The 72089-nt window shown below is 35.8% G+C and overlaps 1 pseudogene; it reads right to left on the bottom strand.

Annotated features, from left to right (window-relative positions):
• Positions 1 to 18634: 18634 nt before the first annotated feature.
• LOC123583708 lies at positions 18635 to 65272 on the bottom strand (annotated as a pseudogene).
• Positions 65273 to 72089: the final 6817 nt, after the last annotated feature.

The following is a 72089-nucleotide window of genomic DNA, read 5'->3' as shown; positions in this document are numbered from 1 at the left end:
TATCAACTCTTTAATATTAAACAGGTATTCTGGGATGGTACTGAATTTATTAATCGCAGAAAGGAGAAGCTTTATAGTCGCTGGGAATGCTGTTTCATCACCTCTCAGCCAGAAAGAGAAGAAATCTGAGAGGCTAAAAGTGGAAGTAAATTACACTTTCCTCACTATCACCTTAACTTTTCCAATCAGAGGGAGTTCTCCGAGCAGGTAGAGAAAAAGGACTGAAAGAATTGGAAGCTGAAATAAGAGCACTGTTGAAAAATACATCACAAATGACTAACAGATTGTAAATGAAAGTTGGGTGACTTTCAGGTGGGAGCTACTAATAGCCTGGGAGTCAGCGTTTGACCTCTTTTAATGGAAGTTTTAAGAGAGGACTGGAGGTGAGGAAGGGGTCATTCAACCAATGTCAGAGACTCTTGAGCAGTGCTCCTGGTGGGCTGCTAGGATTCTGTAGAAGGATGGGGGAGGAGTGTCAGTCAGTGGGGCAGAAGTCAACTCCCTAGCCAATCTTGAGCTGTAGCAGTTGAGAAACGGTACAAAGTATAGGAAGTCAGATCATTTATTTAACTTAGGCTTTTATTAAGATATAATAAGTTCTTAGATTTGTATAGCACATTATGTTTTAAAGCCTATTTGCCACATTAATCACTAAGAATATCAAAATAAAGTGTATTTTCATCTTAAAATACATTTCTATGCTTGATGTGATTAAAAAAATTCACTTACAAGTCACCTGGGATAAGAACAATAATAGAAACCAATCTTTTGCAAATACAGTTTGCTCTTATGTATAGGAAAAGTTGGAGAGAATAAAAGCCATTAAGGCTGTGTATGAAAGATACATTAGAGTTACATTTATATCATTGATTACACTGTTTCTCAATTATACAGAGTGGGGAAAAAAACACAAGCAATTAATCATGGTAGATTACACTCATTTTGTATTTGGCCAGCAGTAGCAAGTAGTTATTAAGAAGTCTGAATTCCAATTGTTTCTCTAAATAATACTTTGTAATATCTTTTGCTTATGTGATTTCTGTAATACCCTTTGGTAAATGTGATTATTTATACCTAGAAAAGAGTTTAAAATAGCTCTCATTCCCTTTTTTATAATTATACTTTTAAATAGATTTTTTAATACATTTATATTCTTAATATGATGCCATTACCAGCTCTGCCATTTGTCTTGTTTAATCTGGATATGCATAATTATAAACCACACCAATTATACCCACTATATATGCATTATCAACTGGGTAAACATTTAGTAGTAAAAATAGGATTAAAATTTTCAGATAAAAATACCCCTAGTTTATGTAAAACAGTAATAAATAAGAACTGGGAATTACCAAAATTTTTATTTTACAGAAAAGTATTAGTTAGTTATATATAAATGATACAATTCAGTATGGACAAAGAGGAAACCTATCAGAAACTTAATTCCTCAGGTGGACTTTACTTTAGCAATGGGAAAAATAACTTATTTGAGATATTGATAGGACCTACAACGTTTCTATGACCTACCTAAAACCTACATTTTAAAATGGCCACTGGCAGCAAAAGAAGACAGTGTATTATGCTTTTTTTAAGAATTGAATATACTGGTCCCATATTATCCTTTGTTTGCATTCAACAGAAAATAAGAAATTTGGAAATACTTAGCAAGGCCAGAAAATTTTTTTATGTTAATGTAATTTGAAACAACCAATTTTGTCTTCGAAATGGTAAACTGTTGACATACGGCTTAAAATGACTGGATTCATAATGAAAGGTTTCCCTCGATGTCCATAACATTTGGAAACAAAATTTAGCCATACATTTTTACGGTATGAAGTTGGTCCAACTGTAATCCTTCAGATGGCATCCTGTTGACCTAGCTGCTTTATCTGTTGCTTGCGCTGTTTGCATAAACCATCTCTATCTGATAATTGAAACAGTATTCACGAGAAATGGGATATCCTGAAGTAGGCTGAGCTCCTCATAGAAACTTGTATTTCTGTAACAGTATAGTTCCTGTCATAGGGAGTAAATTCTGAATACACATTCTATTAATGATTGCATTTAAACTGACCTAAATGATTCTACTCGAATAGTCAAAGGGACAGATTGAAAGTGATGGTAAATGTTGCTGACAATTACTCTGACCTGAGGAGAGAGACTTGGCCTGATAAAGAAAAGGGGGTGGGTGAGCAGAAAGGGAGCATGAAGGAAGAGAGAAAAGAGGAAAGGAATAGGGCAGGCCAGCAGGCAAGAAATAGGTGAAAATTCATTGTATTCACATGGTAACCAGGGATCAGTCTAAAATTGGTGAGCTGGGTGTTTGAAGTTTTTCCAATGAATTCACAGTGTACTTAGTGGGTACTCACAGAAGGAGAATCTTCTTTAATTAAAATAAAGACATTTAATAATTTGTTTAGTTTTATTTTAATTTCTGTTGAGCAAACAATTGTATGCCACAGAAAGTCCTTGGCTTACAGTCATCCATATTTCATGTCTTTAGACTTCAGCAAAACAAAACACATACCTCGAGTGTGAGAATCACCGAGAATCTCTAAAGATCAGGTCAATAAAAACAGGCAACTGTTAACTAGACATTTTAGAGAAAATAAGCAATTTTATTTTTGTTTGGGTTTCTGATTGCCAGCTGCTCATTTCTATTTTTCCCAGGCTTGGAAACATGCATCAGTACAACTGACAGTGAGAATTAAGGATGCCTTTCCTTTCTTCTTCTTTTTAAAAATATAGTTTTAGAGTAATCTTTACACCCAAAACAAACAGACAAACAAATAATCTCTACACCCAACCCGGGGCTCACAATCCTGAGATGAACTCACAATCCTGAGATGAGCTCACAATCCTGAGATGAACTCACAATCCTGAGATGAACTCACAATCCTGAGATGAAAAGTCATAGGCTCTACCAACTGAGCCAGCCAGGTGCCCCTCCTTTACTTTCTTCTAGATTCATTCTTGGTGCTTTTGCTGGGTGTTGTCTTTGAACCTTAGCTGAAGTGTTTCTGTTCTCAAATCTCTTTATAATTTCCCTTAACATCTAGTATCACCTCTATTCAGGTGATTTCCAAGTCTACATCTTGAAACCATTCTTCCTATACTTGGTCTACATTTCAGGTTTATATTTTATGGATATAAAATGAAACATTTATAAATAGAATTCATTTTTCCAACCAAAATCTCTCATTTCTAATTTTTTAAATTTCGCCATTGTATCCGCTTAGACTCAAACCTCAGATTGACATTTGACTCCATTAATTCCTGTGACATCTATTTCTTTTTTTCTCTTATTCACTTACCTTGTTCCTGGTTATCAAAAACAATCTTAGGGGTGGCTGGGTGGCCCAGCCAGTTAGGCATCTGACTCTTGATTTTGGCTTAGGTCACAATCTCGCAGTTTGTGAGTTCAACCCCATTTCAGGCTCTGTGCAGAGCCTGCTTGAGATTGTCTCTCTTCATCTCTCTCTGTCCCTCCCCTCTTGCTCTCTCTCTCAAAAAATAAACTTAAAAAAAGAATGCAATCTTAATTTGTATTCTTACCACTCTGGAGGATTGTTCTGTATGTCATAGGCAATTAGTTTTCTTAAAACTTTTATGAGGACACTCAAAATCATCTTTACTTTAACGCCAATCTATTTTTCTAGTCCTAAAATATGTCTTAAATTCTTCACTCCTGAGAGCGCAACCCATTTACTTAATCAGTGCATTTGCGTGCATACTTCTGTCTGTATGTTGATCATTCTTTCTGTGTAATTATCCACACTCCTTTCTCTGCTTTCATTAACTGACTAATTTTTAAAATTCTAGGTCATATTTTAAGCTCCTTCTTGAGTTTTCTATGTTGTACTTAGAGTTATGCGTTTTCTGTATTTTGACATTAGGCTTGTTAGTTTCCTTCTTGTTCCCCAACTATCATTTTGTCAATAAGTCTCCATAAAATTTCCCAAGCTCTTCCTTCTGTTTTTATTCTTTTCTCCAATCTGCCAAAAATTTAAGGTCACATATGCAGCACTGTGGTCTAGACTCCAGTTACGTGATGTCCGTTGAAGGGGTGTGAACTTGCCGTCTTCCTTTTTCCAGGTTGTCAACACTGTTTAATCAAATAGAAGATGGATGAATTTTTTTGTAGCCCACATAATCTACTTGAGGTTCAGTGAAGATGTCTTCCATATTCTGGCAGACTGTTTCTGATCTTACTTGTTAAGCTGGATATGAGTTTTTGTAATTTCCTGAATCTTTGTAGGCATTTTGGTGGGAAGTTGGGTAGGCTGCTTTAGGTACTTACTGCTGGCCAGATGTTGCTATGGATTCCATGGTTCTGCTAAGTAATTTTGATTATGGATGCTTCTTCCTACAATGTAGCCAAAATAGTTGATAGAGGAAATCTAAGTTCAACTTCACTTCCTGAAGTCTTGCCAAAAACATTGAAAACATAAAGTCTTTAAGTTCCAGACTGTATTTTCCTTATTTGTGAGTTGACCCTATCTTCACCTTAATACTCACTCTGCTTGGCATCTCTCCCAGACCTATTTTCCTTTTGCCAGTTTGGCTTGCCATAGATCTTTACTTTTATAATCCACTCCAAGAATGATTTCATCAGTCTTTGAAATTTGCCCAGTCTGCACTTTTTCCCAAGACTCCTCCATTGCATATTCCCACCAGGCTGTGCTTTCGGTCCATCTTAGGGGAACAGCCTATTGAATTAAATAGGAAATGCCATTTGCAAGGATTTAGGCCTCTCAGAGGTATATGCAAGTTCCCTTCTCCATGCTATTTTGCTACAGTGCTAGGAACAGAAAATTAGCGAAAGGTCATAGATGTATTAAAACAATGGCAATCTTTTTTTTAATATCCAAAAAATTACTCTGACAACTAATTTCCAAGGATTTTTCCTACTGTCTTCTGCTATCTTTTTAGCACTTCACTAAGAGAAAATTAAAGAGGGTATTTTTTTATTTTCAAAAAATCATTGTAGGAAATCTCAGGTCTGTAGCTTCTTGCTGGAGTCTCCTTAAATGTTTTCATTTTTCCTCTGAATATTTCAAAATATAAACAGTAGAGAAAAATTATTTCAAACTACAAGTGACCACAATATATTCTGCCTTTAAGGAAGAAGATTGAATTCTGTAGCAAAATACCTTGATGGCTTGTGTTTGTTGCAAAAGATAAGGTCCCAGGGAATTATCTGTAAGGTCACTGCAAACAATGACAAAGCTAAATTGACTGCCTAAAAAACAAAGTGGATATTTCAGGATTGCAAGGTTTACAAGAGGAGAACAAATGTTAGGACACTCTTGAGGGATAGAAAGGACACAGGAGATTGGACAACATCAGGAGGGAAGCAGACTTGCGAAAAAATATCCACATGGCTGTGGCTGAGAGGATTTTGTTTTGAGACCAAGAGGGTGTAACATTTCGTCCTAAGTTATTCTCTGTGCCATAGAGCCTCTTCTAACTGAACTGAAGGAGAGATCTACTAAATGTAATGCTTTGTGTGAGACTTGTGGGGGAGTGCCGACTAAAAGGTGGCCATCATAATTTAAGCACAGAGAAATTTTCAGAAATACTGTGGAAAATGTGAAAATATTTTATTAATATTTTAAAGGACAGAGGCAAAACTTGAAGACCTCTCCAAAGGCCAAAACTGGAATGATTTGACGACCAACGAAATAAATGTTGATTGTATTCTATCATAACCCAAGGAATATAAACATATCCCTGAGTTGACACATAATAAGTAAATAAATAAACAAAAAAAATAAATAAAGAGAGAATCCATCTTCCTTAGAGAAGCATTCCAAATAATCTATGTAGGCACTCCTACATCTGTAAGTGGAGCTTAATTTCCTTCCTTTTGAGTGTGGGCTGGACTTAATAAATGGCTTACACAGCATAGAATATGAAAAGGGAAAAACAGGAACTATGCAATATATAAACTTGGCAGACATCATCTTAACCAAGTGATGAAAGTTAACATCACTAATGATGAATCATGTTGATATGATGCAGTAAGAAGGGTGCCTCCCCTCTGTGATCTTTTCCCCCAAAACCAAAAAGCCCAGTCTGATCATGAGAAAACCTCAGACACACTCAACTTGAACGTCAGTACACAAAATGTCTGGCCAGTTCTTTTCAAAAGTATGAAGGTTGTAAAAGATGAGGGAAGACTGAGAAACCATCACAGACTAAAGGAGACAATTTGATATGATAAGGTATTCTGGATTAGATCTTGGAAGAGAAGAGACAAATGAGTGGAAAAAAAAAACTGGTGAAATCTGAGTAGAGTCTATACAGTTTAGTGACATTGAACCTCTGTTAATTTCTTAGCTTTGATGTACTGTGGTTATGTAAAAGATTAACATTAAAGAAAACTGGGTAAAGCATATATGAGAGCTCTTTATCCTATCTAAAATAATGAACTAAAATTATTCTCAATTAAAAACTTTGTTTAAAAAGTTAAAGGTTTGCATTACTTAGTATAAACTGCTTTAGATTTACTTTAGTAAGACAATTTTAATGCAAAAATTCAAATATCAATCGAGTGACTACTATAGGCCTGTGACAAGTGAGTGAAAAAAAAAAGACAAAAACTACCGCCTAGAAGTAGTTTGACATTGGCCATAGCAACTTGTTACTAGATGTGTCTCCTCAGGCAAGGGAAACAAAAGTTTTATAAACTTAAGAACTTAAAAGTTTTATAAACTGTTAAAGCTTAACACCCTCAAAATAAATAACCGAGTTAAAAAATGGACAGAAGACATGAACAGACATTTTTCCAAAGAAGACATCCAGATGGCCAACAGACACACAAAAAGATGCTCAATATCACTCATCATCAGGAAAATACAAATTAAAACTACCCCTCATACCAGTCAAAATGGCTAAAATTGATAACACAGGAAGCAACAGGTGTTGGCGAGGATACAGAGAAAGGGGAGCCCTTTTGCACTGTTGGTAGGAATGCAAACTCTGGAAAACAGTATGGAGGTTCCTCAAAAATTTAAAACTAGAACTGCTCTACAATCCAGCAATCACACTATGAGGTATTTACCCAAAGAACAGAAAATTAATGATTTTAAGGGACACATGAACCCTAATGTTTATAGCAACATTATCAACAATAGCCACATTATGGAAAGAGCCCAAATGTCCATCCACTGATGAATGGATAAAGAAGATACACACACACACACACACACACAATGGAATATTACTCAGCTATGGAAAAGAATGAAATCTTGCCATTTGCAATGTGGATGGAGCTAGAGAGTATTATGCTAAGAGAAGTGAGTCATAAGATATGATTTCGCTCATGTGGAATTTAAGAAAAAAAAGTAATGTGAGGAAAAAAAGGAGAGGTAAACCATGACACAGACTCTTAACTATAGAGAACAAAAGGGTTACTGGCGGGGAGGTGGGCAGGGGTCTGGGTTAAATGGGTAATGGGTATTAAGGAGTGCATTTGTTGTGATGAACACTGGGTCTTGTATGTAAGTGATGAATCACTAAATTCTATATCTGAAACTAGTATTGCACTGTATGTTAACTAGCTAGAATTTAAATGAACACTTGGGGGAAAAATAATTACTGTTTTTATGGTGCTTAGAGTGCAATGAAGAGAGGCAGACAATAAACAACAAAAGTTGCAAATATGTGAATTTTATAATATGTTAGAAGTTGATGAATACTATCAAAAGTGATAAAGCAGGAAAATGGAAGCTTTGTGGTAAGCAGAGTGGAGTTTATAAAGGCCATTCTAATTGAAAGGTGATGCTTAAAAGCAAAGCCTTAAAGAATGCAAGGCAATTAACTCTAGACATACCTGGCAGAAGAGAATTCCAGGTACAGAGACAGGCAGTATGAAGGCTCCAGGTTGGGGACATCCTAGGTACATGTTTAAGAAACAGTAAAATGACCTGGGCGTCTGTAGCCAGTGAGGGGAGAAGAGTGTTGGAGATGAATGTGGGGTGGGGGAATGACATAGGACACAGTAGGTCATCATTGTAAGAGACTTTGGCTTTTACTCTGAGAGAGATGAGGGGTTTCAGTGTCATTCCAGGGTTCTGAGTGACGTATGTTGTGATAGGACTTTGGTCTGAAAGGGTCGTTGATGTATGCTCTGTGGAGGATAGGTAGTGGGCGAGTGAGGGTAAAGGCAAGACACACCCACTTTTATTTATTTTTTTACAGTCATTTTTTGAATGAGTGTTGTAATCTGCCAGCTACAAGTTCAAGTGTTTTTTTTTTTTTTTTAAATTAGACTTATTAACTGCATGTGCTATTTATTTACTGCATTATCGCCACTTTTGTTCCTTGAGGGTTTTTGGGAAATTAAAAATAATTTTTGGTAAAGCAAAGATCATTATTAATGAACCAGTTTTTCCCCAGTTTTACTGAAGTATAATTGACCAATGAAATTGTAAACTGTTTAAGGTGCACAACTTGATAATTTGGTATATGTATACACGGTGAAGGGATTCCCTGCTTTGAGTTAATAATAAATTATCTTCATAAAAAAATTAAAAGAAATATGGTCTCAAACTATCTGATTTAAAATTTTGCATTTGATCCAGACAAGATACTCTAAAACCACTAATCCACGAGAGAGGGATTTAACATCTTATATCTGTTCAATTTGCAGTGTGTCAGATACAAGTATATAAATACTATAATTTACTAGACATTTCTGGGTAATGCCATAATTCTTAAAATTAGCTATTGAGATCAGACTTTAAAATAACCTCATTTCTTTTTAGACTGAAACTTCAAAATAAATACTGGAGCATTATATTAACTACGAAATACAATCCTTTTGACAATCTAGTCCATAGATGCAGCAATCAGCAAGAATAAAGAAACATAAATTACTTATTTTTGATTTTTATCTTTTTTAAGTAAATAAGGTCAGCAAAATTTAAGTTCTTCTTTTAAATTTTGATGAAAACAATGTGGCCTTACCAATTCCAAAAGTAACTTGGTTGACATGAAAGGAAAATTTAGGATAAAATCTCAGGTTATTCTCTATTGCCCTCTCAATAACATTATATTATTCTCTCATGTTTCCTTTGCCTTTAAAATATGTATCAAATTCATTGCCTAGATATTAAAGAAAATGTTAGTGTTTCAATGACTAAATTTTCTCCCAAGTGATACTATATATAGAATAATCTAGTACAGTTATGACTTAAATATTGAACGGTATGCAGAAATGGGATATGAATGAATTGAAATTTATTTTTGAATATTTGATATTAAAGAAATATCTGTGATTATCATTGAACTTTTGATAAACATTTTTATGTTAATAAAATAAAATATATTTGGGTTGCTTCTCAACTGATTTTGAGTTAACATGATTTTTAGTTATAGAATGAATTGGAAAAACAAATACTTTTGTGTTCTATTTTCGAGTGTGATACATCAAAATAAGGGATGTTTTGACAGAAAAAAAAGAAATCTTGTTCAACTCATGTCAGCATCAGTCAATGCCTTCATTTATAGAAGAACTTGAGGAATGTTTACTGAAATGCTGACAATGGACTTGAGAGCATATCTAATTAGTATTTTTTTTTTTTTTTTGCTTCCTGGGTATGTAGAAAAGGTAAAGTAATTATAGAAACCCAAAGTTTAGTCTTCAGTTGGAGCCCCACTTAAATGCAGTTTAAAGCCTTTATCCCTTTAAGCTTACCTCTCTCACTGCCTTTTGATTTTGTGGTGGTTCATCCATATTAATGTACCTAATGACAGACACCCTGAAAAGGTGAGAATGAATGCTTTTCCTTTGACATATCAGCGGAGGATGATGGTACAAAGCGTGTCTTTCAATGTGTATCTGCATGGACTCTGGGTCTGTGAGAATGATATATACTTCTACTTTATGCCTGCAAGATTCAAAAGGCCTTTTCAAATATTCATGTCCTTTTTTTCTTCTTTTTCATTCTCTACCGGTATGTGTTATATGATGAGAAGAATGTCAGTGTCTCTGGAGTTTTATTTTTAAGTTTTAGTCCTGCCTGAGGGGTAAGATATATTGAAATTTTGCAGGTCAAGCTGTTCATACTTTCTCATAACATGTCTAATAATTGCAGAGCGATTTGTTCAAATAATTTGGGCAAGCCTTGCATAGTTACCATGATAGGCTCTGAAGCAGGTTATTGGGCAGTGGCTCGTACTCAACTGGTAGCACCTGGGGATAACTTTCCCTTTGTATTGCCTTACTAAGGAGAAGTCAAAGGAGACACAGAGATGAGGGCATTCTTGCTTTTTTTTTTCTTTTTTTTTTAGCTGAATTCTGATCATCCTTTTCTGATCTTGTTGCAACTTAGGTTATAACTTCCTCATGTATGATGCATCAAGTTAATAGGATTTGTATTGCCATTGGCGCTGTTGCCATTTCGTATGTTACAGCAGGCAAGTGGAGGTGCTGATGAGAAACATGGTAATACAACCATCTCTGCCTGCTGAACCTAACCTTGGAGATGAAGAGTAGAGCATCGTTTTGCTTTTTTTTAAAAAAAAAAAAAATTGTACCCACTAGTTTTTGCTATTGTTCTTTTTATTTTCCATGGCTTTGGAGATTTAAAATATACATTAATATTTTAGCGTATCATTTAGTCTTTTTCTTCCATCAGATTTGTGACCTACTTATTTTTTAAGATTTTGCTGTTAGTTTTCATCACCTTCTGAGTCTCACCTTTCTCCATTATCGAACAGGAGAGAAAAAAACAGAATAAAATCACCAGCTGGTGGGAAAGTCATTTGGAGGGTGCTGGCCAGATTAACCTTTACATAATAATTATGAATTAATAACTTTTTTTCCTCCTCAATAAAAATCCATGTTTTTAGTTAGCTTCAGGGAAAATAGAACAGGAAAAAGAAATAAGATCACAGTGAAATGATGTATCATGTTGTAATAAAACAGAGCCGTGGCTTCAAGGATTCCTAGTCTTCAAATATTACCCAACACAAAGGGAAGAGGGAATTAAAACTATCATTTCCCAAGTATTAAAAATATAAGCTGCATTCTAAGTGAAGAAAATAACTTGTCAACCCTCTCTTCATTATGTGAACATCCACACTGGGATATAACATGTGTTGGAAGAAGTGATTAAAAATGATCCAAACCAGCCCACTAAAATTTTAAATAGTTTTCACTATTGACACAGAAAGAGCATTCATTGGGAATTGCAATAACATCCACTTATGCAAAAATATCTTTTGACATGCAATGAAAACATAACCTCTGGATACACATTTTCTCTTTTAGGTTTTCAGTGGGAATTGTGCCTAAGTGATTAGGGCAGGATTTGGTCCAATAAATAAACTGAAAATTTTGTAACAAGCAGTGGAGTAATACATATTAATTCTGAACAGATTGACACTGTAATTTGGGATAAAAACCATAATGATTACAGAACGCAGTCAGTGTAAGTCAAGTCTGATGGACTGGAACAGATGTGTCCACCTGTTTAGAGCCCAGCTCTGCATCACTTGGGATGCATAATGTGACTCAGGTCTGTAACATTAGCTGTTTGGAAAGGTATACAGGTTAGGAAAAAGGAGAAATGTCAAATTTTGGATCATTCTTTTATTCCCCTTTGTAGCTGTTGAGGTCAAAAAATACATGAAAGCACACTAAGGACTCAAAATAAGTCCAGAGCACATGTAAACATGAATATATGCCTTTCATGAGAAATGAATTTGGAAAGCTTCATAAAGGACATTTCAAGGACAGGAGGACAAAATAGATGGAGTTTTCATTTCCCGAAAATTGATAAATTTTGTGTAAATTAATATAAGTTTTTAAACAAATGCTAATGCAAATGAAGAAAGGTGGAGAGAGACTCCAACATTAAAACGTTCCTGCCCAGGGGCACTCCGTGTATCCAGTACCAAGTAAGAATAGGCTCTTGTGAATATTTATCATTTGAATCATCGCAAAAATATTCTTTTTGACAGACTATGCCCCAGGTCTCTAAAGATTATACTGAATGTCATTAGGGGGTAATTTTATGTTTTCTCAAGGTGGAACGAAACATCTCTACTATGATCATAAATATGTCTTTTTATTACAAGAGAATTTTAATGTGTGGTCATAAGCATCATTCATTTTAAAGATTGAATCTTATAGATGCTACTATTAAGAATTGCCTTTTTGTGCTATTCAGTCTTTCTTAAATTTATTAACAACATCGAGTACATTTATGTTACTCTCCCTTCTTGCTGTCAGCCTCTGGGTATTTAACCAATTCTTAACCTATGGAGTCTCTATTATTCTAAGGATAAAATATCATTTTATCACTCTCATACCTCCCTTATAATCTTGAACTGTGTTTGTCAGAGATATTTTACATTAAGAGATTGGACTTTCAGTATGAAGATTTTTCTTGGAATGAGATACTCAAATTTCATAATGGAAAGATACGAGTCAGTTTAGAAAACTTAAGATACAGTCCTGGCAAAAAGCTATCAGCCAGATAAAACCTATCAGAAACACCCAAGGAACTTTTACAGTTTTACATTTCCTGCTTGTCCCTTTCTAAACATGGAAGAACTAGGGAAAAATCTTTCCAGTGCAGTCTGTATTCATTACCATACTTGAAAGAAACTTTAATATTCCAAGAATAACAATTGTGGGGTGCCTGGTTGGTTCAGGCAGTACAACATGCAACTCTTGATCTCAGGGTTGTGTGTTCAAGCCTCATGCTGGGCATAGAGCTTACTTAAAAATAAAAAATAGATAAAATAAAATATTCCAAAAAAACCCCACAAAGAAAACAGTGGCTAATGGCATCATGGGTTTTTCAAGAAAAGAGTTTGACTTTTTGCACGCAAGGAGGTGTACAAACTTTAATGGGTGTACAAAAAGGTATAACTAATATTAATAGGTAATATATATGCAAGTGTTCTATTTTGAGGGGCAACAGAATGGTTGAAGTATTTGCTAGAGATTTCTGCTTTAAGTAAAAAAATTTACAAGTGTTCAGAAAAATTGATATGTTTTATACAGTTCTGCATATAGTATATTTGCTCTTAGAAGTGTTTTATTTTACAGTATTTAGTAAATAATGACAGAAATAAATGCTGTAAATCATGAACTAATTAGTACAGTACTATTAATTTATACATAAAATGTATTGTAGTACGAGGTAACTAAGACTTCTTTGTGTCTAAATTAGTCTTTTTTTATTCTGACTGTGGATTGACTGGGAAATTTTAAAACAATACTGATGTCTCAGTCCCCAAATCTCCTTCCTGAGATTGTGATATAATTGACCCTCGGTGGGGCCCAGGTATTGAATTTTTAAAATCTCTTCATGTCATTTTATTTGTGAATTTAGTATTGAGAAACACTATCTTGACTGTTTTGTTTTTAAACTAGTGAGTCTTTGTGAGGGGGGAAAAAAAACAAGCAGATGAAATAGTATGTTCACATAAACTTGTATAAGATTTTACAGTTGTCAAAAGAATTTCAATCCCATGGGGACGGACTGGCTAATTAAGGATTAAAATAGAGGTAAGTAAGATTTAGGGGGATCATTTAAATAAATTTTGAGGTTGTCAAGGAATACTTTTTGGGGAAAGAGATTTCAAATCTGTGGAATGAAGTAGAAGCAGGATTGCAAGGTGCATCTGTGTTGTAGCATGTATCAACACTTCATTCCTTTTTATGGCTAAATATTCCATGGTATGGATATATCACAGGAAGCCAGTAACCAAAGACATACCTTACATGATTCCACTTGTAGGAAATACTCAGAATACGCATATCTATAGAGACAGAATGTAGGTTAGTGGTTGCCTAGGACTGGGTTAGGAGAGTATAAGATGGGAGAGTAGTAAGTAAAGGGTAAAGGGTTTCACTCTGGGGTGATGAAAAAGTTCTAAAATTGACTACGGTGATGGTTGCACTTGTCTGTGAATATACAAAAGCCCATTGAATTATACAGTTTAAATGGGTGAATTGTATGGCATGTAAAATACATCTCAATAAAGTTGTTGATGGGTGAAATAAATGATAGGGTTTAAGGAGTGCACTTGTCATGGTGAGCACTAAGTGATGTATGGAATTGTTGAATCACTATAGTGGACACCTGAAACTAATATAACACTGTACGTTAACTCTATTGGAATTAAAATTTTTTAAATAAAAAGAAATCCATTTTTAAAGCAGATTTTTTGAAAACAGTAGGCTTGCCAAACGCTGACTGCACAATAATCTTCTCTGACCCAAAGGCAATTCTTAGTAATCCAGGCTTAAAAATAATATCAGAATCATTCCTGGCAATCAGAAATATTTGTGCGTGCCTAAGTCTGATCCCTTTTAGGAGTGATCAGAGGAAACCTCCGAGGTGTTAGTATCTGCTTAAACATGAGACAAAAAGAACGTGAACTATCTGTACTGTGATAGCTGTCTCAAAGCCACACATTTCCAGCAGTAAAAAGAAAAAAAGTAAAATTGGCTAAAATAGCTTAAGCACAAACATCGACTAGAAAGTGACTCGTGCTGACTGTTTGGTGATGACTAGATAGCCAGGGAAAATAATCTGAGTGGACGTACTAGAAGTGCACAGTGTGGGAACAATAGACTTAGTAGAACTAATTTAGATTTGGTTAACAAAGAAATCACCAGGCTACCAAAAACAACCTCCTGTGGGGGAGAAATTAGTGTCTGGAATTGGTACAATATATTGTCTAAAATTCTGAGCTGTCAACAATTTTTGAGTTGGAAAGCACAATAACAGTGATGAAAAATATCAGTAGGTGGGCTCAAGAGTCGATTTGATCAACACAGGAAAATAATCAATAAATATGAAGATAAACTGAGATTATACAATGGGAATAATGGAGAAAACTGAAAACTATTAACAGAGACTCTGAGAAGTATGGGGCATCATTAAGTATATCAAAATATGTGTGGAATACCAGAAAAGCAAGAAAGGGACACAAAAATATATTAGAAGAAATAATGGCTGAAAACTTCCCAAATGTAATGAAAATCCTAATGTACCTACCTAAGAAGTTAAAAACTCCAAGTAGAAAAAATGCCAAAAAAATCCAGATCCAAACACCTCATAGTCGAAATGTTGACAGCAAACGTTAGAAAATCTCAAAAGCTCTAAGAGACAAATCACACATCATGCACAAGAAGAAAAAAAATCACAATAAGATTAACAGCCAACTTTTCATCAAAGCAATGAATCTCATAAAACAATGAGATGATATAAAGTGCTGAAGTGCACCAACTGTCATCCAAGAATTTTATATCAGAAAAAACTATTTTTAGAAACGCAGGTGAAAGAAAGTCATTCCAAGAAGCCAAAACCCAGAGAATTTAGTTTGTTGCTAGAGGCTATACCTTCTAAAAATACAGTAGTATGCTTATCAGGCTGAAAGGAAAAGACACTAAGCAGTAATTTGAATACACATGCAATAACATAATTATCCTTTTAAAGAGGGAATTATGTAGGTAATTTTAAAATACAGTGTAATTGCATATTTCTTCCCCATTCTTCCGTTGATTACAAATATGAAAACATCTAAAATAGGTAGAAATCAGCATAGTAATTTAAAATAATAAATAAAATTTATTTACTTATTTAAATAAATTTAATAAATTTAAAATACATAAATTTATTTTTTATTATGAATAAAAAAATAAAAGCTTCCCACAAAGAAAAGTCCAGGCCCGATATTTCATTGGTGAAATGTACCAAACATTCAAAGAAGATTTCATGCCAATACTTTACATACCCTTCCAAAGTATAAAAAAGGAGGGAACATTTCCTAACTCATCAAATATAATGCCATTTTAATCACAATACCCAAACCAAAGACCTCACAAAGAAAACTACAGGCCAATATGCCTTATGAATATTAAGATACACTCAAAACTTGTCAAACAAGACTTCTCAACAAACAAAACTTCTAAACTGCTATCAGCACCATACAGAGTTGTACACCATGACTAAGTACAATTGATATCAGGAATGCATGGTTTAACTTCTCGAAATCAAAAAAATAATACATCTTATTAATTAAGGATAAAACTCATATTATCATCTAAGTATATGCAGAAAGCATTTGCAAAAACTCAATACAATTTCATGATAAAGCTACTCAGTAAACCATATATAGAAGAGACCTTCCTTACCAATATACAAAAATAGGCCATCCACAAAAAGTCCACAGCCAACGTTATACTTAAGATCAGAAACAAGACAAGAAGTCTGCTCTTGCCATATCTATTTAAAATTGTATTGGACATCCTAGCTAGGGTTATTAGGATCAAGAAATAAAAGTCATACAGATTATGAAGGAAGAAGGAAGACTACTTTTTAAAAAATTTTTTTCATGTTTACTTATTATTGAGAGACAGACACAGAGCTTGAGCAGGGGAGGGGTAGAGAGAGGGGGAGACATAGAATCTGAGGTAGGCTCCAGGCTCTGAGCTATCAGCACAGAGCCCAATGCAGACTTGAACCCACAAACTGTGAGATCATGACCTGAGCCGAAGTTGGTCGCTTAACCAACTGCGCCACCCAGGCGCCCCAGAAGGAAGACTACTTTTATTGCAGATGACACAGTTCTATATATAGAATATCCTAAGGAATATGTACACACACATTATTGGAATAAGTTTAGCAAAGCTGTAGTATACAGATCAATACTTGAAAATCAATTGTATTTGTATAAAATAACAATGTTCTGAAAATAAAATTTAAGAAAATAATTCAATGTATAATAGTATCAAAAAGAATAAAATACTTAAATATAAACTTAAGTGCAAAACTTGTACACTGAAAATTACATAACATCATTGCAGGAAACTAAGGATCTAAATAAGTCATAAGACATCGCTTGTTTATGTAGAAGACGTAACTGTTTGGATAGCAACACTCCCCAAGCTGAAGTACAGATTCAATGCAATCCATATCAAAAGCCCAGCTGGATTTATTTTTTTTTCTTTTACAAGTTAATCTTTCAAATATGATAAGGGATGAAATCTAGAATACCCGAAGAACTATAATTCAACAATAAAAAGACGACACAATTTAAAAACAAAGAATTCGAATAGACATTTTTCCAAAAAATATATACAAATGGCCAATAAGCACATGAGAAGATGCTGAAAATCGTTGGTCATTAGAGAAATAAAAATCAAAACTGGAAAGAGATCCCACTTGACACCCACTAGGATTGCAATAATCAAAAAGATGTATAATAAATGCTGCTAAGGATGTGGACGAATTGGGACCCCCTATACATTGCTGGTGGGAATATAAGCTGGCTACTTTGAAAACAGTTTGGTAACCACTCAAAAAAGTAAAGATGGAGTTACCATAGTGCACAACAACTCCTTTTCTACCTGGGAGAAATGAAAACATTCATCCTTATGAAAGCTTATGCTCCTCACAGCATTTTTCATAATAGTTGAAAGGTGGAATTGATTTCCATTGGCAGTAAAAAGAAAGGAAGTGATGAGACATGCTACAACCTGTCTGAACTTTGTCAATATACTAGTGAAAGAATCCAGTCACAACACACCATTCATTGTATGTTTCCGTTTATATGAAATATAATGAGGTGACTCCATAGAGACAGAAAATGACTTGCTTAGGGCTCATAATAGGGATATGGGTGTGAGTTGCTTTTGGGAGGGACTAAAGTGTTCTAAAGTTCTATTGTAGTGATAGTGAACAATCCTGTGAATACATGAAAGGGGGGCCTTAAAGGAGTGAATCATATAGTATCTGAATTATACCTCAGTAAAATTGTTTAAAAGATAATTGCTTACATGGAAAATAAAGTATTAGTTTAAAATGTGTGGATGTATAATGAATGAAAACAATAGCAAAAAAGACTAGGAAAAATATATTGCAAGGTTTTTATAATATTAACAAAGGAGAAAAGTTGAATCATAAAAAGTACTCAGACAACCCTGAGTAATGTATATAATCATTGAATTACTACATTGAACATCTGAAACCAAGATAACACTCTATAGTATTTTTACTGAAATTAAAAATACTCAGACAATTCAAATATTGTCAGAAAAATAGATAAATTGAAACAAAGAACAGATGCTACAGAGAGATAACAAATGACAAGATGTACTACTTTATTTCAAGACTTATTATAAAGCTCAGTAATTAAGACTGTATGGTAATATAGAGAAATGCATCAGTGGGACAGAATAGAGAGTTCAAAAAGAGACCTACACAAACATGAAGTGAAAAAGAATTCTGGGGTGGGGGTTGGAGATGACAGTTTAAAATATTAGTGCTGTGGGAAAATTGCATATAAACATACAAAAAAAACCCCTATATTTAATTGATGTTTTGCATCATATGTAAAAAGTAGCTCAAAAGAGATCAAGATGTAGATATAAATCCTAATGTTATAAAAGTTCTAGAGGAAATCATAGGAGAAAATCTTTGTAATCTTATATTAGGTAAAGATTTCTGAGATACCACAATCAAAAGCACAATCAATAAAAACCATCAAACTTAAAAAACATTTCAATTTGAAAGACACTATGAAGAGAATGAAAAGCTATGGACTGGAAGAAATATTTGCAAAGCATGTATTTGTTTTTGCTTTGTTTTTCCATTGGAAACTAATTTTTATTGAGATCCCACCACCTGCACAATCTGCTCTTGACATTAAGCTCTTTCTTCCTTTGCAATTGGATCTTAAGTAGTCCTATGAATACTTTCTTCTCCTCCACAGTCTGGAGTCAGCCATAGCCAATCTTGGAGGTGGTGTCAATGAACTTGAGGTCATTTTTCTTCAGGGCCCACTGTTTATTCTGTACCAGAAGGACTTGTGGAAAGTAACCAAATGCTTCTTGGTTCCCACCACATAGCCTTTTGGCATGATAAAGTCTTGGGTCACTTCACCATGGTGGACAAAGCCACCAGAGGATTGATCTTCTTGTTAGATAATAATCAGCGGAAGCCTTGTTCTTGATCACTTTGCCATCTGTGATGAGATAGTCTTGTTGATCTCCTTGTTAATCACAGGGCAGCAATGATAGCCTTTCTGCCTAGCCTGAGCCATGCAGAAGGCCACGGGGCAGGATGCCATGCCCCAATACAGGCAAGCTTGTGCAGTCCCTGGGGTTTCATGGGCTAGCTTCTTGGTGTGTTAGCAGCTGGTGACCCCTTTGTAGCCTTTGCCCTTGGTGACGCTAGTGACAACAATCATCTCATCTTGTCCAGACACTTGTTTCATAGGCGCCTGCTGCTCCAGCCTCATGGGCCCAGTCCAGCTTCTCAGCCACTGTACCTCCATTCACCTGGATCTCCACGAGGCGGGCCTTCTTCTGGAACAGACACACATCTGGGTGTGAGGGACGATGTGGATGATCTGACAGTACTTCTTCATGCTGTTGAAGTCCTTTTGTGGCTGCTGCTTGTTGTCATCATCCTGCCGCTTTTTTAATGTATATAGAAAACCTTACAGATAAGCATTGCAAATATTGGAATTTTTCTTTTCAAGGCAAGCCTTTCAGTAGGTATGGACACAAAATTATTTAGAAACCTTCTGTCCTCAGTAATGAAAATAAAGTTGAGTTAAATGAAGTTAGGCAAAAAAAATTACATTTATGATTCAGTAGTTATAGGACCAAAATTAAGATGGAGAAATAGATATAGAAAGAGCAAAACATACCAGCAAATTCTCATGACTAGTTTACAATAATAGAATTACAATTCCTGTGGACTCTATGAACTTGGGGGTACATATTCCACAATCTTAAAGTACAGCACTATAGTGAAAGTAGTGTCCCACTAGCTCCTTGGAGATTGAGAGACAGGATAGAATTATGAGGAAAGGAAGGAAAATGTTTCAGAATAGTTTCAAGGTTAAAAAAAAAAAATGAAGCGGGGCGCCTGGGTGGCGCAGTCGGTTAAGCGTCCGACTTCAGCCAGGTCACGATCTCGCGGTCCGTGAGTTCGAGCCCCGCGTCGGGCTCTGGGCTGATGGCTCAGAGCCTGGAGCCTGTTTCCGGTTCTGTGTCTCCCTCTCTCTCTGCCCCTCCCCCGTTCATGCTCTGTCTCTCTCTGTCCCAAAAATGAATAAACGTTGAAAAAAAAAATTAAAAAAAAAAATGAAGCAACTATCTATGTTGTGAAACAAAAAGCAAAGGAAGAAGATATCATATTTCAAAGAAATGTATGGTCTCCATATCCCTTTGTGAAGTGTATGAAAAATTGAAATAGAAAATTGTCATTTTGAATTTATCCTTTGACATTTAAACTATGCGGTTTTAGTGGAACTCAGTCTAAGGGACGTTTTTCCTGTTTGAATCAAAAACAGAAAATGATCTGCATGATTATTTCCCAAGTCCTCCCAAGGGTAATGCACATCAAACTCCATTCTAGATGCATAGGATAATGAAGTTAATTCATACATAAAAATGGAGGCCTGAGTGCATTAACTGGGACTTAATTCCCTCAAGAAATCCCAGCTGAGAATGTTCTAGAGTGAATCAAAAGTTTTTTTTACAGGATAACTTCACAGAAACCAAGGGTAAAGTATAGGCAGGTTTTTGGAATCTGACATTTCCTGACAAAAGAACCAGATTAACCAATTTTAAACTAGGATTATTTCAAAGAATTAGTGCCATGTAGCAAAAACTGCCTACTAGGGACTCACTTGTGAGAGAAACTGTTGGTAAGATCACTGTGAGCTGTCTCAGAAAGTCAAATGAGAACTGTGTGTGTGTGCATGTACTGTGTATGTGTGTATTTGAGGATGCTGGGGAACTAGTCCTATTTATTCCTCTTCCTTTTTTTAAATGACGCAGAATTGGCATATAACATTTAAAAAGTTTAGGTGTACAACATCCTAATTTGCTATTTGAATGTACTAGAAAGTGATCACTCCTAAAGGTCTAGTTGCAATCTCTCACAATTGACCCCCTTTTTTCTTCTATGAATTTTATGGTTTCTCATCTGAAGTCTTAATCTATTTCGGGTTAATTTTCATGTATGGTATAAGATAATGGTCCAGTTTAATTGTTTTGTATGGACTCTCTCATTTTTCCAACACTCTCCTTTCTCCATTGTATGTTTTTTGGCTCTCTTGTCATAAGTTAATTGTCCAAATGTGCATAGGACATTTAGTTATTGGTTTTCATTTCTGTTACAGTGATTTATGTGTCTGTTTTTTAATGCCATTAGCATACCGTTTTGATTAGCACAGCTTTAAAATATAGTTTCAAGTCACGGAGCATGCTGTCTTCAGCTTTGCTCCTCTTTCTCAAGATGTCTTTGGCTATTTGGGATTTTTTATTGTTCCACACAATATTTAGAATTACTTGTTTTATTTTTGTTTAAAATCCTTTTGGAATTTTGATAGGAATTGCATCAAATCTGTAAATTGCTTTGGGTAGTATGAACATTTTAACAATATTCTTCCACTCCATGAGCATGAAAAAGTATGTTTCCATTCATTCGTGTCTTCAATTTCTTTAATCAGCATCATTCTTAATAGTGTAGAGGTCTTTGACCTTCTTGGCTAATTTTATTCTTAGGTATTTTATTATTTTTATGTAATCATAAATGGGATTGCTTTTTTGATTTCTCTTTCTGATAATTTATTTGTGTGTAGAAGTGACATAGATTTCTGTATGTTGGCTTTTATATTCTGCTACTTTATTAAACTCATTCTTAGTTTTAACACTCTTTTGATTGACTCCTTTGGGTTTTCTTTATACAGTATCATGCTATTTGCAATTTACAGGAAGATTTACTTCTTCCTGTCTGACTTGGATGCGTCTTATTTATTTTTACTGCCTGATTGCTACGGCTAGGACTTCCAATACTCTGTGGGCATCCTTGTCTTGTACCTGATCTTAGGGTAAAAGCTTTCAAGTTTTTATCATTGAGTATGATGTCAGCTGTTGGATAGTTATATGAAGACTTTATTATATTTAGGTACATTGCCTACATAACCACTTTGTTGAGAGTTTATTTTTTATCTCAAGTGGATATTAATTTTGTCAAAAGAAGTTTCTGCAGCTATTGAGATGATCCTATAATTTTTAGCCTTCATTTTGTTAGTGTGGGGTATCGTGTCGATTGATTCGTGGATGTTGAATCAGTCTTGCATCCCTGGAATAAATTCCATTTGATCATAGTGTTTGAAACTTTGTATGGATAAATATGGTTTGCTAATATTTTATTGAGGATTTTTTTTTTATCAATGTTTAGGAGTAATGCTGGCTTGTGATTGTCTTTCTTTCTTTCTTTCTTTTTTTTTTTTTTTTTGTGGTGTCCTTGTCAAATTTGGGCATCAGAGTAATGCTGGCCTCATGAAACCAGTTTGGAAGTATTCCTTCCTTTTCAGTTTTTTTGAAGAATTTGAGAAGGGTAGATAATAAATCTTTGAATGTTTGGTAGAATGCACCAGTGAAGCCATCTGGTTCTAGACTTTTGTTTCCTGGAAGGTTTTTTATTACTGGTTCCTTATCTTTACTAGTAATTTATGTTGATATTTTTTGTTTGTTTCCGATTCAGTTCTGGAAGACTGTATGTTTCTAGGCATTTATTCATTTCTTCTATGTTGTCCAATTTGTTGGTGTAGAATTGTAGTAGTCGCTTATAATTTTATTTCTATGGTTGTCAGTTACTTCTCTTTTATTTCTGAATTTGTTATTAGAGCCATTTCTCTTTTTTTCTTGGTTAGTTTAGGTAAAGGTCTGTCAATTTTGTTTATCTTTTCAAAGAACTATCTCATACTTTAGTTAACACTTTGTATTTTAGAAAAATGTTCTTACTCTTTTTCTATTTCATTTGCTTCCACCGTGATCTTTATCATTTTCTTCTACTGACTTTGAACTTTATTTTTTATTCTTTTCTGGCTTCTTAAGGTGTTAGTCTAGATTATTTATTTGAGATTTACTTTTGAGGTAGGCCTGTATTGCTATGACCTTTCCTTTTTATTTTATTTCATTATTTTTATTTTATCTTGAGAGAGAGCAGTGCACAAGCAGGGGGAGGGGCAGAGAGAGAGAGTTCTAAGCAGGCTCTGCACTGTCAGTGCCACCCGGGTGCCTCACATGATCTTCCCTCGTAAAACTACTTTTGTTGTATTCCAAAGATTTTTGTATGTTGTACTTCGGTTTTATTTGTTCCTAGGTCTAGTTTGATTTCTTCTTTGATTTCTTGATGAGTCATTGGTTGCTTACTAGCATGTTGCTTAATCTCTGTGTTTTCGTGGTCTCTCAAGTTTTCTTGTAATTGATTTATAGTTTTGTACCATTGTGGTGGGAGAGGTTATTTGATATAATTTTAATGTTGAGTTTATTGAGACTTGCTTTGTGGCCTACTATGTGCTCTACCCTGGAGGATGTTCCATGTGCACTTGAGAGTGCATATTTGGGGGCACCTGGGTGGCTCAATTGGTTAAGCATCTGACTCTTGATTTCAGCTCAGGTCATGATCTCACATGGGGGGAGCAAGCCCAGCATTAGGCAACATGCTAAGGATGGAGCCTGTGTGGGATTTTCTTTCTTTCTTTCCCTCTGCCCCTCTCCCTCACAGGTACCTTCTCTCTCTCTCTCTCTCTCAAAATAAATAAACATTAGGAAAAAAGAATGCTTATTTTGTTTCTTTTGGATGGAATGTTCTATAATATTTACTAAGTCTATCTAGTCTAATGTGTCATTTAAGGCCAATGTTCCCTTGTTTAAAAAAAAATTAAAAAAATTTTAACGTTTATTTATTATTGAGAAACAGAGACAGAGCATGAGCATGGGAGGTGGAGAGACAGGGGGAGACACAGAATCCAAAGCAGGCTCCAGGCTCGGCACTGTCAGCACAGAGCCTGATGCAGGGCTCAAACTCACAAACCATGAGATCATGATCTGAGCTGAAGTTGGACACTTGACCAACTGAGTCACCCAGCTGCCCCAACATTGGCTTTCTTTTAATATCTGTTTGCATGAAATATCTTTTTCAAACCCTTCACTTTGAGTCTGTGTCCTTCTCAAATTTAATTTTTATTTTTTAAACGTTTTTTTTTCAATTTATTTTTGAGAGCAAGGGCACAAGTTGGGAAAGAACAGAGGGGTGGGGGGAAAGAGGATACGAAGTGGGCTCTGTGCTGATAGCAGCAAGCCCAAAGTGAGGCTCGAACTCAGGAACCATGAGATCATGACCTGAGCTGAAGTTAGATGCTCAACGAATGGAGACACCCAGGGGCACCTCTGTGTCCTTAATTCTAAAGTGAGTCTTTGTAGGATGCATATAGATGGGTCTTGTTTTTGTTTTTGTTTTTGTTATTTTTTAAAATCCATTTATCTACTCTGTCTTTTGACTAGAGAATTTAGTCCATTTTCATCTAAAGTAACTTTTGAGAATTAAGTACTCACTGGTATTTTGATAATTGTTTTCCGGTTGTTTCCATAGTTCCTCTCTCTTCTTTCTCTTCTGGTTTGATGGTTTTCCATAGTGCTGTTTATATTCCTTTCTAATTTTTTTGTGTGTTTTTACTGTAAGCTTTTGCTTTGTAATTAGTGTGGGGTTCATCGAAAATTTCCTGTGTATATGCCAGTACATTTTGAGTGATAGCAACTTAATTTTGTACATATTACAAAACTTCACTTTCGTTCTCCCCTTACTGTGTTTTATGTTTTGATGTCACATATTCACCTTGTTATTTTATGCTTCCCTTACCTAATTATTGTAGTTTGTGTTAATTCTTCTTTCTTTGTCTTTTAACTTCATACTTAGTTTATTAGTTACTGATCAACTACTTTTCTATTTTTCATTTCCAATGAAATTTTTACTTGTGTATGTTTTCCTGTTATCAATGCCATTTCCTTTCAGTTTAGAGAAGTCCCTTTAACATTTCTTGTAGGACAGTTTAGTGGTGAAGAGCTCCTTTAGCTTTTACTTATCTGGAAAACTCTTAGTCTCTTTTTCAATTCTAACTGATAACCTTGTAGTATAAAGAATTCTTGGTTGGAAGTTTTTCCTTTCAGTAATTTGAATATGTCATGCCACTCTCTTCTGGGTTGGAAAATTTCTGCTAAGAAATTTGCCCATAGCCTTATGGGTTTTCCCTTGAATGTGTTATGTTGTTTTTCTCTTGCTACTTTTAACTTTTACTACCTTAATCATCTTGTGTTTTGGTGTGGATCTCTTTGGGTTCATCTTTTTGGAACTCTCTGGGATTCCTAGATCTATATGTCTGTTTCCTTCTCCACATTAGGGATGTTTTCAGCTAATATTTCTTTAAGTACTTTTCCTGGACTTTTTCTCTCTTCTCCTACTGGGACCCGTACTATGCAAATCTGTTCTGCTTGATGTTTTCCCAAAGGTCCTTCAAGTTGTTGTTTGTTGTTGTTGTTTTAAATTTTCTTTTCTTTCTGTTGCGTTGTCTGGGTGAGTTCTATTTCTTTGTCTTCCAGCTTGCTGATCCAATCTACAGCTTCATCTAGTCTGCTGTTGAATCCCTATAGTGTATTTTTTGGTTCAGTTATTGTTTTCTTCAGCTCTGTAACTGCTGTTTGAATCTTCCATGTTTTTTCTATCTCTTTGTTGAGGATCTCTCATGTGCATCTTCTTTCAAGTTTGGTGAGCATCTTTATGACCATTACTTTGAATTTTTTATCAAGTAGATTGATTATTTCCATTTCATTAATGTCTTTTTCTGATATTTTGTTTTTCTATTTGGAACACATTCCTCTGTCTCCTCATTTTGCCTGGCCCTCTGTTTCTCTGTATTAGGCAAACGAACTACCTCTCTCAGTCTTGAAGAGACCAATGTAGATGTCACATGGAGCCCAGAAATCCAATCCCATCCATCTGACCACCAAAGCTAGATGATCAAGAGACATCTTCTGTGTGGGCTACTATGGTGGGGCATGTCTGTGACTCAGTGGTAGGCAGGACTGGGGTTGGTGCTCTTGCACCATGCAGCTGCACTGAGTGGGGTTGCACCAGACTGGCTGTGGTGTGATACAGTGTGGGGGTAGGCAAGACTGATACCCAGCCCAGCTGTGACACATTGCTGTGCTGGTGCATGGAAGTGGGCTGGACTGTTGTCAATCTCAGTTACAGGGGTTTGTTGCCCTGTATGTGTGGGTGAGTTTCTCAGCTGGTATGCCCACATGCTTTAGGCAATTTAGAGGAATAGTTTAAATATGGTGCTTGCCAGACCAATCTTAGTAAGGTAAAATGAAGTTGCAAATATGGCACCTGCCAGGGTCTCTGTCACTCAGAAAATCCAAGCAGTTTGCTGTCTCCCCAGTAGATGCTTTAAGATTAGTAAGTGAGTCTCTTCCATATATGATCTAAGTACTTTTCAAACTGGTGTTTCCTTGTTTTTGTTTTTCACTGGGTTCCTGGATAAGTGAGCTGTTTTTTGTCAGCCCTTGAACAGATTCTCCATTCATTACATTTCCATGGTTGTTGGATATAATTCCTGTTGGTTTTTAAAGCCCAGTGTTTAAGGGCTCATCTCTCTTGTGTAGTATCTGAAGAGTTTCTGATGTAGATCACAAACCCCTCATGTCTCAGAGGAAAGTTCTCTATTTTTAGATTCCCTCTTGCTGGTGGATTGCCATGCCTGGGGTTGAGAATTTTGGTGAGATAGTGTCTCTGCCTCTCTTACCTGTCGTGATGTTCTCCTTTTCTTCCTTTGTTGTGGAGACTGTGTTCATTCAATTTTCGAGGCTTTTTCAGAGGAAATTATTCCATATGAAGTTGTATACTTCTTGTATCCATGGGAGGGTGTGAGCTCAGAATCTTCTTATATGGTTGTCATGAACCCAATCTCTTTTTTTTCCTAAGTTAAACATTTGCTACCCATCCTCTTTGTTGATATTCCAAGTTCATCTTTATTCTGTGTGGTTCTGGACTTAGATGACACTTTGTCTTTCAAGGACTTGATTTTAAAATTGCTTATGCACCCTTAGAAAATTTGTTGTTGTTTTTATTATATTCTGCAAAATGAGAAGTGCCAATTTTCCTTATAATCCAAAGAAGGATTTTTTTTTTCTTTTTCATAGTCCTAGAGTCATCTTTTAAAAATTTTTAAAAAAAAGGTTATCTATTTTTCCCAAAGCAATCTGCACATTCAATGCAATCCCAATCAAACTTGCGCCAGCATTCTTCTTGAAGCCAGAACAAGCAATCCTAAAATTTGTATGGAACCACAAAAGACCCCGAAAAGCCAGAGTAATATTGAAGAAGAATACCAAAAAGGAGACATCACAATCCCAGACTTTAGCCTCTACTACAAAGCTGTAATCATCAAGACAGCATAGTATTGGCACAAAAACAGACACATAGACCAATGGAATAGAATAGATACTCCAGAATTGGACCCACAAATGTATGGCTAACTAATCTTGGACAAATCAGGAAAGAATATCCGATGGAAAAAAAGACAATCTCTTTAACAAATGGTGCTGGGAGAACTGGATAGCAACATGTAGAAGAATGAAACTAGACCACTTTCTCACACCATTCACAAAGATAAACTCAAAATGGATGAAGGACCAGAATGTGAGACAGGAAACCATCAAAACCCTAGAGGAGAAAGCAGGAAAAAACCTCTCCGACCTCAGCCGCAGCAATTTCTTACTTGACACATTTCCTTGCCTTTCCATAGACAAGGAAATTAGAATAAAAAACTATTGGGACCTCATCAAGGTAAAAAGCTTCTGCACTGCAAGGGAAGCAATCAACAAAACTAAAAGGCAACCGATGGAATGGGAAAAGATATTTGCAAATGACATATGGGATAAAGGGATAGTATCCAAAATCTACAAAGAACTCACCAAACTCCACACCCGAAAAACAAATAATCCAGTGAAGAAATGGGAAGAAGACATGAATAGACACTTTTCTAAAGATATCCAGATGGCCAACAGACACATGAAAAAATGCTCAATGTCACTCCTCATCAGGGAAATACAAATCAAAACCACACTGAGATACCACCTCATGCTGGTCAGAGTAGCTAAAAGGAACAAACAGGAGACTATAGATGTTGGTGAGGATGTGGAGAAACGGGAACCCTCTTGCACTGTTGGTGGGAATGCAAACTGGTGCAGCTGCTCTGGAAAACAGTGTGGAGGTTCCTCAAAACTTTAAGGGGCGCCTAGGTGGCTCAGTCAGTTGGGCGTCCAACTTCCGCTCACTATCTCTCAGGTCACGATCTCCCAGTTGGTGGGTTCGAGCCCTGTTTCGGGGTCTGTGCTGACAGCTCAGAGCCTGGAGCCTGCTTGAAATTCTGTGTCTCCTCCTCTTTCTGCCCCTCCTATGCCCATGCTCTGTCTCACTCTCTCAATAATAAATAAACGTTAAAAAAAAAATTAAAAATAGATCTACCCTATGACCCAGCAATAGTACTGCTAGGAATTTACCCAAGGGATATAGGAGTGCTGATGCATAGGGGCACTTGTACCCCTGCTTGTTTATAGCAGCACTTTCAACAATAGCCAAATTATGGAAAAAGCCTAAATGTCCATCAACTGACAAATAGGTAAAGAAGATGTGGTTTATATATACAATGGAATACTACTTGGCAATGAGAAAGAATGAAATTTGGCCATTTGTAGCGACATGGATGGAACTGGAGAGTGTTGTGCTAAGTGAAAGAAGTCAGGCAGAGAAAGATACCATATGTTTTCACTCGTATGTGGATTCTGAGAAACTCAACAGAAGACCAGTGGGGAGGGGAAAGGGGAATAAAAAAAGTTACAGAGAGGGAAGGAGGCAAACCATAAGAGACTCTTAAAAACTGAGAACAAACTCAGGGTTGATGGGGGGGGAGTGGAAAGTGGGTGATGAGCATTAAGGAGGGCACCTGTTGGGATGAGCACTGGGTGTTGTATGGAAACCAATTTGACAATAAACTTCATTTAAAAAATTTAAATAAATTTCATCTATTTTGACACAGAGAGAATGAGCAGGGGGAGGGGCAGAGAGAGAGGACAGAAAGAATCCAAGCAGTTTGCTTCTACTGTCCGCACTAAGCCCTATATGGGGCTCAAACTCAGTAACTGCGAGATCATGACCTGAGGCAAAATCAAGAGTGGGATGCTTAACTGACTGAGCCACCCAGGCACCTTAGTCCTATAGTCTTCTGATTTCAGAGTTTGATCTCATTTCTGCAGTCCCTTCACTAAAGAGAAAGCCGCATATATTTGATTCCTTTTTAAAATTTATTTTGAAGTAAATAATTTATGGGCATGGTATAAAATTTAAAAGTTGTAGGGATACCTGGGTGGCTCAGTCAGCTAAGCGTTTGACTCTTGATTTTGGCTCAGGTCATGACTCATGGTTTGTGAGTTCAAGCCCCAAACTGGGCTCTGTGCTGACAGTATGTAGTCTGCTTCATATTTTCTCTCTGTCTCTGTCTCTGTCTCTCTCCCCCTCCCCCTTCCTCTCTCCCTCCCTCTCCCTCTCTCTCTGTTCCTCCCATCCTCACTCTCTATCTCAAAATAAATTTCAAAAAAAGTTTAAAAAAAAAACACTTCATGAAATTTAACACTCCTGTGTCTCAATTATTCAGTAATCCTTCCTAGAGATAATCAGCATTTCTAATTTCTTATATAAACCTTTTTATGTGTTATGTACATGGAGGTAAATGTTTCTACACATAATCCTCTTTATATCTCTTTTCTTTAAAAAAATGCTAGCTACTATAAATTATACACTGTTTTATTTATTTATTTATTTATTTATTTATTTATTTATTTATTTATTTGAGAGACAAGAGGGTGGGACAGAGAGAGAAGGAGAGAGAGAATCTTAAGCTTGCTCCATGCCCAAAGCTGAGTCCAATGTGAGGCTTGATCTCACGACCATGAAATCATGACCTGAGCCAAAATCAAGAGTCAGACAACTAACCAAGTGAGCCACCCAACTGTCCCTAAAAATAATACTTTGTACACTGCTTTATTTGCAGCATAATAGAGAGCATTTTATCTTACTTTTGGCAATAAAATTAATGTCTTGAGTGAAATGTAAAGTCAAAAGGGAGAAGGAAACTTTATTTCTTTGACACTAAATACTTTACTTGGTTGCCATATATTTTGACTTAACCAACAAAGGAAATATGTTTATATGGGGGTAGTATATAACTTATTAATTAAATGCCCTGGCTAGAGAATATAATTCATTAAATAACCTGAAGTAAATTGTTGAGAGCATGTTTAAATATCTCTTTGTTTTGAATTTTGTCATGTAGGTGAGAATTTAGAGTAGTGCTGAAGTTTAAGGGACCAGATATATGTAGTAAGAAATTGGTTTTAAGTGTGCTTTATTTACATTGGGTTTGTATAACTAATAACTCAAGATTTTTGCCAACTAACAGTTATGGCATTTTGGGGGAAAATGATTACTTGCAAACTGTCTTAGTTTTAGTTGGTGCTTTTGGTTTCTAAGAGGTCCTCATTTATGCCACAACATGGGAGAACATAAAACCACTCATTTGCTAATTTGAAAATAGTTCTGGATTAAAAACTGTTCTTATCTTAAGGTATTAACTCCTAATTCTTAAAAGAAGTGTTTTATGTTATTTTGGGAAAGATGTTATAGACTTTAAAAAACATAGTTTTTTTCTATCTGGGCCTCTTGGAATCTAACACATTCATTTGTTTGTAAGGAATAACCTGGGAAAGATGGTTTTATAGTACTGGCACTTGCAAAGTAGAATATATAATTAGCTTGACATGTAGTAAATGACTTTTTTTCCCCCATAAAGCCAACATTATACCAAATAACAATAACTTTTAGGAACGTTTCTAAGTCATTCCATTTTATTTTTAGTTTTATAATATTTACTTGTAAATTAAATTTTACTTCCTAAATGAAATAGTTTTCTAAATGAGAAGAAAACACCTCCTGTGGTTGTTTCTAATTTCATTTTCTGCTAACGTAGCTGTTGGCACTAGAAATGCAGAACAATTTTCAAAGAGTACTGTCAACCATGTAATTTCTTGGCAAATATATGACAATTACTTTGCATGTAATTATAGTGTCATTCCATGGGATCCTACAGTTTAGTCGAGGAATAGATTTACCAGGTCATTTTATCCATCATTTTACTTGTGGTTGTTTCCTTACGTCAGTGTCCTGATCACACCATAAATTGCGACTCCGCTTAATAGTGCAGTTCGATCAAAGCCCATATGATTCAATAAAGACAACTAATTTTCTTGTGCTACTAGAGTATTCCCTTGGATTAGGACAAAGGTGTATTTTGGGGTTTGCTTTTATTACTCACTAACACTTGAGGATCTTGTACTAATGAGTGTTGAGGAATGCCTTCAAAGGATCAAAATAAAAGTTTTACACCAACGAATGAACATACACAGAAAGTAAAGAATAAAAGACAAAGGCGCTGAAAACGTTAATAATTTTAACTTGAGAAAATAATTACTTTGACATTGAAAATCCTCTCATGTTTAGAGTGCTTTTCTGAACACTTTCCATTTAGTATATGTCTCAAAGCTCATCATCCAATTTTTGAAAAGAAAATACAAAAGAAAATATGTAGTTCTTCACATTCACAAGCTATAATTAATTTTATATAGGGCAGTGGAACAGAAAAGTATGATGGCATTTTTAAGTTTAACGAAAAACTATTGTTTGGCTTAGTTTTGGATAAACTAAATGTTGAAACACCTGAATAGAAAACACATTTTCTAAAAATGTCACAAGTTTAAATAAAATTTCCTGTAATTTCCAGATGCTTTTACTTGTAATTATAGAAACTACGTTGCTGCTAAAAATGTATTTGTTCTTAGAAGTGGGGGCTTGGTCTTTATAACTCACTCACTCTTTGTAGACATTTAGATTTATTTAAAGGACTTAGGTATTATGGAAAGCATTTTAATTATGAGAGTAATATGGAAATTTGATGGATTTACTGTATTTGGATATATTGGCTAAATTTCCATAATATGAAGAAAGATGAGAAGAACAGGAAAGTTTGAACTAATATATGAACCTTGTTAGTCAGCATTTATTGAACTATCTGATTAATTATGAAAGTCTCCATTTAGTTTTGTCAGGATGCAAGAACGAAAAGGAAAAAGTCTTCCATTTTAAAAACTAATCACTGCTTAGACTATATATATTGCTCTATTTTATTTTAAAATTCTATTTGTTTATTCCACTAAATGATTAACTATCAGCGACCCCTTTTCAGAGATTAAAAATGTCAAACATCAGGAAGTTATTTTACCAAGGTTTGTGTGTATTAGCCACGTCCCAGCGAATTTATAAGTGTAAGTGGATTTATTTATTAACACGGATTTTTGAGCACCTATTTGATGGTAGACATAGTACAAAGCTTGAGGCAGAGTGAAAATACAAATTAGAAGCAAAGAACATACTGCTCTGATAATGATGTGCCAAAGCCAGCTTGTACTGGCTCATGGTGGCCAACTGTGTCTTCTGAAAGCCATATACAACGACAACTTATCGGTATCTTAAAATTGGTGGTAGCGGAAACATGGTGACAGTAAGCAAATGATACAGAAGAGGGTTTTCCCCCCTCTTTGCCTTTTTTCCTTCTTCTCAGAGGTGGCAGGAACCAGTAGTCAAATGTTTTCTCGGACACCACAGGGTGAGGTGTACAGGCTCTGCAAATAGATGTACCTAATCAGCCCTGTTTCACACTGTGTAAAGTTAGACAGTTTGCTTCACCTTACTTAGGCTGTTCCCTCATCTCTTAAGTGCAATTCATATCATTAACATCATATATTTGTTGTGGGGGTTCAATGAAGTAATGACTGTAAAATGCTTAGGTTGGCTTGGTTCACAGAAAACTGATGTGTTGTTGTTGTTGTTGTTGTTGTTGTTGTTGTTGTTGTTGTTGTTTTTTCCAGTCACAGACCATGCTATCTCAGCATCCAAATCCATGTTCTAATACAACAGATGTTACAGTAAGGTAGACTGAATTGACAAATACTGAAGTGTCTTAAAATGGTTCTGTAGAAAGTATTGAGGTAGTGTAGAGAAGAGAATGCTTAACTCAGTGAACGAAGCTCAGAGGAATATGTAGAAGTAATAGGGACTTACCAGAGTTTGCTAAGTAAAGAATGTGGATGATGTGAGAATCCTAAGCTGTGGGAAGAGTGTATGAGTGGCGCAGATACAGTATTAGAAGGACGTTTGATACAATGGGTAGTACATTCAGAGACATATGTGTGTGGTTTGTTTCCAAGTAAACTCCGGGCAGTCTGAGGTCTTTTGAGAAAGGTTGCTGACTGTAAATGTCATTTCTCCCCCAAATTTGCCTGAAACATGGTGTCTTTTCATTTTCTCTGTGCTCTGTAGTTTCTAGAATTAAGAGAATGGAAGATTTCTTATGGACACTGACCTCCAGGCTTATATATATAATTATAAACTGAAGTACTAAACAAATTAGGTCTTCAAAGTGATTTATAAACAAGAACTAATCCACTAATGTGTCAGGCTAAATTGTTAAACATTTATATTAACTTTTACAGTTGGGAACTTTGAAAAAAAGCGTAACACAAAGTCATTTATTTAAATTAAAAAAAGCCAATACAGGGTGCCTGAGTAGCTCAGTCAGTTGAGAGTCCAACTCTTGTTTTCTACTCAGGTCATGATATCACAGTCCTGAGATCAGTCTAGTGTCTGGGTCCATACTGGATGTGGAGCCTGCTTAAGATTTTCTCTCTCCCTGCCCCTCTGTCCCAAACCTGCTTGTGCTCCATCACTCATTCTCATAAATAAACAAATACATAAATAAAATAAAAAGCCAGAACATTTCAAACTTACATTTAGCATCTACAACCTATTTCTAAATTGAGTATTTTTTAAAGCACATTTTAAATGTTTATTTACTTATTATGAGAGAGAGAGAGAGAGCGTGTACATGCTTGCAAGTAGGGGAGGGGCAGAGACAAAGAGGGAGAGAGAGAGAAGCCCAAGAAGGGTCCAGGCTGTCAACACAGAGCCTGACATGGGGCTCAATCTCATGAACCATGATGTCATGAGCTGAGCCGAAATCAAGAGTCAGATGCTCAACCGACTGAGCCACCCAGGTGCCCGAATTATTTTATTAAATGGGCTGATGGAATAATATTACTACTTAAATATTATATTTACTGTATTTGAATGTGCATTTATTTTTTTAATATTAAAAATTTTGAGGTTATGGTGTTATTTTATCTTGGTCATAATAACATCATAATGCATAAATGCTGTCATTAGGCATTGTTCAGAATCCCCGATTGCATTCTGTTGGGTTGTTCTAACCTCTTCTATAATGTTGATAAAAAAAATAAAAACAAGTTTTTATCCTCTTAAGAGAGTGGAAAATAAATGCATACTGGCGAACAATTAGACACATGTTTTTAATGCTTTAAGTCTTGCTAAGGTATCCTTAGGATCATCTTCTTCCTTTGGATTATACTCTTCCAAGAAAATAGTACTTTGTAATAAGAAATTTGTTCTTTAGTACTAAAATACTTCGAGTAGTTAAAGTAGTAGACTAGAACTTAAAATTCTGTAAGTTATTTAAAGACTATAGGCCATAGATACAAAGCAATTGATTATAATATATCCTTTCTCATTTATTACTGCTGCTATGGGTCAAAATGTATGTGGGTGGTGGGCTTCAAGCCATATATTTGGATAGGCTTGATGGTTTATTTTTCCTGTGGTGCTCAGTCCTGTATATCTGGTAATCATTGGTGTGCTAAACCCTTGCTTACTGTGAACATGACTAGGCTCTTGCTAGTAAAAATAAGGCTACTTTATATTCTGGCTGTTGTTAGTAAAAATAAGGTCTTTGCCCAACTGGTCCACTGAGAAGGATGTTGCAATTATATTTTCAGGACACTAGATCAATAGGGCATGTCCCAAACCTATAGCACACATACTTTTATAGGCAGTAAAAAGCATGACCTCTCTTCTGGTTTTCTGTCACCTCCTTATCTTCCTTCTATGCTGCAGTAAGCTCTAGTTGGATGTGTAAGAAATTGAAACCCTTAAGTCCTCTCACCACTTTGAGGAGCTTCTTTTTATCCCTGCAGAGTGTTTTTTTTATAGACTTTTATCTCTCAATGAAGGGATACTTATCGAAGGGAAAAGAATATGATCCAGCTCAAGTTGTGGAATTAGAATTAATCTTTCACCAGATTAAGAGATGTAGATGACATATGACCCATGAATTTAGACTCTAGAAGGAAAGAGATCTGCATTGATATAAACAATAGAACCAATAAGGAAATGAGAGATTTACTGTCACAAGCAAAGTTAAAACTCATTCTAATTTCACATGCCAGAATCCACACTGTAAAAACTTTTCAAAGTAAAATCAAGGGTATTCCAAAACTGAGCTAAGACAATAAAAGTAATTTGTCAATATCAAACACTTTTAGAGTTACAGAGAAGGTATTTTTAGTTCTGACCCTTAGGACCTATCATTACTAGGAGAGCCTGTAAAAAAAAGGTTTGGGAGAAAGGTATTAAAGGAGTAGAGGTTGATAAGGTAGAAGTCTTCACAGCTGTTATAAAAGTAAATCTTCCTAAACCAGAGCCAGCTGTAAAAGAGAAAGATTTACTGTTGGCTGTCTCTGTCTCTGCTGCTATAATGGGCACCATTAGCTATATGTTGTGAAAGCAGCCACTCGGGAAGACGGGAGACATTACTTTTTAGATTGATTCTGGAATTCTCAGGGTTATTGTTCTACATTCTTGAGAAAAGTTTCACAGAAAGCACAGACAGCTTTAGGCTTAGCTTTTGTGACTTTATTATTGAGTCTGTATCGTGTGCTGGACTTTGATTTCAGATATATGTAGGTTGGAATGCCTGTTCTAATTATTATTCTTGGGGAGGTCACATTACATTAAAGTTTTAAATTGCATAACTGAGAAAGTCATGATGATGATAATAGCAAATATTTAGATTATTAAGAGGATTAGCATATGTCAGTATAATTTCCTAAAACTCTTAGTAAAGTGCTTGGCATATATTTCACAGTCACTGTTACTATAAATTACAAGGACTCAGACCATAGATTCTCAGCACTGGCCATATGAATTAGCTGTTCTATTGACATATTGTTGAGAAACTGAATTCATTTTACACACATTTGAAAAATTATTAGTCTGTAAAATAACAAACATACTAAGGATAAAGAACAATAACAGAAAAGTTCTTTAGCTCTTCATGGTATTTAAAAAATTATCCCAAAGTACTCAATGCAGTGAGCCTTTAAGAGGTAGTGTTTACTGATGAAGCACAAAGAAACAAAAATTTTAGAAACAGAAACTTTGTTTTGATCAAGAAAAGAGAGGCTCAAGGAGGGAGAGGAGAGCAAGTTGGAAACAACAGCATAAAGTACTGTATTCTGGACAGTGCTCTTTACATCTATTACCTCATTTAATTCACATGGCGATCCTATGAGGAAAGGGCTTTCTAATTTTACTAACAAGAAAACCCAGGATTTTCAGTTACTGAAGTCCTACAGAAGTAGAGAGGAGATGGACTTAATTGATTTTCTGGATTTCTTCATTGGCTTTTATGGAAATAACTTAGGTTAAGGCCAGACATGTTCCAAGCCTTGGTTGAAATCCAAACAATGGAAGAAACCTGTGTAGAAATGGCCACTTTGTCTTTCTGGAAGAGCCCAAGGGAAACGGATAAGCCCTTTGTCCCCAGGACTCAGGTGTGACTTCTTAGACTACAAGAAGATACAACGTCATACAATATCATTTTTCAAGCTCAGACCCTTAAAAGTGTCAAGCAGTGTGTGTGTGTGTGTGTGTGTGAGAGAGAGAGAGAGAGAGAGAGAGAAAGAGAAACAGAATAGGAGATGAACAGAGCATTCGCTTTTACCTATATCACCTGTGTTCTAATTATTATCCATGTACTATATAGAATAATGCACAATATGTACTTCTTTCTTACTTTGCTTTTTGTCCAGTAATTTTCTCTTCTAGGGCTACAGGGATAGATTTGTGTTAGACTGGGTTGTTAGGTTATAGGGTTACTAGGTGTCTAGGGTAGAGGAAGTGTACTAAGGACCTCTTTTAATCAGAGGGCTAAGCAGTTTTAGTGTGGTGAGGCAAAAATACGATTATCAATTCATCTTGTTATAATGAGTCATTTCACATCAATTCACATTACAAAGAAAACACAATATTATGGCTGCCTTTTTGGCAGATGATGTGATTCCCGTCACTATGTACTATGAAAAGAACATCTTGAATGATCAGTTCTAAGCTTTACAAAATTAATATAAAAATGTGTTTTAAATAGTAAACTCAAGACATCTGGTGGTTATTCTTGTTCGGTGGGGGATTTTCCTCATAGTAATCACTGTAACAAACACTTTTTATAGCTTTTGAAAATCTCCAAGTGTTGTTCCTGTGTTTGGAAAATCTCCCCCTTATTCAAGTCCCAGCTCCACATTATGAAAGCCAAAAAAAAAAAATCTCTCAACCTCCTCTGTGGCTAAAGCATCATCTCATGACATAGGTTCTACCAGTCACAAGTATCTGATTCGGAAACTGGTGACCGAAAGAGGCAGATTCTGCACAGAGTCTATACTGGCCAGCTTAGTAGATGATACACCCAATTTTCAGCATCAGCATTGGTGGGCTTTACAAGAAGGTATCCAGTATCTGGAATCAGTAGAGTTTAGCTGTGAATAACAGAGACTATACATAATAGTGGCAACTATGATGGCTCTTCTTCATATCTTTTTTTTTTTTTAATTTAGAGAGGGGGGGCATGACTAGGGTATAGGAGAAGGGGAGAGAGAGAGAGGGGGAATCCCAAGCAGGCTGTATGCTCAGCATGGAGTCTGACACAGGGCTCAATGCCATGACATGGGGATCCTGACCATAGCTGAAATCAAGAGTCAGATGTTCAGCTGATGGAGCCACCCAAGTGCCCTAGTACTTAAAGTACAAATAGATACTTCATGTATATATAACATATGTGACCATCCAGAAACCCCCATTCTCTGGCTATGTCAAATAATAGATCTCTGCGTTTTTAAAAAATTTTTTAAATGTTATTTATTTTTTAGAAAGAGAGAAAGACAGACAGTGTGTGTGTGGGGGGGGGGGGGGAGAAGGACAGAGAGAGGGAGATACAGAATCCGAAGCAGGCTCTAGGCTCCACGTTGTCAACACAGAGCCCGACTTGGGGCTCCAACCCACAAACCGTGATATCATGACCTGAGCTGAAGTCAGATGCTTAACTGACTGAGCCACCCAGGTGCCCTGCTCTTTGAGTTGTTAACCCCTCAGTCTTCCATAGAATTCTACACTAAACAGATTATTTTCCAAACCGGTGATCATTTCTTTCATATTTTTATCTTTTAGTTTTATTAATAGAGTTTAATTTTATAAGAGTTGTATGTCACAGGAAAATTGAGTAAAAATGTCTCATATATATACTGCTTCCTCAAAGACAGTTTCTACAATGATTAGACATCTTACATTAGTATGGTACATTTGTTAAAATTATAAGCTAATACTGATACATTATTATTAAGTAAAGTCCATACTTTATTGATGTTTCTTTCATTTTTACCTAATGTCCCTTTTCTCCTCCAGGATCCCATCCCAGATACCACACTACATTTGATTGTCTTGTCTCCTTAAGCTCTTGGCTGTTAGAGATTCTTAGACATTCCTTGTTTCCTTGTTTTTGATGATCTTGACAATTTAATGAGTACAAGTCAGATATATTGTAGGTGTCTGTTTTTCTGTTAAAATTTTTTCTGATGCTTTCCTCTGACTGGGGCTATGGGTTTTTCAAGAGGAAGATCACAGAGATGAAGTGCCATTTTCATCACATCATACCAAGAGTACCTACCATCAACATGATTTCTGACTGTTGGTGTTGATGTTGATTGCCTGGCTTAACTAGAGTTTGTCAGGTTTCTCCACTGTAAAGTTTCTGCCTTAATATAATCCCTGGAATTTTCTTTGGAAGGGAGTCATATGTGCAGTACATTTAAAAAGAGTGACAAGTCATGCTTCTCTTCTATGAGGGTGGGGGTATCTATTTAATTTCTTTGGAATTCCTTTGCATAGGATATTTGTCTCTACTTCCCCATTTGCTAATTTATCAATTATTTATATCAGTATAGGCTCATGGGTATTTTATACTTTAAATTTTAAGCCAATACTAGTTTCATTATTTTGTTGTTCATATTTTTCCAGTTTAGGCCTTTGGGAATTCTTGTGCTTGGTTCCTGTGCCCTTTGACATACTCTCATCAGTGTGTGTGTGTGTGTGTGTGTGTGTGTTTAAGCACTTAATTAACTTCTGGCATTTCAGGATGTTCCAGGCTTATATTGTATATTTCCTGCAAGGCGTTAGAATCAGCCATTTCTCCAAAGACCCTTTTATCCTTTTACTGGAGAATTGCACTAGAAACCAAGATCTGGGAGCTAGGCAGTTTTTTGCTATTGGGTGTTGTTTCTTTCAGTCCCGCTCAGGTAACAGATCAAAGAAATATACTTGTGTATATTACTCATATATATTCACAAATGTATAAGTATTTCCTTTTTATTTTACAAGTTTTTACTTAAATTCTAGATGGTTAGCATGTGATATAATATTGGTTTTAGGAGTAGAATTTAGTGATTCATCACTTAGATATAACACCCAGCGCTCATCACAACAAATGCCCTCCTCAATACCCATCACCCATTTAGCCCATCCCTGGCCCACCTCCCTTCCAGCAACCCTGTTTTTCTATAGTTAAGAGTCTCTTATGGTTTGCCTCCCTGTCTTTTTTTCCCCTTCCCCTATGCTCATCTATTTTGTTTCTTAAATTCTACTTATGAGTGAAATCATACGGTATTTGTCTTTCTCTGACTTATTTCACTTAGTATAATACACTCTAGCTCTGCCCATTTTGTTGCAAATGACAAGATTACATTCTTGGTGGCTGAGTAATATTCCACTGTGTATGCGTGCGTGCGTGTGTGTGTGTGTGTGTGTGTGTGTGTGTACTTCTTTATCCCTTTGTCAGTAGATGGACGTTGGGGCTCTTTCCATAATTTGGCTGTTGTTGATAATGCTGCCCTTCGAATCAGTATTTTGGTCTCCTTTGGGTAAATACTTAGTGCAATTTCTGGCTTGTAAGGTGGTTCTATTTTTAACTTTTTGAGGAGCTTCCATACTGTTTTTCCAGAGTGGCTATGCCAGTTTGCATTCCCACCAGCAGTGTGAGAGGGTTTCCCTTTCTCACCATCCTTGCTACATCTGTTTTTTTCCTGTGTTGTTCATTTAGCCATTCTGACAGGTGTATGGTAGTATTTCATCATAGCTTTGATTTGTAGTTCCTTGATGATGAGTGATGTGTGACACCTTTTCATGTGTCTGTTAGCCATCTGGATGTCTTCTTTGGAAAAATGTCTATTCATGTCTTCTGCCCATTTCTTCACTGGATTGTTTTGGTGGTGTCGAGTTTGATAAGTTCTTTATAGATTTTGGATACTAACCCTTTATCAGATATGTCATTTGCAAATATCTTCTCCCATTCCATAGCCTTTCAGTTTCTTTTTTGATTGTTTGCTTTGCTGGGCAGAAGCTTTTTACCTTGATGAAGTCCCAAAAGTTCATTTTTGTTTTTGCTCCCCTTGCCTCCAGAGATGTGTCTAGTAAGAAGTTCCTGTGGCCGAGGTCAAAGAGGTTGCTGCCTTTGTTCTCCTCTAGGATTTTGATGCTTTCTTGTCTCACATTTAGATCTTTAATCCATTTTGAATTTATTTTGTGTATGGTGTAAGTCCAATTTCATTTCATTCTTCTGCATGTTGCTCTCCAATTTTTACAACACCATTTGTTGAAGAGATTGTCTTTTTCCATTTGATATTCTTTTCTGCTTTGTTGAAGAATAGTTGAACATATAGTTGTGGGGTCATTTCTGGGTTTTCTCTTCTGTTCCATTGACCTATGTGTCTAATTTTTGTGCCAGTACCATACTGTGTTCATGACTACAGCTTTGTAATGTAGCTTGAAGTCCAGCATCGTGATGCTCTGGCTTTGCTTTTCTTTTTCAGGATTGCTTTGGCTCTTTGGGGTCTTCTTTGGTTCCATACAAATTTTAGGATTGTTCTAGCTCTGAAAAATGCTGGTGTATTTTGATAGAGATTACATTAAATGCGTATGGTGCTTTGGGTTTAGGTTCCTCTGGTATTCTAATGCAAGTATGTTACACTTTTTTGTAATCATCCCATAGTTGTTGGACTTTATGTTCTTTTTTCCCCTTTCTTTTTCTGTGCATTTCAGTTTGGGAAATTTCTATTAAGTATAGTGATTCTTGTGCTGCGTCTAGTCTTCTGATGAGCCTATGAAACACATTATTTCTTTTTTTAATTTATTTTTCATTTATTTAAAAAAATTTTTTAAAGGTCATTTATTTTTTGAGAGAGAGCAAGAGACAGAGTGTGAGTAGGGGATGGACAGAGAGAGAGGGAGAAGAATCTGAAGTAGGCTCCAGGTTCTGAGCCTGAAGCCGGTCTTGAACTCAAACTGGGAGATCCTGACCTGAGCCAAAGTTGGACGCTTAACCGACTGAGCCACCCAGGTACCTGGACAAACACATTATTTCTGTTACAGTGTTCTTGATTTCTAGCATTTAAATTTTTTTCTTTATTATTTCACTGCTTACCTTCTCTGTTTTTGTATGTTGTTTACTTTTCCATTTTAGCCCTTACCATGTTAATCATCATTACTTTAATCTCTGATATTTCAAAAATCTCTGTCATATCTAAGTCCATTTTGCTGGCTTTGCCTTTTTAGGCTACATTTTTAATTTGCTGCTAGTACACACTATTTTTTTTTTTTTTTTTTTGCTGACGTCAGGACATGATATATAAGGTAATAGAAGTTGAGGTAAATAGGTCTTTAGTATGAGATTTAATGTTAATATGGCTGGGAACTAGACCGTACTCAGTGTTTGCTGTAGCTGCGGGTACTAGCAATGTCAGATTTCGTTAATGCCCTCTTTCCCCACTTTATTGTCTTTGGGTTTTCCTAAGGAATTATTCCTCACTAGGTTCTGTTTCTTGAAACTTTTTAAATTGTAACCCACTGTTGTGATTTTAGAGTCTTACTGATGTGTTGGAAAGGTTTGTTTAGTGTTGTATAATCTTCTGAGTACATCTTGGACTTTTAATGGATTTAAGTACCTGGACTATTACTTTCAAAACGTTTCTTAGCCTTTTTTTTCCCCACCTCCTAGGTGAGAGAAGAAGGCTAGAGCTTGCTTCCAGGAAGATATGGGTCTTACAATTATTTTTCTCCCTACAGAGTAGCTCTTTGTTATGGATGATGCCCTAGGCATAAAGGGTTACCTTTCCCCTTCTCTTGCTAAAAATAGAAGGGTTTTTTGTTTTGTTTTGTTTTGTTTTTTGTTTTTTGTTTTTGGCTCTTTGAGAGTCTGGTTAGATTCCTGGAGGTAAAGTCCATAAAAGTGTGAGGGCCCACCTATGACTGGGCCATAGGAATTTCCCAGTGTCCAACCTCCAGAAATTTGTCGAACTACCATTTAAGTGTTCCCTAAGTCTGTGGCTCTAGTAGCTTTTGCTGCAGTCAAGACTGTCTTAGCTGTGATTCTCGGTATTCACCTTTTTCTCCGGATGTCATGGTGGCAGTTTACCTTTTTGCCTTGATTTTCTCATCGGGTGATTTTCACTTTGTTTAGCTTTTTTCATGTTGGAAGAATGAAGGTATGACTTTAAAAATATACATATTGGAGTTGAAACTGGATAAGTTCAGACCTTTATCTTTTGCAATATATTTGAGATCATTTCTTCTGAGACCTTTATCTTTTTATTTTAAGCTGTGTATTCATTCAAAACAAAGCAGGGACACCTCCAATAAGATGTAAATTGACTTTACAGTCAGAAAAAAAAACAGTACTTTGTAATTCCTTCCCACCCCCACCCTCACTCCCAAAACTAAACTCCAGGCTTGATTTGAATTTCAGAAGGTTATTCGCTAGTGTATTTTTTCCATTTCAAGATCCAATCCAGGATACCAAATTACATTTAGTTGTCATGTCTTCTTTGTTTCCTATTGTTGGTCCTATTGTCTGCAACAGTTCTTTTTTTCTTTTAAATAAACTTTTACATAAAGGAATATTCTGGAGTGTCTGTTGCTTGTTCAGGTTATTTGAGTTATTACTTCATTTGAATAGTTAATATATGGACATGGTAAATTATTAAGAATAAAAAAAACTATGTAGAATAAAAACCGTCTATTTTCATCACTTTCTTTAATCTGCAGTCTCTTTTTGGAAGTGATTTTTGTTACCAGTTCATTACACATCTGTTTAAAGATATTTTCTGGATATGCAATGTGTTTCTTTTATTCCTCCTCAAAAATTGATTGCTACCTCTGAATAGTATTCTGTCCTTTTGTTTTGTGTTATCTGTTCCTTGGCTTTACCCAGCAAAACACAAAATAATGAGGACTCACATCCCATGAACATTGTGTCTTACCTTGGGAACAAGGTAGGGAGAAGAAGGAATGTAAGATGTTATCACTGCCTTCTACTTTATCACTGTATTTTTATCAATGGCATCTAGACCTTGGACATTAAAAGTGCTTAGTTCATTCATTTCAGAGTGGTGCATTTGTGTTATTCCCATTGGAGTAACACTTAGTTCTTCCCATGAGTTGGACACCATGTCTGGTACGTAATTAAAAATATATATCTTAGAGAGGAACAGATGATAGTTGAGTCCAATAGGGAAGCAACTTAACATGCTGTTGTGATTAGACAATGCAAGACACCAATATGATTTCCTGAGTCACGGTACCTAGGCCAGCATTAGCCTAGAGCAGGTGCAAGCAAAAGTTACACTAAAATTCTCATAATTTATGTAGTCTCCTTTAAGAATTTCTCTGTTGCTTGCTTTTAGCTGTGAAACCATAATTATCACAGTTGATTTCACTTCATCTGACCATAGATGTATATCTTACAAATACTTAACCTTATTTAATTTTTGTCTCCAATACTGTGGCAACAGTCTCTCCACCCCTGCATTCTCTATATTGATTTTATTTTGTTTGCATTTCAGCGAATGTTTTTGGCTGTTATTATTTGTTTTTGTTTTACAAGGTGCCTCTTCCTGAAGCTCTTATATTCTCAACGCTATCTTTTTGCTGTTGTTATAATTGCAGTATTATTTGGTGGCGTATTAATTACACTTTGGGATTATATCAGAATGTGCAGACATGGATTTCTGTCTTCTTGCCTCAAAGACTGCTCTGGAAAATTCTTAAGACAGTGTGATCTCTTTCTCCAGTCCTTATAAGTGATTCAATGCTTTTATTTGGATGCTCATATATTTGTGGAACTTCACTGGGCTAGAGCTTGGTATTGATTATTTTGTGTTAATTTTTCAAGCAGCACAGCATTTCCTTTCAATGGGCAGATTTAGGTCTTTGTTTTAAGAAAGTTTTCTTCTTTTATTTTAGAGTATTTTTCTCTTTTGTTGTTTTTTTTTTTTTTTTCTGTAGCACTAGCAACCTCTTTAGTCACATTTTCCATATCTGTCATCTTTTCTAAAGTCATTTTTATGATTTTATTTTTTTACATTTATTTTTATTTTATTTCCTCTGGATTCTCCACTGACTCCTGACTTAATTTTCATTTCTATTTATTTTATTTTATTCTAATGTATCTCTATTTGTTTCTATTTTTTCAAGGCCTAACGCTATACCTACTGATTTGTCACTCAGTATAAATTACTGGGTGAATTTGATTTAAAATATATTTGGTATATTCCCTTATGCTCTTATTTGGAGCAGAGATTTATGTACTAAGACTGTTTAGGGTGCTTTGAGGAAAGATGACTGAAACAAGGTCTCTCTTCTTCCCAGATGGGGAGATAAACCATTACCAGTATGGCCTCTGCACTCAGAGGTAGGGTATAATATGATAGGATGGTAAAGATCAGATTTTCAACCATCCATTCCATGTTTCTTGTTTGATATTGTTAGTTTTTACCCACATACATAATGAATATTTTCATAAATGTCTGAATGTGATAGAGTCATAAAACTATCTTTACAAAGGTATATTCATTTATATTTTATGTGATTTTGTATTTTAGCTTTATTTTAGTTTGATCTTACACATTCTCCATCAATATTCCCAGTCCCAGAAACCCAGTGTTAAAAACAAGTTATGTGCTTTTAATTATTTTCCACCATTAATTTATATATATATGTGTTGACGGCTTGTAGCATTGTTTCACAAAAATGGGGTATTTCAGTTTCTACAGTTTTTTTTTCTGTCACTACTATGTCATGAAAAATTCTCTAAATTGATTACTCTAGATATAATTCGTTCTTTCAATGGATACAAAATATGTCATGGTATAAATTTAATTTATTCAGTCACTTGCAAATGGCTAGCATTTACTTTATATCCAGTTGTTTTTCTCACTATAAAAAAGCTTCTAGGTATTTACCCAAAGGATAGAAAAATACTGATCCAAAGGGATACATGCACCCCATTGTTTATAATGGCATTACCAACAATAGCCAAATTATGGAAAGAGCCCAAATGTCCATCTGATGAATGGATAAAGAAGTTGTTATACAACCCCCCCACCCCACCACTACACACACACACACACACACACACACACACACACTGGAATACTACTCATCCATAAAAAAGTATGAAATTTTGCCACTTGTAACAATGTGGATGGAGCGAGAGTGTTATGCTAAGTGAAAGGTCAGAGAAAGACAAATACCATGTGATTTCACTCATGTAGAATCTAAGGAACAAAACAGGTGAACATAGAGGGGAAAAAAGAGGCAAACCATAAAACAGATTCTTAACTGTAAGGAAGAAAATGAGGGTTCATGGAGAGGTGGTGTGTGGGAGAATGGGTTAAATGGGTGATGGGTATTAAGGAAGGCACTTGTGATGATCACTGGATGTTATATGTAAGTGATGAATCACTAAATTCTTCTCCTAAAACTAATATTACACTATATGTGAACTAGCTGGAATTTAAATAAAAACTTGAAACTAAAAAAAAAAAAAAGCTTCAGACAGAGAGGAAGATGGCGGCATAGGAGGACACTGGGCTCACCGCGCGTCCTGCTGATCACTTAGATACCACCTACACCTGCCTAAATAACCCAGAAAACCTCCAGAGGATTAGCAGAACGGAGTCTCCGGAGCCAAGCGCAGACTAGAGGCCCACGGAAGAGGGTAGGAAGGGCGGCGAGGCAGTGCACGCTCCACGGACTGGAGGGAGGAGGCCGGGGCAGAGGGGTGGCCCACCGGCCAAGCAGAGCCTGAGTCTGGCTTGCAAAAGCGGAGGGGCCAGACGGAGTGTGTTCCCACAGTAAGCAGGACTTAGCATCTGGGAGGTCATAAGTTAACAGCTCTGCTTGGAAAGCGGGAAGGCTGGAGGACAAAGGGGAGGGAGAGCTGTGGAGCCCCCAGACGACAGAACTCAGTTTGGCGGGGAACAAAGGCGCTCACCGGCGTCATCTCCCTCACTTATCCCCCAGCCAGAATCTCAAAGGGAACCAGTTCCTGCCAGGGACTTGCTTGCTCCCCGCAAACACCAAACACTGTGCTTCTGCGAAGCCACCCCTCCGGCAGTGGGTCTGACTCCCTCCCGCTGCCACAGGGCCCCTCCTGAGGTGGATCACCTAAGGAGAAGCGAGCTAAGCCTGCCTCTCTTGTCCCCGTGCACCTTGCCTACCTACCCCAGCTAATAGCCAGATCCCCAGCACCACAAGCCTGGCAGTGTGCAAGTAACCCAGATGGGCCACGCCACCCCACAGTGAATCCCGCCCCTAGGAGAGAGGAAGAGAAGGCACACACCAGTCTGACTGTGGCCCCAGCGGTGGGCTGGGGGCAGATATCAGGTCGGACTGCGGCCCGCCCACCAACTCCAGTTATCCACCACAGCACAGGGGAAGTGCCCTGCAGGTCCGCACCACTCCAGAGACTATCCAAAATGACTAAAGGGAAGAATTCCCCTCAAAAGAATCTCCAGGAAATAACAGCTAATGAACTGATCAAAAAGGATTTAAATGATATAACAGAAAGTGAATTTAGAATAATAGTCATAAAATTAATCGCTGGGCTTGAAAACAGTATAGAGGAGAGCAGAGAATCTCCTGCTACGGAGATCAAGGGACTAAGGAACAGTCACGAGGAGCTGAAAAACGCTTTAACGAGATGCAAAATAAAATGGAAACAACGACGGCTCAGATAGAAGAGGCAGAGGAGAGAATAGGTGAACTAGAAGATAAAATTATGGAAAAAGAGGAAGCTGAGAAAAAGAGATAAAAAAATCCAGGAGTATGAGGGGAAAATTAGAGAACTAAGTGATACACTAAAAAGAAATAATATACGCATAATTGGTATCCCAGAGGAGGAAGAGAGAGGGAAAGGTGCTGAAGGGGTACTTGAAGAAATTATAGCTGAGAACTTCCCTGAACTGGGGAAGGAAAAAGGCATTGAAATCCAAGAGGCGCAGAGAACTCCCTTCAGACGTAACTTGAATCGATCTTCTGCACTACATATCATAGTGAAACTGGCAAAATACAAGGATAAAGAGAAAATCTGAAAGCAGCAAGGGATAAACGTGCCCTCACATATAAAGGGAGACCTATAAGATTCCTGACTGATCTCTCTTTTGAAACTTGGCAAGCCAGAAAGGCATGGCAGGAGATCTTCAATGTGATGAACAGGAAAAATATGCAGCCGAGAATCCTTTATCCAGCAAGTCTGTCATTTAGAATAGAAGGAGAGATAAAGGTCTTCCCAAACAAACAAAAACTGAAGGAATTTGTCACCACCAAACCAGCCCTACAAGAGATCCTAAGGGGAATCCTGTGAGACAAAGTACCAGAGACATCTCTACAAGCATAAAACATACAGACATCACAATGACTCTAAACCTGTATCTTTCTATAATAACACTGAATGTAAATGGACTAAATGCGCCAACCAAAAGACATAGGGTATCAGAACGGATAAAAAAACAAGACCCATCTATCTGCTGTCTACAAGAGACTCATTTTAGACCTGAGGACACCTTTAGATTGAGAGTGAGGAGATGGAGAACTATTTATCATGCTACTGGAAGCCAAAAGAAAGCGGGAGTAGCCATACTTATATCAGACAAACTAGACTTTAAATTAAAGGCTGTAACAAGAAATGAAGAAGGGCATTATATAATAAACAGGGTCTATCCATCAGGAAGAGCTAACAGTTATAAATATCTATGCGCTGAATACGAGAGCCCCCAAATATATAAAACAATTACTCATAAACATAAGCAACCTTATTGATAAGAATGCGGTAATTGCAGGGGACTTTAACACCCCACTTACAGAAATGGATAGATCATCTAGACACATAGTCAATAAAGAAACAAGGGCCCTGAATGAGACATTGGATCAGATGGACTTGACAGATATATTTAGAACTCTGCATCCCAAAGCAACAGAATATACTTTCTTCTTGAGTGCACATGGAACATTCTCCAAGATAGATCATATACTGGGTCACAAAACAGCCCTTCATAAGTATGCAAGAATTGAAATTATACCATGCATACTTTCAGACCACAATGCTATGAAGCTTGAAATCAACCATAGGAAAACGTCTGGAAAACCTCCAAAAGCATGGAGGTTAAAGAACACCCTACTAACGAATGAGTGGGTCAACCAGGCAATTAGAGAAGAAATTAAAAAATATATGGAAACAAACGAAAATGAAAATACAACAATCCAAACGCTTTAGGATGCAGCGAAGGCAGTCCTGAGAGGAAAATACATTGCAATCCAGGCCTATCTAAAGAAACAAGAAAAATCCCAAATACAAAATCTAGCAGCACACCTAAAGGGAATAGAAGCAGAACAGCAAAGGCAGCCTAAACCCAGCAGAAGAAGAGAAATAATAAAGATCAGAGCAGAAATGAACAATGTAGAATCTAAAAAAACTGTAGAGCAGATCAATGAAACCAAGAGTTGGTTTTTTGAAAAAAATAAACAAAATTGACAAACCTCTAGCCAGGCTTCTCAAAAAGAAAAGGGAGATGACCCAAACAGATAAAATCATGAATGAAAATGGAATGATTACAACCAATCCCTCAGAGATACAAACAATTATCAGGGAATACTATGAAAAATTATATGCCAACAAACTGGACAACCTGGAAGAAATGGACAAATTCCTAAACACCCACACTCTTCCAAAACTCAATCAGGAGGAAATCGAAAGCTTGAACAGACCCATAACCAGCGAAGAAATTGAATCAGTTATCAAAAATCTCCCAACAAATAAGAGTCCAGGACCAGATGGCTTCCAAGGGGAGTTCTACCAGACGTTTAAAGCAGAGAGATAATAGTTATCCTTCTCAAGCTATTCCAAGGAATAGAAAGGGAAGGACAACTTCCAGACTCATTCTATGTCCTGTCAATCGATGCAGAAAAGGCCTTTGACAAAATTCAGCAACATTTCTTAATAAAAACCCTTGAGAAAGTCGGGATAGAAGGAACATGCTTAAAGATCATAAAAGCCATTTATGAAAAGCCCACAGCTAACATCATCCTCAATGGGGAAAAACTGAGAGCTTTTTCCCTGAGATCAGGAACACGACAGGGATGCCCACTCTCACCGCTGTTGTTTAATATAGTGTTGGAAGTGCTAGCATCACCAATCAGACAACAAAAGGAAATCAAAGGCATCAAAATTGGCAAAGATGAAGTCAAGCTTTCACTTTTTGCAGATGACATGATACTACACATGGAAAATCCGATAGACTCCACCAAAAGTCTGCTAGAACTGATACATGAATTCAGCAAAGTTGCAGGATACAAAATCAATGTACAGAAATCAGTTGCATTCTTATACACTAACAATGAAGCAACAGAAAGACAAATAAAGAAACTGATCCCATTCACAATTGCACCAAGAAGCATAAAATACCTAGGAATAAATCTAACCAAAGATGTAAAAGATCTGTATGCTGAAAACTATAGAAAGCTTATGAAGGAAATTGAAGAAGGTATAAAGAAATGGAAAAACATTCTATCCTCATGGATTGGAAGAATAAATATTGTCAAACTGTCAATACTACCCAAAGCTATCTACACATTCAGTGCAATCCCAATCAAAATGGCACCAGCATTCTTCTCGAAACTAGAACAAGCAATCCTAACATTCATATGGAACCCCAAAGGGCCCGAATAGCCAAAGTAATTTTGAAGAAGAAGACCAAAGCAAGAGGCATCACAGTCCCAGACTTTCACCTCTACTACAAAGCTGTCATCTTCAAGATAGCATGCTATAGGCACAAAAGCAGACACACAGACCAATGGAATAGAATAGAAACCCCAGAACTAGACCCACAAACGTATGGCCAACTCATCTTTGACAAAGCAGGAAAGAACATCCAATGGAAAAAAGACAGTCTCTTTTAACAAATGGTGCTGGGACAACTGGACAGCAACATGCAGAAGGTTGAAACTAGACCACTTTCTCACACCATTCACAAAAATAAACTCAAAATGGATAAAGGACCTGAATGTGAGACAGGAAACCATCAAAACCCTAGAGGAGAAAGCAGGAAAAGACCTCTCTGACCTCAGCCGTAGCAATCTCTTACTCGACCCATCCCCAAAGGCAAGGGAATAAAAAGCAAAAATGAACTATTGGAACCTCATGAAGATAAAAAGCTCTGCACAGCAAAGGAAACAACCAACAAAACTAAAAGGCAACCAACGGAATGGGAAAAGATATTTGCAAATGACATATCGGACAAAGGGCTAGTATCCAAAATCTATAAAGAGCTCACCAAACTCCACACCCGAAAAACAAATAACCCAGTGAAGAAATGGGCAGAAAACATGAATAGACACTTCTCTAAAGAAGACATCCGGATGGCCAACAGGCACATGAAAAGATGCTCAACGTCGCTCCTCATCAGGGAAATACAAATCAAAACCACACTCAGATATCACCTCACGCTAGTCAGAGTGGCCAAAATGAACAAATCAGGAGACTATAGATGCTGGAGAGGATGTGGAGAAACGGGAACCCTCTTGCACTCTTGGTGGAAATGCAAACTGGTGCAGCCACTCTGGAAAACAGTGTGGAGGTTCCTCAGAAAATTACAAATAGACCTACGCTACGACCCAGCAATAGCACTGCTAGGAATTTACCCAAGGGATACAGGAGTACTGATGCATAGGGGCACTTGTGCCCCAATGTTTATAGCAGCACTCTCAACAATAGCCAAATTATGGAAAGAGCCTAAATGTCCATCAACTGATGAATGGATTAAGAAATTGTGGTTTATATACACAATGGAGTACTACATGGCAATGAGAAAACGAAATATGGCCCTTTGTAGCAACATGGATGGAACTGGAGAGTGTGATGCTAAGTGAAATAAGCCATACAGAGAAAGAAAGATACTGTAAGTTTCACTGTTATGTGGATCCTGAGAAACTTGACAGAAACCCATGAGGGAGGGGACGGGAAAAAAAAAAAGAGGTTAGAGTGGGAGAGAGCCAAAGCATGAGAGACTCTTAAAAACTAAGAACAAACTGAGGGTTGATGGGGGGTGGGAGTGAGGGGAGGGTGGGTGATGGGTATTGGGGAGGACACCTTTTGGGATGAGCACTGGGTGTTGTATGGAAACCATTTTGACAATAAATTTCGTATATTGAAAAAAATAAATCAATAAATAAAAAAGCTTCATTGTTTTACATACTTACCCTAATTTTTAATGATTCATTAGAATGGAATGCATTCTCAGGAGTGAGTTCTATGGGCTGAAGGGTATCTGTATTTTCAATTTCAATAGATATTTCTGGATTGCTTTTTTTTTAATTAATGTTTATTTTTGAGAGAGAGAGAGGCAGAGACAGCAGAAGACACAGAATCGGAAGCAGGCTCCAGGCTCTGAGCTGTCAGCCCAGAGCCTGACATGGTGCTCAAACTCACATACTGCGAGATCAAGACCTGAACCAAAGTCGAACACTTAACCAAGTGAGCCAGCCAGGTGCCCCTGGATTGCTTTTGATAGAAATACTAATGATTCATATTTTCCCCAGTAATGAGAGTTTCTTTTGTCCACATCTCACACAATTTATAGGAATGCATTTTAACATGTTAGTGAGGCCAATATGTGCAAATGTTTCTTATTCCTACTTAATTTACATTTCCCTGATTATGGGATTTTCAAGAATGTAATGTTTTCCTGTTTTGGGCCATTTGAATTTTCTCACCTATTTTGCTGTGGCATTTGCCCATTATTGTTTTTTTTTTCCCTTTTGGTCCCATTTTTGCAATTTGAACATTTTTCATATAATAGATCTTAACATTTCCAATGAACATTCTGTATTATCAATATTTGTTTCCAAAACAACTGCCTATATTCTGTTGAGCTATCTTTTACTGTCCCAACTTGAGGTTTATGTGTTAAAAGTGACCTACTTTAAAAAAAATAATTTTCGCCTTTTCTGTTTGGATTAAGAATATATCCCACATTCTTGTATTGTACTGACACCTAAATCTTCTTGCAGGATAAATTTCTTTTATTTTTTTGTATGAATATCATTATTTAATGATATAACTTATACATACATATATATATATATATAATGATATCTATTTAATGGTATAACAAATATATATATATATAATGATACAACTTAGATATTCATATCCAATGTCTTATGGTAGAAGCAAATTTCATGTGGAGAAACGAGTAAGGTCCAAAATATACTGATGCTTGTAAATCACATAATTGAGTCATATCTTAATCTTAAAAGTAATGAAAAGCCAATAAAGATATAAGTGGTTGTGGTGGTAATGAGTAGAAAGAGAGAGAGAGAGAGAGACATAGACAGAAGGATAAAACAGAAAAGGAAGAAAAGAGAAAAGAGAGAGAAAGAAATTCAACCTACATTTCAAATGGATTATTTTGTCTCCTGTGTGACAAATGGATTGAATGAACAATAGAGAATGTGCATAGATAGTACATAGTTGCTGATGAGTCATGATGATAGAGTAGTTTGCCCTAGAGTGGTTACTGTAGAGAAGGTGAAAAGTGAGATTTTTGACAGATACTGAGGAAGTAAATATATTTTTGCTGAGGCACTGCAAATGAGAGGTGTGTCAGGGGAGACAGCAAAGATGGTGTGCCATTCTAGTAGTCCATTTAGGTTTTTCTCTTTTGTTGTTGATGTTGTTGGGCTTAGCTAATTCAGAGTAGATTTAGAGAAAGTGGGCAGCTAGAGTGATTTAGTTTGTTTAGATGAATACGATGAGGAGACAGAGGAGCTGAGGCAGTAGAGACCGCTGGCAAAACTTCTGGAAATGACATCACATCACACCTAAGCTGCTGAAGGCTAGAAGAAAGGAGAGAGCTGAGGACTTGTGATAACATTTTGTGATTTTGTGACTGACTTGAGAGGATATGCTACAAAAATGTGCGTTACAGTCTCAACTTCTAGTATCTAGTTCCCTCACTCTTGACTGAACCATGGGATTTTTTTTCTTAAATACTTACTTGGTACTCCTTTTACTTTTGATCTCTGATGTTGTGTGAATTCTTTTTTTATATAACTTTTAATATACTTTATTTTTTGAACAATTTTAAATTTACAGAAAATTTGTTAAGATGGCACAGAGAGTTCTCATATATCCCTTATTCACTTCTCCCTAGTATTTACATTTTGCATAACTATAGTATATTAGTTACAATTAGTGAAGCAATATCAATATATTGTTAGTAACTGAAGTCCATACTTGATTTGGTTTTTCTTAGTTTTGCCTAATGGCCACTTTCTGTCTCAAGATCCATCCAAGACACTACATTCACATGTAATTGCTTTGTTTCCTTATGCTCCTATTTGGAGATGACAGTTTCTCAGATTTTCCTTGTTTTTGATGACCCTGACAGTTTTGAGGAGTATGTGACAGATACCTTTGTAGAATGTCCTTCATTTGGGAATTGCCTGATGTTCCAGTCAGGATGGACTGGAGTTATAAAATTTTGGAAAGGAGATCACAAACATGAAGTGCCATTTTCACCACATCACATCAGAGTTACATACTGTTAATATGACATCACTATCGATGTCCTCAATCATCTGGATTCTTATTTGTATGAGGGATTTCTGAGCCTTTTATGCCAGGGATTCTGACTCAGCAGATCTTAGATGACTGTAATTTTTACGATGTTTTTCCAGCAAGAATTTTTTTTAAACATGACATCCTTTTCATGTTCTGCGGCAATTTAAGTGCTGTTCTCTTTTTAAGAATGCTGCCGTGAAAAGAACATGAACATCCCTCCATACATAGAGGTAGAGAAAGAGTGGGGGAAGATACCATTCTCTTTCCTTTGAGAAAGGTGCCCTTTCTCCATTGGAAAAGATCACGAATATACTTTAAGATGCTCCAAGTACATACATACATGTAAAATTGTCCCCAAAGACTTTAGGGGGAGAGTAGTAGAAAACAGGCTTAAATATATCCCTAAGCATTTGCAAAAACTGTTTTCCTTCTGAGGGAAACTAAAAGGGGTGCTTTTGTGTCTTTATAAATAAAGACACTGGCTGCCAACCTTCCATCTTATCTATGACTTTACCATGATAAATGTTTACTTTTCCAAGGAATTATTTACTTCCCTTCTGCATCAGTTCACATCAGACACTTAATATTCCCTGTTTCACATCTTCCTCCCTCAGTAGATTGAACAGTGGAATAAAGAGAAATTTTGCATGTAATGGTTCTAACTTGTAAGATCTAAAGGCACAGTGATTTTAATCAAGACTGAGTTCCCTAAAAGGAGTCGGAACCTGAATAGTTACCTGAAAGGCACTTTGAATGAAACTTCAGCCATGTAGTAGGTTGACAATTTGGAGGTGGTATTGATAGATCTTTCCTCACTTCAGTCCTTAAACCCATCATTATAGAGAGATTTGGAGATGAAATGACCACCTCTCGTGGGAAACCATATTGAGAAGAGATTTTCCTGAGGAGTTTATCAGGCTTTCTTTTAGGCAGCTGTTCAAAAGGGGACTTAGGAGGGGAAGCTCTGAAATCCAAAAACAGGTTTATATTAAGAGCATTTTCTATGGGGTGTTATAAGGAGTAAAACTCTAATTGGAAATATGATAGTTTGAAAAGGAATGGTTTTAAATGATAGTCGGATTCCTACTGTGGCATTTTTAATGCCTACAGTTAAAAGAATTATTCCAGTGTTCTTTTTTGAAGAGCAAACAGAAATAAACTTCCCTTATTATGGTAAATGAACACCTGTTATTAATATGATTCCACTTGGCTATGAACACACTAGATCAAACTTAACTTTTGTAGGAAGTATGGATTATGATGTGATAGGACCAGTTTACCCAGATACAATAAAACAGGTTACCTAAGCCCTGAGGTAGGCAAGATCAGGAATATTAAGTAACTACTGCAACGTTACAGAAATCTTGGCAACACCAAGAAGCTGGGGCAAGATGAGGGTTGTGAGAGGTTTTACATGAACAAGTTTAGTTTCGGTATTTATTATATGAATTATGTCAGGATATTTGGAAATGCAAGACCATCATAGCAATGTTAGCATTAAAGGACATTGCCTAAGACATTGACGTATATAGGCTGCAGAAGGCTAATGGGTCTTCTAAATCTCTTTTAAAACGTACCTTACCATATTTCCTTCTTTGAAGCTTGTTCATTTATCTGACCAAGGAGGGGGAAGCTGCACCGTTAAAAGCTTGCTCATGTTTATAAAAATTAACAACTCTTTTAGGCTCAGAAGTTTCTAAAAACACATTAATGCGTATAAATAAAGAGTTGAGTTTTTTGTAGTTTTGTTTGGTAACTTGCAACCCTAATCAGTACCATACATCAAGATTTATTTTATACACTTATATTCTCATGCAGGGAAGATTAGGAAAAAATCTGCTAACTAATTTTAACATCCGTTTTTACGTCTCTGTGTAATTTGCTTCTAAGTTTTTGACCTCATCCACAAAGTTTGGCAACCTTTAGTTCCGTGAATGTTAACTGCTGCAAAATCATCAATAAAACAAATGCACCATTTCAATATTTCACTCCAAAAATGTCGATATTTCCTCTAAAGGAAAAAAAAGTGCACACTGATGACAATAATTAGGAAGACAGAGTAGAAAAAGGAGCTTGAGGAAAAAAAGCTGTTATTAGGTCCCATGTCTGATTTAAGTGCTGTGGGTAGCATTTTACTCGTCGGTCATTTGGAGACCTTGCTGGAGCATAGTACAAGAGGTTGTTAAAAGGAGGTAGTTAAAAGTATCAGGTCATTAGGATTTATGTCAGCACTGCTCTGAGAGGAAGGCATTTTTTTTCCCGAAGTCTGAAGTGTTATTTTGGCCCATTGTCAGCTGGAAAACAGATGTCTGCAAGGTGTGATGTTTGTTGCACTATATCACCTAGTGGAAGATGGTACTTCATTCTACCTAGGGGAATAGAGAATTGTAGATCTTGAATTTAACCATCTATGGTTGGCTTTTTTCTTTTTTCTTTCTGTTCTTTTCCTTTTTTTGGTACACAGTTTATTGCACACCAGCTGCTTAATCAGGATACAGGGTCCACTGAGTGCAGGGTCAAGTAACTTAAATTCCTAAGATTGGTTGGCTTTATGTTTTGTTGGTTTTGTGTGTGGGCATATGTTTAAGGTTTATTTGAGAGAGACAGCATGAGTGAGGGAGGAGAGAGAGAGAGAGAGAGAGAGAGAGAGAGAGAGAGAGAAAGAGAGAGAGGGTGAATTCCAAGTAGGCTCTGCAAAGCCTGATACAGGGCTCGATCCCACAAATTGTGAGATCATGACCTGAGCTGAAACCACAAGTCAGGCACTCAACTGACTGAGCCACCCGCACACCCTGTGTGCCCACACTTTTTAAATAGATCTTCTTTTTGTTACCCCAGGAATGTCTCTTGAGCTGATTAAAGTCTTTTGTTGGAGAATTTGATGAAACAGAAAGGAAAGTGTTTGCGTATTTCGTCTGCAGCAATTATCTCTCGCTGTACATGAACTCTCAACCTCTAGTGTGGGGACGGGCAGCTACTCGTGGTCTCCTGAATATACTGTTTTCACCTTTATAACTTGTACTCATTCTGCCACTGAGATTGTCTTCCATACTCACACCATTCCACAGATAGGTTCCCTCTTCCTTAAAAGATCTTTCTTCCTCATTGGTTGGCTTTAGTAGTAAAAATCCTAAAATGGAACAATATGCTATTTGCGCATTTAGATGACAGATAACTGATGCTTAATAATAGTGTTTATTATGAAAGCCAACTAAAAACTTAGTCGTTTAGAAAACTTTGTATTTTAATAGTCCCTTGTATTTCAGGCAATTTCTTTCATGTGTTTTGCCCCAACATTGTTAAGCGTCAGGGATGCCTCTTTCATTATAATTCTTGAGTCTTTTATAGAAGTTACTTTAGATTTTTAGGTAGTGAAAAACATGCAACCCAGTGCAGAGGTTCCAACAGATGGCCATAAAACCACTGTTTGAAAATATCCTGTAACAGCGTGCTCATTATATTACCATGGATTTTAGCTTTAAAGTGCACACCTTCTTTTTTTTGAACTCCAGAAAAATGTAGGACTTCTGCAATATGCAATCTATTTGTAGCCTCAGAAAACTGACAATCAGGAATTTCTGGTAATGACCATCATGCTTAAAATGAAGTCAAACAAATACTAAATTGCTTGATTTCCCATCATTAGCTGGAATCTTTCCGCAGATTTTAAATTGAGGTGGTGAATGCACCAGATGGAGCCTAGATGCAGTACTTGGCAAAGGAATTATGAACTGACAGAAGACAAACAAACTTTCAATGGTATAATAAAATCTCCACTTTCCTCCTTTCTGTGATGTGTGAATGCCACGACTAATGACAGTGGGGACTGTGTTACAAATATGAGAGGATTCTGCAATTATAAACCTCTTTATTAACTCAATCTGTTTTGTAGTTTTTCTTAATTTGGTGACAGAGTTGAATTTATTTCAAATACTTTGAACTAAAAGGAAATATTGATTTGTTTTTTCCAGCATCCTTCACAGTTATGAAATTAAAAATTTTTTTAATGTTTTATTTTTTTGAGACAGAGAGTGGGGTGTGGGCAGAAAGAGAGGGAAACACAGAATCTGAAGCAGGCTCCAGGCTCTGAGCTGTCAGCACAGAGCCCCATGCAAACTCATGAACTGTGAGATCGTGACCTGAGCCGAGGTTGGACACGCAGCTGACTGAGTCACCCAGGCACCCCACGCAGTTATGAAGTCAAAAAGTTTTGTTTTAGTTAAGTAAAAAAAAAAATCATGTTTCATAGATTTGGAAAACTTAACCATATTGCCGTTCCTCAGTGAACTTGAACTTTCTCGGGAGAATCTAATGTCATTTGGAACACCATAAGAGCTTTCTCAACAAATGGAATTGGCCTTTAACCATTAAGAAATAAGTATCAGGCTTAAGGGAAACTAAAAATTATAATAGCCTAATTCTCTTCTAAATCTATGGATTATCTGAGAAACATCTTGGCTACATTGCCATTGTCGTTAGGAATTAACTTTGGAGAATTGATGTTGTGATTTCTATATAGGAAAATTGATATCTGAGGATAGTTTGCATTTTGTAAACAAATATAGATTTCTATAAACACCTCAGATTTATGTAATGAAAGATAGATTTACTGGTTTCAGTAACTTGTCCTCCAGTCAGTGTATGCTTTTGATTACTGGTGAGCAAAAGTAGTAGCAAAAGCTTGTCATGAAATTCTGCTTCTAAATTGAAAGAAATCAAAATGCTGGAAAAGAATCTTGACTTTACAGTTTTAGACAGAAGGTGATAAAGGACATTTTTATAATATTGGCTTATTGATAAATTGTAGAGGCTGGGAACTTCTGTAATAAAAAAAAGTCATTCCATATAGAATGTAGATTGCTATCTTAAAAGACAATGGGGACTTAATGGTGCGATTGCCTTTACATTTCTCAATTGCGGAACACTCTGATTCCCACTTTTCAAAAGTTCATTACAAAAGAAAAAAACTTTGCTCTGAAATTAGTATGCCGGTTTCTTTGACTACACGTGATTTATTTGTCATTAGTTATTTAAAGAAAGGGAAAAAATGAAGCTAGAAAACACCCCACAAATGTATGACCTTCAGAACACATTATCACACACTTAACTGAAGGTTTCCTATCTAAGAGTAAGATGACAGCTTTCAGGTAAAGACTGATGCCTTATAAAAATTTTGATTTTGTTCTGTTATAATTATAAAATGAAGAATATTCTGATTATAGGATTAAACTGGAAAGTTAAATTCATCCTCCCTTATGTAGAAATTAAAGACATTATAAGAGAGTCAGAAAAGGTGCTGTCTTTGTGCATTTGTATTAATGATTAATCATGTTAGAGGAAGAAATTGGTTTGCTGGTTAGATTTCTACACTTGGAACATTTTGGAAAAAGGCAATTATTGGCGATTTTTGCAATACTGCTACTGGTCCAAAAATTTCACAGACTAACAATATCTTTTGCTTATTTAATAGTATATTAAAGAGGCAACAGATGAGTCACTGTATACCATCAGAAAGATTGATTCCCCTTCCATTGGTTGGCACCTAAGTTGTCTTTTATAATGTATGTCACCTCAGCGGATGGCACACCGTCTTGAGTACTCCCTTTCTAGAAGTATATTCATTTTATCATTTGTTTCCAGTGAACCTGCTTGATACATAGATTTCTGCTGTAAAAATCAATCTTATTATTTACATTTTCCATATGTGAGTTTCCAACTGCTTTGAAGCTATTGATTCAGTCCTTAAGAGCTTACTACTTCAGCAGCAACATCACAGGTATGCTAAAAATCCCAAAGCGCCTTTTGTAATGTTTTCATTTTCATTATAAAATAGGGCTTAGTGTTTGTTCATAATATGCTCAAGCCCATTTATGCTTCCTCTGCCACAAACCAGGAATCCAGTGTATTATACTGTTCCTTTTCCCTGGTGTATTTACTTCTCTTCAACACTACTTAAGTCTACAGTGTGCAACAAATTCCATCATTGTGAACATAGGGAGTCTGATTAGATGTCACCTTCATGCAGTTTGACTTTTACACAGGAATTTTACATTTGCAGGTGTGTTTGTATACATATATATGTAGATACGTATACACACACATCTATTCTTAAAAGTGGAAAGATTAAGACAGTGTGCCTGAAGGATGGTAACTGGACTATAATTATATTTTCAGAGAAGGCTCAGGTATGGTTTTGAAAGATAAAATGTTTTCATTCTGGGAAAATTTTACTTTATACTTTCACGGGAGGTGCCATAAAAAGTGTTGACAGGAAACAAACATGTTGCTACAAATTATTTTGTTAATAATATTCTAAGAAAAGATCTAGAACTGCATTTTATTTTATTTTTATGTCTTTTAAATTTTTTAATGTTTATTCAGTTTTGAGAGAGAGTGACAAAGACTGAGAGCAAGCAAAGGAAGGGCAGAGAGGGGGAGACACAGAATCTGAAGCAGGCTCCAGGCTCTGAGCTGTCCACACAGAGCCTGACTTGGGGCTTGACTCACAAACCGTGAGACCATGACTTCAGCCGAAGTCTGATTCTTACATACTGAGCCACCCAAGTGCCCCTATAACTGCATTTTAAATTACAGTATCGTAGTGCCCACATTGTTGTATGTTGTCCACAATCTGTGGACACAGAGCTGGTTTTCACAATTTAATTTGTAAACTCTAAAACATTTAAAATGTGCTTTATATATGTCAAAAAATTTGGATACTATTTTTGAAGTTTTAATGGCCATAGAGAATTTATTTGGCAATTCATATTAATTCATATTAGTTATAGCCCATGTTAATTTAGTTTTGGATTCTTTACATATATATGTTTGAGACTCCACTGAACATATAATGGTGAATATTTAGGAGTTTATTTTGGCCATTAAAAATCCAAATGCTCTTCACTTATAAATACCTCTTTTTTTTTCCTACTAGGTTAGACATTTCTTCTTAACAAAATGTACTTTTCCCTTGGAGTGCTACATGGAAATGGAACTAGAGAAAGAGGACCTACATAGTCGACAAAGTTTATGAGCAAATGTCACTTAGATACAGTTTTTAAGTGAGGATGGGCAGGTGTTTAAGGATATTATTCCTGACTACCATATTTGAGAATAAGGCATTTCATTTTGCAAAATTAATATTTTTACTAAATACATATAGTGTGCCATCATATACATATATTTAGCACTGAGTCTTTTAATAATATATTTTTTGTTAGACTTCTCTGATTAACAAAAAAAATTAGGATTATGTGAAGTATAGGATTTTTGAAAGCCAAGGAAATACAAAAGTCTTGCAGGAGTTAAACCAAATGAAAGTCTATAATTTTCAGTACATTGAGAGTGAATATAAAGGATTTAAATTGTAATGTTTTTATGTGCAATTTTGGCCAATTAAAAAAATTATATACATGCTTTCCTTCATTTTAGAAAAATACAATTAGATAGTTAACTGTTCTTTTTGTTTATTGTTTCTAAGATTCTGTGATAGTTATTTTCTTGGTTGAATGGATAAACCTAATGATAGTTAATGGGAAGTCTTTTTTTTATTGTTTGTCAGTTTTGTAGGTTTTTCCTATTTTTGCATTTAAATGATACTCTTTTCCTCTTTAATGAAGCAAATTATAAGTCTACTTCTATAAATTTAAGATGTTTCTTTGAGTGCAGCCATTTGGAAACTATTTCACCAGAGATGATGAGTGTTTTCATATTTCCTCCACAATTTTTGGTGAATGAAACAGGGGCATTCAAAATTATGCTCTCTTCCATATTGCTGGAATTGGGAGTTGAGGTACAGAACACTTTTTTTTCTTTCAACATTAGGACCTTTTTCTATATTCAAAAAAGCTTCCGTTTGGTTGCTAGTGCAGAAAGGTATCTGGTGTTATACTGATACCCTATTTTTTGGTGCTCCTCACAGCTAGCAATAAATCTGTAAGGTGTAGTTCATTTATCTTTTAATGTTAAAAATGCTAAAAAAATAAATTAATTATAAAACATGACAGTTCTCTTATTTTCTTCCCAAAGTTAGCTTGTGGATTACACGAGAAACAGTACTATCCTCGTTTGATAAATGAAAAAGCTGAAACAGATTAAAATAAACTTATTTGTGCACAGTTACTTAACAAACTTGATACTAAATTTGAGATTTAAATACAGGACTTTTGCATCTCTCCATAGCTAGTGCCCTAATAAATATGATCTAAATAGTTAATTTAGTAATAGCTTTTATATACTAGATGTTTTTCATGTTCTAGTTATTGGAATTATATCACCTCAGCAGAGAAATGTTGAAATAAAAAGCAAATGATTTTATTATTTGAAAACAGTTTTTGTTCAAATCCATATTATATGGATTATATAATAGGCAGCACTGAAGGTACATTTGTTTTGTTTTCATCCTTTGCTAATCTTTAGGTTTTTTCTCAGCTCTTCTTTCCTAACTTATCCCACACTGGCCACACCCTCTAATCCTTAGGGAAAGGAGGTCTTAGAGTTTCTCTGTTTCTTTATTTGTCCTCTTTTTCTTGTCTCTTAGAGACAAATGTTTCTCTTTTCTATCACAAAATTAAAATTTCCAGCTGTTCTCTTAATCTCATAGCTGTAGGTAATTTGCTACTTCAGGTGTCTTCATTGTGCTTTCGAATGCCCCCACCTATGAATTATCTTCCTTCCAAATGCCCAATTCTTAACTATCCTAACCAAACAAACAAAAAATCCCTCAAACAGGCCTCCTTCTAAAACTACCATCCCATCCATTTCCTTTACTTTGCTGTCAAGGTTGTCAAGTGTAAGCTACTCTCTTGCATCCTTTGCATATTCACCCATTCCTTAAATTAGTTAGTCTTAAGTATTGTGGGCCACAGAACCCTTAGAGCCTTTAAAACTTAGGTAAACTAACTCTGCAAAAAAGCACATGATGAAAATGTTTTTCATAAAATTTCTGATATTAGGTATAATGAAGCTCACCATAGACCTTGTAGATAAGTTATTTTTTAAGTTTTAATCTGCAAAAGAATTACCTAAATGGCTCATTTAAATGTAAACCACTGTCTTATCCTAGAATTTTGTTTGCAAAACTTTGGAGGAGAGCCTTAGGAATTTACATTTTTTAATAAATGTCCTTGGTGCCATAGAACTCTAAAAATTTCCACTTCTTTCCTCTGTTCTGTTTATTCAATTAAACACTAACTTAGGTACTTCTGGGAGGAGACTCTGCAGATGGAACTGTGGTTACTAGTCAGTTGACTTCAAATATATTATCTTGAATTATAAGAGTGAGCCTAATCACTCTAATTACATAAACCTATAAAAGTAGAAAAAGGAAAGCAAGACTGGGAGATGGGCTAGAAGAATAAGGCAAAAGAGATTGAAAGGGGAAGGTAGGAGAGATTTCAAACATTAGAAGGCTGGGATGTGCCTTACTGGTTCTGAGATGTAGGGGGCCATGTACAATGACCAAAAGAAGTCTTTAGGAGTTAATGACAGTTCCTTGATGACAGCTAGCAAGGCAGTGGTCCTAAATCGTACAGCTGTAAGGAAATGAATTTGGCTAAAGGTTGAATGAGCTTGGAAATGAATTCTTGAGTCACATAGTTTGGTTCATATCTTAACTTTAGCCCATTGAGTCCTTTGTCACAATTATGACCCATAGAAACTGTGAGCTAATAAATTCGTGTTGTTTTAAACTAACTTAGTGGTAACTTGTTACATAAACAATATAAGGTCTGTATATTTAATGATTCATATTCAAGTAATCCAAGGATCCATACCAAAGGGTTCTTGGACTGAGGTTATAAATACTTGCCTTACCTTGACATCTTAGTTCTTCAAATAGATCAGGCAAACTTTGAAGATGATGAATAATTTGATTTCTAAAACGAGAAATCTCTTCTTAAATTCTTCTTAGTCCTCATCCTTTCCATTCTCTCCAATATTTCATGTTGCAGATTACTCCCTTAGTGAAATTCTTCCTGCACTAACTATTCTACCATTGCATTTATATACTTTTTCTTAGTCTACTTCCATCTCCTCATATTTTGTGTATTGTTAAAATAAAGATTTCCCAAGATTGTCCTTAAACATTTACACTTATTTCTGAAATATATCATCTACATATGGCTTTACATACCACATCCTGAGAAGGAGAATGATTTTGTAGATTATGCATGGGATTTAAAGCCAGATAGAATTTACTTTGAATTTGAGCTCCATGACTTATGACTGTAGTAGTTGACTTTTACTAGGATAAGTTGCATAAAAAAACAACTCTCTGGTCTTAGTAGATTACAACATAAATTTTTTCTCTTTGCTTATATTTTATATCAAATATTGTCTCTTGTTTTATATGCCTTCTTTCTACTGGATCCAAGGTGAAGAAGAAGATCCTGTCTTTTGGAAAAAGGAAAAAGAAAATAACAAATTTGTGTGATCATTCTTGAAGTTTCTAATTGAATATAGCATACGTATATGTCTAGAGGAAGTCACATAGATAAGCATGATGTTCCTGATCTGCAGAAATACCCTCCTTCCTTCCAGAGGTGTAGTAAATCACATGACAAGAGGCAGGGATATAGAACTCTTCCACTGGAAAGGAAGCATAAAACTGGAAACAATAGTGGAATCTATAAAAATTATACCCCAACAATTGTACTTTTTTGGGTGCTTTTTAAAATGCTTACTTGTTTTTGAGAGAGAGAGAGAGTGCAAGCTTGGGAGGGGCAGAGAGAGAGGGTGGGACAGAAGATCTAAAACGGGCCCTACACTGACAGCAGCAAGCTCAGTGTGGGGGCTCGAACTCAGCGTGAGATCATGACCTGAGGTGAAGTTGGCTGCTCAACTGACTGAATCACCCAGGTGCCCTTATATGGTTTTTTTAGTCTTGGTTAATTCATTGAGGATAAATTGAGGATATCAATAGTCACTCAGCAAGGTTTGCTTTGACAATTAATCAGTATATGTATTTAAAATGCTTGCCTTAGCACCTGATACATTGTAGGTATTTAGTTAATATTAGTTAATTACATTCTTCTTCTCTAATTATTCTGTTAAATTTTATTATGAGCTCTAGGGATCAGATTTTTTATTGTTTGATGGGTATCTGACCATGTTCTTCCAACATGTCATACTCCATGTGCCCTTAATTTCTCATAAGCTTTCCTGAGAAAACATTTTTTTCTTGTTGTTTGAACCTTTGATAAAAGTACCTTTGACCTCTCAGTGACCTAGGAGCAAAATCTATTAACTGTTCTTCCTCAACAAATGTCTCCAATCAGTACACCAGGCTCTGTTAACAGGCTTTCTAGTACTCATTTTCATTGCTTCAAACATAATTCAAGAGCCTATTATATTTTCTTGGTAATACTTAAAAATCCTTTTAAGTTGACAACTTTACAAAATGCCTAGTTCTACAATATATAATTACACACCTCCAATTTTTTTCATGTGTCTAAAAAGTTTATATCAGTTTTTTTTTTCCCCATGGCCTGCTTCAATGAATTTTGAGCATTTAGTATTGGAACAAGAAATACAAATACTTTAAATTTTAGATACATGTATCTCAAATAATAAGTTGATGAATAATGGGGTGGATTATTTCACTTCCATCACATTTTCAATCCAGTGCCCTGATGTTTCTATTTGTTTTTAATATATGTGAGTTCAGTTCAATGAAAATCTGTTTTAAACAAATCCTTAAATTCAGACACGGGTCACTTCTCTCTCTCTCTTTTTAAATTTTTTAAATGTTTATTTTTAAGAACGAGAGAGACATGAGCAGAGGAGGGGCAGAGAGAGAGGGAGACATAGAATCCAAAGCAGGCTCCAAGCTCTAAGCTGTCAGCATGGGTCCCAATGTGCTTGAACTCATGGAACATGAGACTATGACCTGAGCCAAAGTTGGACGCCTAACCGACTGGGCTACCCAGGCAACCCCCCCCCCCACCTCTCTTTCTCTTTTTTTTAAGAAAACAAAATGTTGGGATGAGAATTCAGTGTCTGCTTTCTTAACATCTTTCATGTATACCATATAGCAGTGCTATCGTACTTACATTGTACGTTCCATTCTAGTACTTACTTATCTTACAACTAAAAGTTTGTATTTCTTCACCACCTTCATCTTATTCCCCCTCCTCATACCCCTTGCCTCTGGTAACCAAAAAACTGATCTTTTCTTCTATGAGTGGTTTTTCCTTTCTTGTATATATTTTTAGATTTGACATATTAAGTTCATATAGTATTTCTCTTTTTCTCTCTGACTTATTTTATTTCATGTAACATAATGCCCTCAAGGTCCATCCATGTTGTCACAAATGGCAAAATTTCCTTCTTTTTATGGATGAATAGCATTCCGTTGTTTATGTATACTACATTTTCTTTATTCATCCATCAATGGGCACTTAGATTGTTTCCATTTCTTGACTATTATAAATAATGGTGCTGTAAACAGGTGGTACAGATATACCCTCGACAGTATTTTCACTTCATTTGGATAAATATTCAGAAGTGAAATTGCTAGATCATATGTTATTTCTATTTTTAATTTTGTGGTCAATTTCTATACTTTTTCCATAGTGACTGTACCCATTTTAAACCCTATCAACAGTGCACAAGGGTTTTCTTTTCTCTACATTCTTGCTAGGGATTGTTATCTTTAGTCTTTTTGATGATAGTTATTCTAACAGGTGTGAGAGGATATCTCCTTGTACTATTGATTTGCATTTCCCTAATGATTGGTGATGTAAAACACCTTTTCATGCAGGCTGTTGGCTACTCATATATTGTCTTTGGAAAAAGGTCTATTCAGGCCTTTGCCCATTTGTAATTGGATTATTTCATTATTTTTTGGTGATTGACTTGTATGAGTTTTTACATATTTTGAATATCAACCGTTTATTGGATATATGTCTTGTAATTTTTTTTTTCCAATTCCATAGGGTATCTTTTCATTTTGCTGATTGTTTCTCTTGCTGTGCAGAAGCTATTTGTTGTAGACCCACTGGTTTATTTTTCATTTTCTTGTTGTGCTGTAAGTGTCATATCCAGAAAAAATAATTGCCAAGACCCATTGCATGGAACTTTTTATCACCAAGGCTTTTTAAAGGAGTTTTATCATTTTAAGTCTTACTTTTTAAGCCTATAATTCATTTTATGTTAATTTTTGTGAGTGGTATAAGATAGAGCTCTAGTTTCATTCTTTTACATTGTGAATATCCAATTTTCCCAGCACTGTTTATTGAGAGTATTGTCTTTTCCCTTTTGAAGAGTCTTGGAGCCCTTCTCAAATATTAGTTGACCATATATGCATGGGTTTATTTCTGAGCTCTTGATTCTGCTCCATTGATCTATATGCCTGTTTTAATGCTAGTACCATACTGTTTTAATTTACAATGATTTGGTAATATAGCTTGAAATTAGGAAGCATGATGCCTCCTGTTTTGTTTTCCTTTCTGAGGATGGCTATGGTTATTTAGGGTCTTTTGTAGTTCCATACAAATTTGAGGTCTGTTTCTTCTACTCCTGTGAAATAAATGCCATTGGAATTATGATAGGGATTGCACTGAATTTATTGAGTGCTTTTGGTTGTTTGGGCATTTTAACAATACTGATTCTTCCAATCCATGAGCATGGAATATCTTTCCATTTCTTTGTGTCTTCTTCAGTTTCTTTAATCAATATTTTTAGTGTGTAGGTTATAGTTTCTTTCACCTCTTTAGTTAAATTTATTCCTAGGTATTATCTTTTTGATAAGATTATAAATGAGCTTTTTTCTTAATTTCTCTTTGGATAGTTCATTATTAGTATATAAAAACACAGCAAAATTTTTATATTGATTTTGTATTCTCCAACTTTACTGAAACATTTATTCTAACAATTTCTTGGTGGAGTCTTGAATAGTTTCTATATGTAATATTAAGTTACTTACAAACAGTGACAGTTTTACTTCTTCATTTCTGATTTGGGTCATTTTAGTTCTTTTTCTTGCCTAATTTCTTTGCCTAGGATTTCCACTACTGTGTTGAATAAAAGTGGAGATAGTGTTACCCTTGTTTTGTTTCTGATCTTAGAGGAAAAGCTTGCACATTTTCACTGTTGACTATGATGTTAACTGTGGACTTGTTATATGTGGCCTTTTTTATATTGAGTTATGTTTCGTCTATACCCACTTTGTTGAGAGTTTTTATCACAAATGGATGTTGAATTTTTCAAATGTTTTTCTGCATCTATTGAAATGATGTGATTTTTGCTATTAATTTTGTTAATACAGCGTGTCACATTTATTGACTGGCCCATGTTGTACCATCCTTATATCCTTGGAATAAATTCCACTTGGTCATGGCATATGATTTTTTTTAAATGTATTACTGAATTTGGTTTGTTAGTATTTTATTAAGGATTTTGTGTCTATGTTTGTAAAGAATATTGACCTATAATTTTACTTTCTTATGGCATCTTTGTCTCATTTTGTTAACAGGGTAATGTTGTACTCATAAAATAAGTTAGGAAATATTCTTCCTCTTCTATTTTTTGGAAGAGTTTTAGGAGATTGGTATGCATTCTTTTTTGAATTTTGGTAGAATTCATTAGTGATGCCATCTGGTCTTGGGACTTTTGTTTTTTGGGAGGTTATTGATTACTGATTTGATCCCCTTACTAGTAATTGTTAATATTGTCTATTTCTTTATGAGTCAGTCTTGATAGGCCATATGTTTCTAGAGATTTATCCATTCATTTAGGTTGTCTAATTTGTGGATGTGTAATTGTTAGTCTCATGAACTTTTATATTTCTGTGACATCATTTGTAATGTCTCCTCTTTGATTTCTAATTTTATTCCAGTCCTCCCTTTTTTTTTCATGAGTCTAGCTAAGAGTTTGTCAATTTTGTTTATCTTTTAAAAAAATAGATCTTAGTCTAATTTATCTTTTTTATTGTCTTTTTAGTCTTATAAAATGCTACTAACTTTTCTCTGTTAATTTTGTTTCCTTGAACCTTACTGAATTCATTGATTAGATCTAAGAGTTTTTCAGGGCAGTCTTTAGATTTTGCTGTATATAAAATTACATCACCTGTAAATAGAGATAATTTTACTTTTTCCTTTCCAATTATAATGTCTTTTCTTCTTTTTCTTGCTTGATTGCTCTGGCTGGAATTTCCAGTACTATTTTAAATAGGAGTGTTGGGAATAGGCACCCTGTTTTGTTCCCAGTCCTAGAGAAAAACCTTTCAACCTTTCACCATTGAATGTAATGGTAGCTATGGGCTTGTCATATGTCCTTTATTAACTTACTTGTAATCTTTCTATACTTAATTTGTTAAGGATTTTTACAATAAATCGATGCTGAATTTTGTGAAAAACATTTTTTTTTCTGTTTAGATGATCATACGATTTTTTTTTTTGTTTTACTAGCATCATATATCACATTGATTAATTTGTTATGTTGAACCACTCTTGCATCCTAGGGGTAAATTTCACTTGATCCTGCTGAATTATCTTTCTAATGGGCTGCTGAATTCAGTTTGTTAGTATTTTATTGAGAATTTTTGCATCCATTTCATCAGAGATGGTGGCCTGTGGTTTTCTTTTCTTGTAGTGTACTTTTCTGGCTTTGGTAATAGGGTAATTCTGCCCTTGTAAAATGAATTTGGGAGTACTCCCTCCTCCTTAACTTTTTTGGAAGAGTTTGGAAAGGACTAGTGTTAATTCTTCAAATGTTTAGTAATATTTATCAGTGAAGCCATATAGTCCTGGCCTTTTCTTTAGTGGAAGACTTTTTATATCCTGTAAGTCTCCTTGCTAGTAATTGGACTGTCCTTATTTTTACTTCTTCCTGATTCAATCTTGGTAAGTTAAATGTTTCTTAGAATTGTTCCATTTCTTCTAAGTTGCCCGGGTTATTGGTATTTAATTGTTCACAGTAGCCTCTAATGATCCTTTGGATTTCTGAATTATCAGTTGTAATGTCTCCTTTTTCATCCATAATTGTGTTGCTTTGCATCCTCTGTTTTCCTTCATTAGTCTAGCAAAAGGGTTATGAATCTTTATCTTTTCATAGAATGAATTCTTAGTTATATTATTTTTTTTTCTATTGTTTTTCTGTTATATATTTTATTTATGCTTTAATCTTTATTATTTTCTTTCTTCTAAATTTGGGCTCAGTTTGTTCTTTTCTAGTTCATTTCTTGAGCTGTAGAGTTAGGGTTTTTGTTTTTGCTTTTTTTTTTTTTTTTTTTTTTTGGTTTTTCTTGTTTCTTAGTATAGGCATTTTCTATGGTATAAGAACTTATCTTTTACAACTGCTTTTGCTTCCTTTTACTAGTTTGGTATGTTGTGCTTTCATCTTTTGTTTTACTCAAGGTACTTTATTTCCCTTTGAATTTCATTTTTGATTCGTTGGTCATTCTGGAGAGCGTTGCTTAATTTCTATGTCTTCCTGAATTTCCAGTTTTCCTCCTGCTAATAATGACTCCTAATTTTATACCAATGTGGTAAGAGGAGATGGTTGGTATTATTTCAAAATTTTTAATTTTTAATTTTCTAAGACGTTGTTTTTGGCCTAACATATGATTTTAGAAAACGTTCATGTACACTTGAGTAGAATGTGTATTCTGAGGTTTTGAATTAGAATGTTCTGTACATGTCTGCTAGATACAGTTTGTCTATAATATTGTTCAAATCCACCATTTCCTTTCTTCCTTATAAAATGCTACTATATATTATTGAGAATGGGGTTTTAAAGTACCCAATTGTTATTTATGGCTGTTTATTTCTCCATTTAGCTCTCTTCACTTTCACTTAATGTATTTGTGTGTTTCCATGTTATGTGTATACATTTTTAAATCTTGATGAATTGACACCTTTATCATTAATGATATAATGACCTTTGTTTCTTGTTAGCATTTTTAGGTTAAAGTTTTTTTTCTGTCTGATATAAGTATAGCTACCTCTGCTTTTGTTGTTGTCATTTGTTTTGGATATCACTTGTTTGAAATATGTTTTTCTGTCCCTTCACTTTCCATTTATGTGTATGTTTAGAACTACAGTGATTATATTGTAGGCAGCATATGAGGGGATCTTATTTTTTAAAGTCATTAAGCCATTCTATATTTTTTGAATATAATTTGATCTATTTGTGTTTACAGTAATTATTGATAGGTCACAGGACTCACTATTGTCATTTAGTTAGTTATTTGGGGGATGTTTTCTAGATACATTGCTCCTTATCTCTTACTTTGATCTTGTTTTTCGTATGTTTTTTTTTTTTTTATTTTTTTTTTTTAACGTTTATTTATTTTTGGGACAGAGAGAGACAGAGCATGAATGGGGGAGGTGCAGAGAGAGAGGGAGACACAGAATCGGAAACAGGCTCCAGGCTCTGAGCCATCAGCCCAGAGCCCGACGCGGGGCTCGAACTCACGGACCGCGAGATCGTGACCTGGCTGAAGTCGGACGCTTAACCGACTGCGCCACCCAGGCGCCCCTTTCGTATGTTTTGATGTCCTTTCGTATCATATGTTTTGGCTTTTTTTAACATTGACTTTTATCTAATTACAATAGGTTTTTCTCTTGTGGTTACCACCAAGCTTACGTAAAATATCCTTAACAGAATTCCTAAATTTTACACTTTTACTTCTCTTTCCCACCACATCTCACAGTTACCCAGTGGTCAAGCCATGCAGATTTCCTCACAATCCCCATGGGACAAGACCGGAGTAGGACCTCCCAAGAAGTGACCCACAATGCTGGGGACTTTGATATCCACCCTAGAACCTCTTTTCCATATGGAGGAACTGTAGGATCAGGGGGGACCTCTCAGTGTGGTGCTGCATTGGCCTGGGGGAGCATCCAGGTGATCAGCATGTCCTTTTACCCTTCTAATGTGGCCTGTTTTGGTCTCCGTGATGCAGGGAGTACTTCACTCCCATATTCTGTGGGAGCCTCACTCCCATATTC

This window comes from Leopardus geoffroyi, chromosome B3, assembly GCF_018350155.1.
Source record: "Leopardus geoffroyi isolate Oge1 chromosome B3, O.geoffroyi_Oge1_pat1.0, whole genome shotgun sequence".
In the NCBI taxonomy this organism is placed as follows: domain Eukaryota; kingdom Metazoa; phylum Chordata; class Mammalia; order Carnivora; family Felidae; genus Leopardus; species Leopardus geoffroyi.
The sequence above is the reverse complement of the archived record's forward strand: the minus strand, read 5'-3'. Positions and strand labels throughout refer to the sequence as shown.